Source organism: Aotus nancymaae, unplaced genomic scaffold, assembly GCF_030222135.1.
Source record: "Aotus nancymaae isolate 86718 unplaced genomic scaffold, 86718_ANA_hifiasm-v0.15.2.pri h1tg000089l, whole genome shotgun sequence".
Taxonomy (NCBI): Eukaryota; Metazoa; Chordata; class Mammalia; order Primates; family Aotidae; genus Aotus; species Aotus nancymaae.
In genome coordinates, this window is record NW_026988504.1 from 26,156,642 (window position 1) to 26,219,957 (window position 63,316).

At 42.8% G+C, this 63,316-nt stretch overlaps 1 protein-coding gene and 2 pseudogenes across 1 annotated transcript; 2 read left to right on the plus strand and 1 right to left on the minus strand.

Moving 5' to 3' along the window:
* The first annotated feature begins 1,868 nt into the window (after window positions 1–1,868).
* LOC105717101 (large ribosomal subunit protein eL39-like) lies at window positions 1,869–5,587 on the plus strand (annotated as a pseudogene).
* A 9,896-nt stretch (window positions 5,588–15,483) lies between these two features.
* Window positions 15,484–46,788, plus strand: TOP2A (DNA topoisomerase II alpha). The gene is made up of 35 exons (XM_012452025.3): window positions 15,484–15,528; window positions 16,373–16,528; window positions 16,731–16,821; window positions 17,496–17,559; window positions 19,344–19,489; window positions 19,679–19,776; window positions 19,997–20,209; window positions 21,496–21,669; window positions 21,865–21,966; window positions 22,069–22,206; window positions 24,938–25,076; window positions 25,763–25,920; window positions 26,765–26,890; window positions 27,802–27,912; window positions 28,061–28,166; window positions 28,257–28,366; window positions 29,239–29,331; window positions 29,610–29,724; window positions 29,829–29,950; window positions 31,079–31,227; window positions 33,377–33,608; window positions 33,800–33,934; window positions 34,054–34,254; window positions 34,698–34,893; window positions 35,642–35,733; window positions 35,836–36,000; window positions 36,123–36,206; window positions 37,379–37,561; window positions 38,173–38,263; window positions 41,698–41,850; window positions 42,097–42,220; window positions 42,330–42,373; window positions 42,788–42,922; window positions 44,799–44,998; window positions 45,371–46,788. The coding sequence occupies exons 1-35, from the start codon at window positions 15,508–15,510 to the stop codon at window positions 45,497–45,499; spliced, it is 4,596 nt and encodes a 1,531-aa protein (XP_012307448.2). The 5' UTR covers window positions 15,484–15,507; the 3' UTR covers window positions 45,500–46,788.
* LOC135271716 (small EDRK-rich factor 1-like) lies at window positions 26,264–26,449 on the minus strand (annotated as a pseudogene).
* Window positions 46,789–63,316: the final 16,528 nt, after the last annotated feature.

Here is a 63,316-nt window from a genome sequence, read left to right on the forward strand (position 1 = left end):
GAACCCGTTCTGCCACCAACTTGTGTGAACTTGGAGTTTGACTGACCTCTGCTGTAACATGGAGGTAGATCAGCTCTACCCCTCCTGCCTCCTGAAGCTCTTGTGAGAATAAAATGGAATGGAGAAGAATAGTTCTGCTCCCAATGCCAGACACATACCCTGGTCAGCAAACCCAATAGGAGTAAAGGTGCCAGGACACAGAGGCAGGAGTGCAGGAGAGGCCGGACAACGCCACACAACATGCCTGGGATGAAGCATGAGTGCAGGTAAGTGTGGGAAATCTGGAAAGGTTGCCAGACGAGACAGATTCCCACACCTCAACCCCAGCCCCTCAATCCATCCTCTGGTGTCCTTCCACCCCTCATCATTGGGTTAATTCCAAGAAGGCAGGAAGATGTGCAGGAAGAGACCTTCCAAGCACCTCCCACCATTCATGCAACACACATTTATTGAACACCCAATACGCTCAGGCTTTACGCTACGTACTAGAGATGCAGAGATGACCAAGATCACCCCCTGCCCTCAAGGAGCTCACTGCTTAATGAGAGAAGATAGTATGTAATTAAAACACATCTGAGAAGTGTGCAGGTGCCCTGGGAGGTGCTCACATGGGGCGCAATGGGGATCCAGAGCCACAAGTGCTCGGTTCTGCAGGCTAAAAGCCTTCCTTAAAGAGATGATTCTGGAGCCAATGGCCTTCCATGCTACAAGAATCAGCAAAGTGTTAGCTCCAGATAACCTGGATTCTGACCCCAGCCCTGTCACTGGGCTCACTAGGAAACCTAAAACAAGTTACTTGGGGCCAGGCGCAGTGGCTCACACCTGTAATCCCAGCACTTTGGGAGGCCAAGGTGGGTGGATCACTAGGTCGAGAGATCGAGACCATCCTGGTCAACATGGTGAAACCCCGTCTCTACTAAAAATACAAAAAATTAGCTGGGCACGGTGGTGCGTGCCTGTAATCCCAGCTACTCAGGAGGCTGAGGCAGGAGAATTGCCTCAACCCAGGAGGCGGAGGTTGCGGTGAACCAAGATTGCGCCATTGCACTCCAGCCTGGGTGACAAGAGCGAAACTCCGTCTCAAAAAAAAAAAAAAGTTACTTGAGCTCTCTGAGCTTCAGGCCTCATCTGGAAAATGGGACTTTGCAGCAAGAACGAGAGAGAGAGAGACCTATGCAAAGTGCCTGGCACATAGTAGACGCCAAGTGTTTGCTCCCTGCTACCCCTCTCCTGCTGGGAACTGTAACTTCTCCACATGGCTGACAGCCCCTCGTGGCAAGACCTGTGTCTCCCCCACTGAACTAGAGGCTCTCGGAAGACTGGGTTTAGCGTCCCCCTTCAGCCTGCAAGTGTCTGGGAGAGGCTGTATAAAGAGCATGAGTTGAGGCATGATGGCTCACGTCTATAATCCCAGAACTTTGGGAGGCCAAGGCAGGTGGATTGCTTGAGCACAGAAGTTCAAGACCAGCCTGGGCAACATGGCAAAACCTGGTCTCTGCAAAAAAAAAAATTACAAAAACTAGTCAGGTGTCCTGGCATGCAGGCTAAGGTGGCAGAATCACTTGAGCCCAGGAGGTCAAGGCTGCAGTGAGTCAAGATAGCTCACTGCACTCCAGCCTGGGCAACAGAGCGAAACCCTGTCTTAAAAACTAGCCAGCTATGGTAGGTAGCATGTGCCTGTAGTCCTAGCTATTCAGGAGGCTGAAGCAGGAGGGTCCCTTGAGCCCAAGAGTTCAAGGCTGCAGCGAGCTATAAGTGCCACCGCACTCCAGCCTGGGTAACAGAGAGAGACCTGGTCTCTTAAAAATAAAAAATAGCTCTCTTCCTTTCTCCACCATCGTGGTGTGTGCTTTACTCCATTTCTCACCATGTCTTCTCATAGGACTTTCAGGATTAAGCGATTCCTGGCCAAGAAACAAAAGCAAAATCGTCCAGTCCCCAGTGGATTCAGATGAAAACTGCTAATAAAATCAGGTATAACTCCAAAAGGAGACATTGGAGAAGAACCAAGCTGGGTAGATAAGAAATTACACATGAGATGGCACACATATTTATGCTGTCTGAAGGTCACAATCATGTTATCAAATCAAGCTGAAAATGTCACCACGATCTGGAGAATTTTGAACAGAGTTTCCTCTCTGGATCTGTTATGAAGGCACTGGTTGGCTGGGTTCAGTAATAAATATGTGAGACCTTTCATTTCCAAAAAACATTAAAAATAATAAAATAATAAAAAATAAAATTGTTTCTAAAAAAGAGCATGGGGCCAGACGCAGTGGCTCAAGCCTGTAGTCCCAGCACTTTGGGAAGCCAAGGTGGGTAGATTACGAGGTCAAGAGATCAAGACCATCCTGGCCAACATTGTGAAACCCTGTCTCTACTAAAAATACAAAAATTAGCTTGACGTGATGGCACAGGCCTGTAGTCCCAGCTACTCCATGAGGCTGAGGCGGGAGAATCGCTTAAACCCAGGAGGTGGAGGTTGCAGTGAGCCAAGATCACACCACTGCACTCCAGCCTGGTGACAGAGCGAGACTCCATCTCAAAAAAGAAAAAGCATGGATTTGGAGTCAGAGGACTTGGGTTCAAGTTGCAACACAGCCTCTTAAGAGCTTGGCCAGGAATTGCTTAATCCTGAAAGTCTTGTGTTGCCTGTAAACCCAGAACTTTGGGAGGCCAAGGCAAGTGGATCAGTTGAAGCTCAGGGGTTTGAGACCAGCCTGGCCAACATGGTGAAACCCCGTCTCTACTAAAAATACAAACATTAGCTGGGCATGGTGGCATGCACCTATAATCTCAGCTACTCAGGGGACTGAGGCAGGAGGATCACTTGAACCCAGGAGGCAGAGGCTGCAGTGAGCTGAGATGGCACCAGCTGAGATGGTGACAGAGCAAAACTCCCTCTCAAAAAAATTAATTTAAAATTTTTCACATATATATCTATATTGAGAGAGAGAGAGAAATGGGCTTACATTCCACAAAACAGTTGGAAGAAAAGACAAGATAATGAATGAGAAGAGGCTCTGGAACCCAAGGAGAGGGTGCAGGTGCAGGTGCAGGTGCAGTGCTGGTTGTTGGTTTTTTCCTCCTGTCTGATATCTCCTTGTGAACGGGGAGCCCTGACTAGGAGCCTCTCCAGGGCAGAAACCTGGCCCTCCTTCCCTGCCATTTTTCTTAGCCCAGGGCTCTACCAAAAAATGAAACCTCCTCTCCCACAGCATCCTTGTCTGTCCCTGCCTCCTGGGCACCCTGAGGACTGGGAAGACACTGATGAATGAATGGATGAAGAAAATGCCTACTCCCTCCCAGCCTCCTCCACCTCCCACCCTAGCCGGTTTGTTGCTTAGAAAGTCTCATTGGCTTCCTTGTTGGTACAATTTCCAACCTCTGCAGGCTGGGCGTCTTAGAGAATAGATAGGAAGAGGCTGGGCACAGTGGCTCACACCTGTAATCCCAGCACTTTGGGAGGCTGAGGCAGGCAGATCACTTAAGGTCAGGGGTTCAAGACCAGCCTAGCCAACATGGTGAAATCTCATCTCTACTAAAAACATAAATATTAGCCAGGTATGGTGGTGGGTGCCTGTAATCTCTGCTACTTGGGAGACTGAGGCACGAAAATCGTTTGAACCCAGGAGGCGGAGGTTACAGTGAGCCAAGATTGCGCCACTGTACTGCAGCCTGGACGACAGAGCGAGATTCCGTCTCAAAAAAAAAGAGAGAGAGAGAGAGAGAAAAGATAGGGAAGCCAGGTGCAGTGGCTCATGCCTGTAATCCCAGCACTTTGGGAGACTGAGGCAGGCAGATAACCTGAGGTCGGGAGTTCTAGACTAGTTTTTGTTTTTTGGGTTTTTTTTTTTTTGCAGAAATGAAGTTTTGCCCTGTTGCCCAGGCTGGTCTTGAACTCCTGCATTCAAGCGATCCACCTGCCTTGGCCTCCCAAAGTGCTGGGATTACAGACATGAGCCACCATGCCTGGCCTCTTGGTCTTTATACAGCCTCTCTCAGACACTTGCAGGCTGAAGGGGGACACTAAACCCCGTCTTCCGAGAGCCTCTAATTCAGTGGGGGAGACACAGGTCTTGCCACAAGGGGCTGTCAGCCATATGGAGAAGACCAGCCTGACTTACATGAAGAAACCCCATCTCTACTAAAAATACAAAAATTAGTCAGGCATGGTGGCGCATGCCTGTAGTCCCAGCCACTCGGGAGGCTGAGGCAGAAGAATCGCTTGAATCCGGGAGGCAGAGGTTGCTGTGAGCCGAGATTGTGCCACTGCACTCCAGCCTGGGCAACAAGGGCGAAACTGCATCTCAAAAGAAAAGATAGGAAAAAAGCAAGCTCAGTTCTCATGGGGAAAGACACAGTCCTGCCCTCAGGGAATCCCTGAGTTGATGGCCTGCCCTAGGGAGCATGTTGTCTGATGGAGGAGACAAACCATACATAACAATGAAAGTGAACACAATGCTCATGGACTATATGCAGGACATGGCTCTAGCGCTTCACTCACGTGCATGTCACAACAACCTCATGAAGTAGGTGCTATCATCATCGCTTTCTAAGACAGGGAAGAGGAAGCATGGAGAGGTTTGTAACTTACTCAGAAGTTTGTAACTTACACAGCAAGTAAATGGAAGAACAGGAATGTGAACCCAGGCAGTCTGGCTCCAGAGTCTGTATGATTAGTCCCTGTGCTTTACTGCCTTCCAAAACAGCTGTCAGAACACTCTAATGCCAACAAGGGCAAGAGAGTCTGACACAGAGTACCAGCTGGGTGGGGTATCAGGGCAGAGGTGGCATTGGTAGGGGACTAGAACCCAGGCCTCCTCATATCTTTGGCCTCCTAGCCCCTTTCCTGATTGCCCTGGAATGTCCACTGTGCCCACACTGAGTGGGGGAGCTTAGCTCCCCTCCATGTCAGCTGACATCCAGGTCCCAGACAGGGCACCCCAACAGTCACCCTAGGTGTGGGCTGAGCAATGGTACACCAGTACAGCTGCCTTTCTGCCCACCAGGGCCCCATACTTGGAGAGACCAGATCAGGAGAGTCAGGTTCTCCATACAAACAACACAGTGCAGAGGGAGGTCTGGTCCAGCCCAGCCCCAGAGTAAGGAGCCTGAGTATTTCCCTGGGAACACATGGCTTCAGAGGTAAACATCCAGGCAAGAGAAGGGGAGGGGAGAAGAGAGCCATCTGCAGTTGGGCTGGCCAGTGTCTGGTTTTCTATCTCCAGGCCAGCCAGCTCTGCTACTTACCAGCTTTGTGACCACTTCCCATTCCTCAGCTTCAGTCTGGCCATCTGTAAAATGGGGGAGGGGAACTCATTGAATTGTGAAGCCCCTTCCAGCTCTGGCAATCTAGGAATCTAGGACCTCCGGAGTCCTTTTGCATGGTCCAAGGCCCCATGCTGGCGTTGCTTCCAACACTCCGGAGCCTGCACTGTTTCCAGGCCAACTGGCACCAACAGGAGCGCTTTCTCATTGTCCAAAGCCCGAGCAGGAGACAAGCCAAGTGAATGATGTTGGGCCCTATGAGAGTTCTGTCACCATCCCGAGAAATGATGAGGCTAACCCAAGAGCATACAGCTAGCGAGTAATCGAGCCAAGACTTGGGCCAAATACATTCACTGCCTGCTACAATCTCAACGTTCTATGACAGTGAGCTATGGGCTCAGAACTCAAGAAAGTTGGAGGTAGGGGGAGAAGAAGAAAGTGCAACCTGGGAAAATCTTGCAGAGGACACTTGCAAAAGCAGTGATGCCCAGGGGACTCTGAGCAGAGACAGCCAGAGGTTGGCTGGGAAATCTTTTCCCCTGCTTCCCTGACATGTGTTGAGTCAAAAGGCAGATGACCTGACAGATCAGAGCCCCAGAATCAGAGAAGACACCCTGTCCACATTCCCAAGAGGGCCTCCAGGCCCTGACTCCTGCTTCCCCCACCCTGGGGAACAAAGTGCCACCTTCCCCTTAGGAAATCCTAAAGAGACCAAGGGACCTCTGAACCCAGAGAGACCTCCAAAAGGGCTTTAGGCTTAGAGAGGCCCCCAGAGAGGGGTCTTCAGACTCCGTAAGCAAACTCCCCAGAGTGTGCTGGACCTCCAGAGTGCTCTCCTACACCCATGCACACGGGGCCCTTACCCCTAGCTGCATGCCTCCCCCTTTCCCCACAAGCAGTAGAAGCTCCCAGGTAGCACCAGTCATGCCTTCTGCATATTCCCAGACCTCTCTTCTGGTCCCATCATTGCATAGCCAGAGCCAGGATCCTTCATGCCAACATCTCTGCCTCATCCTTTCTCTCCTCCTCACCCCTGCCCGCTTCTTCCCAACCTTCCTCTTCTCCCTTCCCAGAAGAACATCCTGGCCTGAGGGGCCTCCCAAGATTGGTGGTGAGCAGACATCCCAACCCCACTTGGAAAAGTAGGGAAGGGCCTCCAGGAAAGGTGAATGGATTACAAGAGAGGAAAGGGAGTAACTGCATGCCTCCATTTCCTCATCTGCGAAATATGCAACACACAGGATTGTTATGATAAACTGTACCGAGTGGATGGAAAGAGTGCCCTGCTTCCAGTTATGCCTCATTTAATAAATACACATGGGAAAACATAGTGGGAAACCACTCCATACCCACCAGATGGGTAAAATAATAAAATACTGACAATACCAGAATGTGAAGTAAGGGGACTCTTATATAATGCCGGTAAGAAAACAAATTTGTACAACCACTTAGAAGCAACCAGTAACTCCACTCTTAGTTATATACCCAGCAGAAGTGTGTGTGTGTGTATTCCAAAACACATGTTCAAGTGTGTCATAGCAGCACTATTCAGAATAGCCAAAAATGGAACCAATTGTAGAATAGTTAACTCTTGACTTGAATATGCTATTGATATATCCAACAATATAGACGAATCGTATGTTAGCAAAAGATTACTACTGTATCACTCTATATAAACTCAAAAACAGGCAAAACTAGTAATATGATTTGAATGTCTTCTCCGGAACTCATGTTGAAATGAATGTAATCATCACTGTGACAGTATTAAGAAGTGGGACCAGCCAGGAGCGGTGGCTGACACCTGTAATTCCAGCACTTTGGGAGGCTAAAGCAGGCGGATCACCTGAGGTCAGCAGTTCAAGACCAGCCTGGCCAACATGGTGAAACCACATCTCTATTAAAAATATTTTTAAAAATATCTGGGCATGGTTGTGGATGCCTGTAGTCCCAGCTACTCAGGAGGCTGAGGCAGGAGAATAGCTTGAACCCAGGACACAGAGGTTACAGTGAGCTGAGGTCGTGCCACTGCACTCCAGCCTGGTGACAGAGCAAGACTCTGTCTCCAGGGACCTTTCAGAGATGATCAGGTCATGAGGGCTCTACTCTCATGAATGGATTAACACCATTATCACAGGAGTGGTTTAGTTATCACAGGAGTGGGCACCTGATAAAAGGATGAAGTTTACACCTGTAATCTCAGCACTTTGGGAGGCCAGGCAGGAGGATCACCTGAGCCCAAGAGTTTGAGACCAACCTGGGCAACATGGCAAAATCCCATCTCTACAAAAAATACAAAAATTAGCTGGGTGTGGTGGCGTGCACCTGTAGTCCTAGCTACTCAGGAGGCTGAGGTGGGAGAATCATCACCTGAGCGTGAGGAGGCTAAGGCCTCAATGAGCTGTGGTTGCACCACTGTACTCTAGCCTGGGCAACAGAGTAAGACCCAGTCTCAAAAATAAAAAGTGGTGGTGCACTCCTGTAATCTGAGCATTTTGGGAGGCTGACGCAAGTAAATCACCTGAGGTCAGGAGTTTGAGACCAGCCTGGCCAACGTAGCAAAACCACATCCCTACTAAAAATACAAAAATCAGCCAGGCATGGTAGCACATGCCTGTAGCCCCAGCTACTTGGGAGGCTGAGGTAGGAGGATCACTTGAACCCTAGAGACAGAAGTTGCAGTGAGCCAAGATCATGCCACTTCACTCCAGCCTGGGCAACAGAGCAAGACTCTGCCTCAAAAAAAAAAAAAAAAAAGAAGTTTGGTCTCCTTCTCTGTCTTACACATTTGCTTTTGCACTTCTGCCTTCTACCATGGGAAGACCCTTGACAGATTTCGGTGCAATGCTCTTGGACTTTGCATCTTCCAAAACCATGTGCCAAATAAACTTTTTTTTTTGAGATGGAGTTTTGCTCTCATTGCCCAGGTTGGAGTGCAATGGCATGCTCTCCACTCACTGAAACCTCTGCCTCTTGAATTCAAGTGATTCTCCTGCCTCAGCCTCCTGAGTAGCTGAGATAACAGGCATGCACCACCATGCCCTGCTAATTTTGTATTTTTAGTAGAGACAGGGTTTCTCCATGTTGGTCAGGTTGGTCTTGAACTCCTGACCTCAGGTGACCCGCCCGCCTCGGCCTCCCAAAGTGCTGGGATTACAGGTGTGAGCCACTCTGCCCAGCACTTTTATTGTTTATAAATTACCCAGTCTGTGGTATTCTGCTATAGCAGCAGAAAACAGACTAAGACAACTAATCTATGTTTTTAGAAATCAGGATAAAGTTTACATTTGAGGAAGGGAGTAGAGGTAGCCTTATGGGGTATAGGTAATATTATTTAGTTACATGGTAGATTCGCTAAGTGAACATTTATTGAACTAAACATTTCTCTTTTCTGCACTTTACTGTATGCATGTTATACTTCCATTTTTTACTGGGAAAAAAAAGGCTTTTCCTGTTTTGTTTTGTTTTTTAAAGAGTGCTGGCTCTTAAGTCGGCCTGCCTGGACTGGATTCCTGGCATTAGAAACCAGGATAAGTTAGCCTGTGCCTCAATGTCCTCATCCCTCGTATTAAATGAATATTATCATAGTGTGGCTATGATGACTAAATGAATGAATCTGCATAAAACACTGAGAATGCTGCCTGCCAAATATTAAGTGCCCAGTGAGTGTCAGTTATTAGCCATGACTAGCCGTGGGTGAGATTAAAAGCATGGAGCCAAAAGGCCTGCGCTGAATGCTGGATTTGCCATTTACTAGCTCTGTGACTTTGGCAAAGTGGCACCCTCCCTCTTATCCTCAAATGCCCTCAGTTGTAAGAGAGATAATGCCAGCCCAGCCTGATAGGGCTGTGCAGAAACCTGCTGAGACAATATATGTAAAGCACCGAATGCAGTGCCTGGCACAGAGTAAGGCTGATCACCATGGTAACCCTATAAACCCATTTCATAGATGGGGCTCCAGGTAGTCAAAACATGGGCTTGGCCAGGTGCAGGGGCTCACACCTGTAATCCCAGCACTTTGGGAGACTGAGGCAGGCGGAGCACGAGGTCAGGCGATCAAGACCATCCTGGCCAACATGGTGAAACCTCGTCTCTACTAAAAAATACAAAAATTAGCTGGACGGCACGCACCTGTAATCACAGCTACTCGGGAGGCTGAGGCAGGAGAATCACTTGAACCCAGGAGGCGGAGGTTGCAGCAAGCCAAGATCTCGCCACTGCACTCCAGCCTAGCAACACAGCGAGATTCCATCTCAAAAAAAAAAAAAAAAAAAAAAAAAAGGGGCTTAAGGTCACATGCAACTGAATGTCATTCAAACTCATTTTTAGGACAACAGAGCCTGTGTTGCATTCACACCCAGCCTCCAACTGGCACCTCCCCCTCTCCACCTCCAGAGGCAGCACAGCCTTGGAGAGTTTTCCCCAAACCCAATCAGCCCCTCTTCCTCCTGCCCAGTGGCCCTGCTACCACTGAGGCCCTTGTCTTTCCAACTCCAGTGGTCAGATTCTGTGTGTCCAGAGAGGGTTGTGTCTTCCCTGCTGGCCCAGCTCTAGCGCCAACCTGAGAGCTCTGGTGCCCTCAGTCAGGGTGCCTCCCCGCCCCCAGATCTAACCTCAGCTGTGGGAAGAGAGGGTCTCAGAGAGAAGTCACAGTGCCCAGCAGGCTTTCCATGCCAGGGGACTCTTTCACTGCAGCCTCATTTTGTCTTTGGTCTGAGAGAGATGAAGATGACTGGTGACGGCTGAAGGGAACTTGAGGGTAGAGGAACAGGGCTGGGTAGGCCCACCAGCAAGGCCTGTCATGCCTGGAACTCCTAATCCACATAGCCTCCTGAAGCCTGGATTCACTCCCGTGGCCCGAGCCATTTCCAGAGACTTGATGTTTGGAGCCAGTAATCCTCAAGATCTGTGCAGGCTGTTCCTTACCCCCACCCAGGCACGATGCTCTAAGGAGCAGCAGAAGCTGGGCCCCAAGCCAGGGGAAAGCCAGACAGCCTGAAATGGAAAAGAGCTTTGCTCCCAGCTTGGGATGCAAACTGTGGGGCAGTCTGCACTGGTCTTGCAGTGGAAGCCAGGGTTCAAAGCCCAGCTGTGCCCATATTAGCTGTGGGCCTGTCTCTTCACCACTGTGGACCTCAGTTTCCTTATCTGTAAACTGGGGATGCTATTTTCTACTTCACTCTGGGGGATTGTTAAGGAGAATCAAATGAGGCTGTCTATAAAAATGAAAGGCTTATATACCAGAAAGCAGGTTACAAATTGATGGTATTCTTATTATGACTCTCTTGGGTCTCTTTTGATGCTAAGATTCTATGACAATTTAGAGGTAGAGAGAAGAAGAGGGAGTACTAGCAAGGGAAAGACCAAGAGAGGGAGGAGCTGAAACAAAGAATAGGACAGAGAGATGGAAAGGCAGAGAAGGGTGAATAGATGTGATGAAATGAAAAACTTAGAGAGATGGGAGAGATTTTTTCTGCCTGGCCTGGGCAACAAGAGTTAAACTCCATCTCAATAAATAAATAAATAAGGCCGGGCGCGGTGGCTCACAGTCTCTCTCTGTCGCCCAGGCTGGAGTGCAGTGGCACAATCTCAGCTCTCTGTAACCTCTGCCTCTGGGTTCAAGCGATTCTCCTGCCTCAGCCTCCCGAGTAACTGGGATTACAGGCATGCGCCACCACACCCAGCTAATTTTTGTATTTTTAGTACAGACAGGGTTTCACCATCTTGGCCAGGCTGGTCTTGAACTCCTGACCTGGTGATCCACCCACCTTGGCCTCTCAAAGTGCTGGGATTACAGGCATGAGCCACCTCGCCCGGCCAATGGGAGATATTTAGAAACAGATATGAAATCAAAGATCCCAGTCTAAGCTCCTCCTCTCCATGCATTCATTCATTCGTTCATTCTTCAGAGGAAGGAATGAGGTAGTAGCTGTCAAGCTTGACCAAGTCTCAGGGCCCACGTCTACCCATCAGGCTTGCTCCTAGCAGCAGCCAAGAGCCCTCTGAGGGCAATGGACTGGAGGATGAGTTTCTGCAGTTCCTCAAGTCAGACCTCAGGGTTCTGAGTCCAAAGTCCAAGGCGGGGGTCCCCTGCCCCCACTCCCACCCTGACTCCCACTAATGAAAGGGAGTTTCATTAGGCTCTTTCAGGCCACACTGACATGTACCCCTCAGTACCCAGCTCCTACCCAGGCAAACAAGTAAACAGGCATAGGATAGAGGAAGGAGAGAAGGCAGAGAGTCTGAAAAAGTGAAATGGTCAGGGAAACAGGTGGACGCTGGGTAGAGGCACACAGCACTCCATCCCGTCCTACTCCTCTCTTCTTGTGCCCCACCCTAATGCCTCCCGAGGACGTTATGTGGAATGTCAGAGCAAGGGAGACAGTGACAGGTTCAGGTGACCCCATTCCCCACCATATTAGAGGCATCACTGGCTTTCTCACCCCATCCCCCAGGTCAGCTTGCTGCCCCATTGCCGTCATCTACAGCTCTAGGCCTTAGTTTTCCCATCTGTACAATGGGGAGGTGGGACTTAGTGATCTAAAAGCCAGCCCAGGGCCGGGCATGGTGGCTCAAGCCTGTAATCCCAACACTTTGGGAGACTGAACTGGGAGGACCACTTGAGCCCAAAAGTTTGAGACCAGCCTGGGAAACATAGCAAGACGTCGTCTCTACAAAAAAAAAATTTTTTTTAATTAACCAAGCTTGGTGGCACAGGCCTGTAGTCCCAGCTTCTCAGGAGGCTGAGGCAGGAAGATCGTTTAAGCCCAGGAGTTTGAGGCTGCAATGAGCCATGATCATGCCACTACACTCCAGCCTGGGCAACAGAGCTGAGACTAAACAGAGGTGTCTCAAAAAAAAAGAAAGAAAAAAAGAAGTCTTCCCTTCCCTCCACCTCCTTACAATTCCTTCCAGATATTCTCAATGCGTGTATATATATAATTTTATTTACCCAAATAGAATTATGCTCAATACAGTATTTCCTTCACTTTTTTTTTTTGAGACGGAGTCTCACTCTGTGGCTCAGGCTGGAGTACAGTGGCATGATCGCAGCTCACTGCAACCCCTGCCTCCCAGGTTCAAGCAATTCTCCTGCCTCAGCCTCCCGAGTAGCTAGGATTACAGGCATGCACCACCACGCCCAGCTAATTTTTGTATTTTTTAGTAGAGACGGGGTTTCACCATATTGGACAGGCTGGTCTGAAACTCCTGACCTCATGATCCGCCCACCTTGGCCTTTCAAAGTGCTGGGATTACAGGTTTGAGCCACTGTGCCCGGCCAGGGTGTGAACATTTTTAAATTTTTGATGGATAGGGAGCTTCTGTGCAGATTTAGGGATTACTAATCTCTGGTCCTGAACTGCTCCCCTCTGTAACCTCCCTTGCTCTCCTCCCAACTTTGTCCACATTTATTTGCCAGGGGCCACCTAGAGGCTGCACTCTATGGGACATTTTGGGTTTTCCTGGCCTCCTCCAACTGGAGGCTGGTATCCCTGGTAAAAAAATAAATAAATAAAAATAAATAAACTGACCAGACCCTGCCAGTTGTCAGCCTCAAGGTAAACAGAGCTTCTTGGCCCAGCCCTAACCACCTGAGTACTCTGGCGTTGGCCCAGCCTCATCCAGGAATTCCCAGTGGGCTCCAGCCTAGCCAGCTCCAAACCCCAAATCCAAAGCCACACTTTTAGTCCAGCCTCCTTCTGCTGGGAGAGCCTGCAAAAGAGAAGAAATGCTGCTTTTTCTAGGGGAGCTTCCGGATCCATGAAGGGGACACTGTACCTCCAGGACCTTCCCTCCCGTCTCCAAAGAGCAGAAAGAAGGGAAGCACACAACACCCAGGAGAAAACAACCAAAGAATACTTATCAAAGGAGCTCATCCGCATATGCAAATATACACTGAATGACTTGAGGAGGCTCAATTTAAAAGACTGTTAGAGAAGACTCCCTAGAGAGGAGAATTTTGAACTGGTTTTGGAGAAGGAATTTGTGGGACTAGCAGAGAAGGAAGATCCTGAAAAGGAGCAGAGTTAGTCATTGCTGACATGTCTCGAGCACTTATTACTTGCCAGGCAATGAATGCACCAAAAAATTTTTATTTTGATTTATTTATTTTAGATGGAGTTTCACTCTTGTTGCCCAAGCTGGAGTGCAATAGTACAATCTCGGTTCACTGCAACCTCTGCCTCCCAGATTCAAGCGATTCTTCTGTTTCAGCCTCCCAAGTAGCTGAGATTACAGGTGCGCGCCACCACACCCGGCTAATTTTTTTGTATTTTTAATAGAAACGAGGTTTCACCATGTTAGCCAGGCTGGTCTTAAACTCCTGATCTCAGGTGATCTGCCTGCCTCGGCAACCCGAAGTGCTGGGATTACAGACGTGAGCCACAGAGCCCGTCAGAAGTTCAAGACCAGCCTGGCCAACATGGAGAAACCCCCGCTCTACTAATGATACAAAAAAAATTAGCCTGAGGTGGTGGCACGCTCCTGTAATCCCAGCTACTCTGGAGGCTGAGGCAGGGGAATCGCTTGAACCCGGGAGGTGAAGGCTGCAGCGAGCCGACATCGCTCCATTGCACTCCAGCCTGGGTGACAGAGTGAGACTCCATCTCAAAACAAACAAACAAACCTTGTCTTAGGTATTTCCTTGTCAAATCGGAACAGCTGTTCTAGACCGCAGCGTTCATAGAGGTGTGCAAAAGTAACCAGTCAGAGGGCATCTGGCCAGCTGGCTGCCGAAAAGGTTTCAGCCCCAGACGGCCTGAGCCCACCCTCAGCTCAACAGGCCATAACCACAAGTTATTCCTTTAAATTTGCCAGTTGCAGTCCAGTGCTGCTCTACTGGGAACCTGAATGCTGCCCTCCATTCTGCAAAGACTTCCTACATCCTTCCATTATATGGAACCCCCAAACCATAACTATAGCACTTTTATTCTTTAAATTATTTTTATTATATTTTTATTTATCTATCTCTCGAGACGGTCTCAGTCTGTCACTCAGGCTGGAGTGCAGTGGAGCAATCACGGTTCACTGCAGCTCGATCTCTGGGGCTCAAGCCATCCTCCCTCCTCAGCCTACAGAGCTGGGATTATCGGCTATTTTTTTTTCTTTTTGGGTAGAGACGGGGTCTCGCTATGTTGCCCAGGCTGGTCTCCAACTCCTAGGCTCCAGTGATCCTCCCACCTCAGCCTCCCAATGTGCTTGAATACAGACGCCAGCCACCGGACACAGCTTTCATTTCTTTCTTTTCTTTTCTTTTCTTTTTTTTTTTTTTTTTTTTTGAGGCGGAGTTTCGCTGTTGTTACCCAGACTGGAGTGCAGTGGCGCGATCTCGGCTCACAGCAACCTCAGCCTCCTGGGTTCAAGCGATTCTCCTGCCGCATCAGGAGTAGCTGGGATTACAGGCGCCTGCCACCACGCCTGGCTAATTTTTGTATTTTTAGTAGAGAGGGGGGTTTTACCAACTTGGCCAGGCTGGTCTTGAACTCCTGACCTCGTGATCCACCCACCTCGGCCTCCCAAAGTGCTGGCATTACAGGAATGAGCCATAGCGCCCGGCCTTACTTTTATTTCTTTGAGGGGAGAGGAGAGGGGGCGGGGTTCAGGCAGACGCCAGAACCTGTTCGCTTCCACCAAGTAGCCAGGCGGCCTGTCTAGAAAGCCGGCACTGAGTTTCCTCAGGAAAACGAAGCTAAGGCTCCCATTCCCCTCCCTAGCAATCTCAGAACAGAAAACAGTTTTTAGATTTCAGAAATCTTAAATAGACTGGCAGCTCCTGGAGAATAAACATCCTTTGCTTTTAACTTGGACACTTTTGCCTCAGGCAACCCCTTCCCGCTTCCAAGGCCGGGCTCGCTGAGATTTCCGCCAGAGAAAACAAACGAGCCCTCCTCACTAGCCAGATTCCCTGTCAGTCTCTCCGCTACGACGCCGAGTGGTGCATTTTGAAATCTCTCTAGTCCCGCCTCCCTAACTTGATTGGTTTATTCGAACAAACACCTGACCAACTCTGCCGTTGATAGGTGAATATAAAAGACCAGCTACGATTGGTTCTTCTGGACAGAGACAGCGAGAGCCAGTCAGGGATTGGCTTGTCTGCTTCGGGCGGGCTAAAGGAAGGTTCAAGTGGCGATCTCCTAACCGACGGGCGTCTGTGGAGAGGCGGCTTGGTCTGGGGTCGTTTCGTGGGTCCTGCCGGTTTAGTCGCTTTCAGGGTTCTCGAGCCCCTTCACGACCGTCACCATGGAAGTGTCACCATTGCAGGTACGGCTCGTGGGAGGGACTGGCGGTGGTGTGCCTCAGCTCGGCCCGGGCATCTCTCTGGCCGCCCGTGACGGTTGAAGCTCCGGGTCTGCGGTCCGGCCGGCGACCAGCTTGGGAGCCCATATTCTCCACCTCCCGGTTCCAGGGTGATCGTGGAGAGGCGGAAGCCCTTTACGGTGCTAGCAGTGAAGTGTGTCGGCTAAACCGGCTTCCAGGGTGTGTTGCGTTGTTGCCCTGTTTCTAGGGGCAGCATTCCGTTGGTCCCGTAGTGGATCCCTGCTACAGCGCCCCGGGCGCGATGTTATTGAGTCGCGTGTACAGATGCCTTCCCCTCCTGCCCAGTGCTTGAAAACGGCCTTGAATGTCTCCGATCTTGGAAAGGGCAGAGCCTAGCACAGTGTTCCCCGGAGCAGCTGACCGGCCTCCAAAAGCGCCCCCATCCTGAGCTCAGAACCTTCATGTGGCCGAGGGATCGAACTGATAGCCGCCCAAACTGCTGCTGCCGAGCTAGAATCTGCTGTGTGCTTGGGACACCGTGAATAATTTATAATAAGAGGCACTCGGTAAATAATGCATGCAGGAGCTGAAAGAAGTGGGTGTAGTTTGCTCAAGAAAAGAGGTTTCCAGACAGACCGACCCACTTGGTGAGATAATATGTGTGTTTAACCTGACACCTGGGGACTTGGCTGCAGCTAATTTAAATTGTCCTCTTTATACAAAACTGTCAACTCCACTGCTACCTACTAACAGATTCCAACATGTATTGATGTTTCGTTCCTAGTTTTGGGTAGATTTAGGATTAAAAATCCCCTTCTCTCTCTCTCTCTCTTTTTTTAATTGCTAGCCTGTAAATGAAAATATGCAAGTCAACAAAATAAAGAAAAATGAAGATGCTAAGAAAAGATTGTCTATTGAAAGAATCTATCAAAAGAAAACACAGTTGGAGCATATTTTGCTCCGCCCGGACACTTACATTGGCTCTGTGGAATTAGTGACCCAGGTAAAATCAAGCTTATCAAAGGCAATCACCTAGCAGTTGAAATGGATACTCTTCCAGCTGACCTTTCTGTACCTCTCATGTACTGAGTGTCACTGGAACTGGCCTAAATATGGTAATATTTAATACAGAAGACTTTATGGTAATCATGACAGAACAATGAATGTAGAGTAAAAATAACGGTATTTCTTTGCCTTATTTCTAGCAAATGTGGGTTTACGATGAAGATGTTGGCATTAACTATAGGGAAGTCACTTTTGTTCCTGGTTTGTACAAAATCTTTGATGAGATTCTAGGTGAGTAAATCCTTTAATATAAAGATCTTTTGGTCAAATCTTTCCTAAGAAGAATCATTTCAAATAAAAATCAAAAAAAGGCCAGGCCGTGGTGGCTCACGCCTGTAATCCCAGCACTTTGGGAGGCCGAGGTGGGCAGATCACTAGGTCAGGAGTTCAAGACAAGACTGGCAAACATGGTGAAACCCAGTCTCTACTAAAAAATATATAAATTAGCTAGGCATGGTGGCTCCTGCCTGTAATCCCAGCTACTTGGGGGGCTGAGGTAGGAGTATTGCTTGAACCGGACCTGGGAGGCAGAGGTTGCAGTGAGCCGAGATTGCACCACTGCACTCAAACCTGGGCTACAAAGCGAGACTCCATCTCAAAAAAAAAAATCAAAAAAAGATAAAAGTTAAAATATATATATATAAATTTTTTTTTTTTTTCTACCAAGCCTGCTGTAGCTAGGGCTCCTGTCATTTCAATTAGTTAACAAAGGTGAAGTGGTTTCCTGGAACCCAGGAAGTTGAGCTTTCTCCTGGAAACAATACTATGAACAAAAATTGCTAAATTAACAGCTTATTAATGCCACTCTTGTACTGTTGGGAACTTTTTTCTATATCTTACTTAGAGTTATAGAATGTTTTTTAAAACACTAATTTCTTGCAAATGTGTGTTTTATTTTCTTACAGTTAATGCTGCGGACAACAAACAAAGGGACCCAAAAATGTCTTGTATTAGAGTCACAATCGATCCGTACGTCTTTTGCTTAGCCTTTGTTTGTTATGTAGCTCATTGCTATTTTAGTTGCATGTATTTTGATTACTGGTGAAGTTGGCTTTTTTTAAACAGAAGTTCACAAAAGTACACACAATCAGAATGCTAAAATGAAAAACCTATGGATACCCACCACTTAGATCCAACAGTTGTCAACATTTTTCTACATTTTGTCCATCTTTTTAATTAGTTAATTTATTTATTTATTTTATTTGTTTTTTACTTTTGTTTTTCTTTTTTTCTTATCTTAGTTAATTTTTTTTTTAGAGGGTCTCCCTTTGTTGCCTGGCCTCAAGCAGTCCTCCAGTGTTGGCATTATGGGTGTGTGCCATGGCAGCTGGCCTATTTTCTCTGGATCATTTCAAAATAAATTACAGGCATTATGACACCTAATCCCTAAATATTTGAGCGAGCATCTTCAGTAGTTGCTTTAAGTATTCTGGCATCTGGAGTTTTTAACTTTTTCTCATGATGCTATTCAAACAGTAAACCAGTAGGTGGTGGTAGAGAATAATTTGATCTAACATTTCTGGGTGTCCCTTTGTGAGTGATCAGGGTGTTTTTTTTGCTTTTTTGTTGTTGTTGTTGTGATTAATTATGACAAAGTATACATGGATTTTCCTAAGAACTCAATGTCATAGTCTTTAAAAAACGTTGAGCTAGTTTTAATTAGTTTTTTATCGATAATAAGTACTTTCTGGAATAAGAACCATAATGTATATCTAGTTATAACTAAAATATATTACCATCCAAGAATTAACTTAAAATAACTGAAATAAATAAGTCCAAACAAGTTTTCAGCATTTTATTTCAGAGCAAGGCAGTTTATGATTGATACTGTTGTTTGTTTTGCAATGTACTTTGTTGAGTGGGAACAAGAGATGTATAGATGATCCTCTTAAAAGGGGTATAATAGGCATGGTAGCTCACTCCTGTAATCCCAGCACCTTGGGAGGCCAAGGTGAGAGGACCAGTTGAGCCCAGGAGTAGTTTGAGAACAGCCTGGGCAACATAGTGAGACCCTCATCTCTACAAAAAATTTAAAAATTAGGCAGGTGTGGTGGTGCATGCAGCTATTTGGGAGGCTAAAGTGAGAGGATTGCTTGAGCCCAGGATGTCAAGGCTGCAGTGAGCTGTGATCCTCTCATTGTACTCCAGCGAGTGACAGAGCAAGATGCTGTCTCAAAAACGGAATGGGAGTTGTGTATGATAATATTTCCAGATTGTCCTTTTCTTTCCATTGGGCATAAATCATTTCCCTTTGTTTATCCTAACATTTTAAAATTTTATATTTTTTCAACATTATCAGTGTCTACACAGGTGTTGGAAAAGATTTTTTTTTCCTCTTGCCTCCTATTTCAGGAATGTCAGGAACTAAGCATGGTGGGAAATGTAGTTCATGCTGAATTTCAGAAGGTATATATGAAAAGAGTCAAAGAAATTGAGGGCTGGGCATGGTGGCTCACATCTATAATCCCAACACTTTGAGCAATTCTCCTGCCTTAGCCTTCTAAGTAGCTGGAATTAGGCGCAAACCACCATGACTGGCTAATTTTTGTGTTTTTAATAGAGACAGGGTTGTACCATTCTGGCCTCAAGTGATCCGCCTTCCTCAGCCTCCCAAAGTTCTGGGATTACAGGCATAAGCCACTGTGCCCAGCCTGAATATACATATTTTAGAAATAATCGTATTTAAATATTTTTAAATGTTAAGCATTCATTTAATGTGTTGTACAATAGAATTTTCAATCTTGTTTTCTTAGGGAAAACAATTTAATTAGTATATGGAATAATGGAAAAGGTATTCCTGTTGTTGAACACAAAGTTGAAAAGATGTATGTCCCAGCTCTCATATTTGGACAGCTCCTAACTTCTAGTAACTATGATGATGATGAAAAGAAAGTGACAGGTAGAGTATTGAGGGGAAATAACATATTTGTTTCTAAAATATATATATATATATTTTAAATAACTGTGGCATGAGAGTTAAAAATATAGAAGTAAATCTCTATAATTGAATACCTCTGCCAGTGATTAGGAAGTAAAGCTGTCAATGAGATAATAACAATAAAATAGTGTTTCATATTTATTTGCCCAGGTGGTCGAAATGGCTATGGAGCCAAATTGTGTAACATATTCAGTACCAAATTTACTGTGGAAACAGCCTGTAGAGAATACAAGAAAATGTTCAAACAGGCAAGTAAATAGGTGTCTTTTACCTTAATGATAAATGGTAGTACTATAGCCATTTATAATGGCATTAATGGTTGGTTTAATTTAACATAATTTATAAGCATGGAAAATTATTCATAGGCATATATTAGGTTATTAGGACTCATAAATTTATGTTATTTACTAGTAGTTTGTTTGTGAGATGACTTGAATTTTTCATTTTTCCTATTCTTTACTTCCATAGACATGGATGGATAATATGGGGAGAGCTGGTGAGATGGAACTCAAGCCCTTTAATGGAGAAGATTATACATGTATCACCTTTCAGCCTGATTTGTCTAAGTTTAAAATGCAAAGCCTAGACAAAGATATTGTTGCACTAATGTGCAGAAGAGCATATGATATTGCTGGATCCACCAAGGATGTCAAAGTCTTTCTTAATGGAAATAAACTGCCAGTGAGTATTTTCCTGGATATTAAGGATAATAAGGGACTTTGTAATCATTGTCAAGTACAAAATTGATTTGTTTTTTTCCCCTCCCATATATATTGTGTGTGTGTGAGATGGAGTCTCACACTGTTGCCTAGGCTGGAATGCAGTGCTACGATCTTGGCTCACTGCAACCTCTGCCTCCCAGGTTCAAGCGATTCTCCTGCCTCAGCCTCCCCAGTAGCTGGGATTACAAGCACCCACCACCGTGCCTGGCTAATTTTTGTATTTTTAGTAGAGACGGGGTTTCACCATGTTGGCCAGACTGGTTTCGATCTCCTGACCTCAGGTGATCTAAGCATCTCAGCCTCCCAAAGTGCTGGGATTACAGGCATGAGCCACCGTGCCTGGCCCATCCCATATATATTTCTTACCACTTCTCACATATGTTCCTGAAAAGAGAATGTTATGCCACATTTTCTTTTTCTTTTTTTTTTTTTTTTTTTAGACAGAGTCTTGCTCTGTCACGCAGGCTGGAGTGAAGTGGCTCAACTTCAACTCACTGCAACCTCCACCTCCCGGGTTCAAGCAACTCTCCTGGCTCAGCCTCTCGAGAAGCTGGGATTACACGCACCCACCACCGTGCCTGGCTAATTTTTGTATTTTTAGTAGAGACGGGGTTTCACCATGTTGGCCAGACTGGTTTCGAATTCCTGACCTCAGGTGATCTACCCTCCTCATCCTCCCAAAATGCTGGGATTACAGGCATGAGCCACCTCGCCCAGCCGGTATGCCACATTTTTTAATCAGCTCATTTTAAATTTACTGAAGGAATTTCTTTCTCAAAGAAACACCTAAAATACTTTCATGTCCTTTTTTTATTTGTTTATTTTACTTTTTTTTTTCTTTTCTTGATAGCCTCTTGCTCTATCACTCAGGCAGGAGTACAGTGATGCAATCACGGCTCACTACAGCCTCCACCTCCCAGGCTCAAGCAATCATCCCACTTCAGCTTCTGGAGTAGCTGGAAATATAGGCAGCACCACCATGCCCAGCTAATTTTTTTTTAATAGAGATGGGGATCTCACTGTGTTACTCGGGCTGGTCTTGAACTCCTGGGCTCAAGTGAGCCACCCACCTTGGCCTGCGTCTTTCTTTAATGACCATTCTCTTAAACCTATCAGTGAACATCATTGCACTGGTTTTGAAAAGTCCTCATAGTCTATCATTCAACCTATTTTTTTTTATCTGATGCTATCTCCAGATATTTTTTAATAACTTTTTTAATACTATTACCTTTCATTCTTGTACAGGTAAAAGGATTTCGTAGTTATGTGGACATGTATTTGAAGGACAAGTTGGATGAAACTGGTAACCCATTGAAAGTAATACATGAACAAGTAAACCACAGGTGGGAAGTGTGTTTAACAATGAGTGAAAAAGGCTTTCAGCAAATTAGCTTTGTCAACAGCATTGCTACTTCCAAGGTAATTTTATTCTTGAATTATTAATCATGATTTATCTTTACATATAGGTGTTCTTATTGTTTTTAATATATAAAGTGGACTTGAATATTGGGCTAGCTTGGTATAAAGGAGGCTAAATTAGTTTTTTTTTTTAATGTTTGATTATTAAAATTTTGAGGATACTGAGTTTTACAGTTTGGTGTTTTTCCTTATTAGGGTGGCAGACATGTTGATTATGTAGCTGATCAGATTGTGACTAAACTTGTTGATGTTGTGAAGAAGAAGAACAAGGGTGGTGTTGCAGTAAAAGCACATCAGGTATGTGCTTTTGGCAGTTTTCTTTTTCTAAAGGAAGACGAGAAGGGCTATGAATAAAGCATGAATACATTTTTAGTAACTTAATATCAACTTTTATTGCAGGTGAAAAATCACATGTGGATATTTGTAAATGCCTTAATTGAAAACCCAACCTTTGACTCTCAGACAAAAGAAAACATGACTTTACAACCCAAGAGCTTTGGATCAACATGCCATTTAAGTGAAAAATTTATCAAAGCTGTGAGTACTTAGAGGGAAATAAAAATAAAAGCACTTGACTTTATTTTCCATTATGCTTCTCAGCTCTGCAGAAACAAAGAGTCTTCCCACAGTGCACTTCTCTGAGTCTTCCAGTCTGTAAAGGAAGTAAACTGGCTTTTTTTTAACTGATTTTACTAAGGACTTAATTGCTGTCTATATTTCAGTATTTCCCAATTACATATCACCATTAAGCTTAGATCACTTTTGAATTCATCCAGCTGCTAAACACCCTCACTTTAAATGCCTAAGATTTGCCCTCAGTCAACACATCCAAAACTGAATTCGTTAACTCCATACTCACTGACTTGCCAGTACAGGCAGCTCCCCACACCCTCCAATAAAGGAACAACTTCCTATCTTAGTAAAAAGCCCCAACCAACCTCTAGGTTGTATAAACAAGAAAACTGGGAGCCTTTTCTTTATCCAGTCAATAACAATCATCTCTGAGACCGCAGCAGCTTCTCACCATTATCTTTTTTTTGGTTTACTATAATAGATTCTTAACCTTCCTACTGGTTAAGTCCTTTCCTTGCAATGCTTTTGAGTGACCTTTTTGTGTTAAAACACACATTTCTGTCTTCACTCTTAATTTGAAATCTTTCAATGACTCACACTCAGGGAAAATCCAAATTCCATAATTTGGTCAACAAGAAAGATCTGCTTTAATCTAATTACACATACTTCTCCAACTCATCTCAGTGCCACTTTTTCCTATATTGTCCTGTTGCTTTTTAAATTTCTGAAAAGCCTGGTGCTCTTCCCCTCCCTAGAGTTTATTCACATGCTAATCCCTCTGCCTGAAATGCATCCTTTTCACCTGGCTAACTACTTTAGCTCTTGTCCTTTCCTCAGGAAAGCCTTTACTTTTTACCCTTCCCCCAGCTAAATTGGTCCCAATATGATATTGAGCATAGCTTATTGTCATGTAGCAAACTTTTTGTTACCCGTAACACTTATAACACTGTAACTTATTTTATTTGTCTTTTTTTAGGCAGAGTCTCGCTCTGTCACCCAGGCTGGAATGCAGTGGCAGTGATCTCAGCTGACTGCAACCTCCACCTTCTGGGTTCAGGTGATTCTCCTGCCTCAGCCTCCCGAGTAGCTGAGATTACAGGTGTGTGACACCATGCTTGGCTAATTTTTTTTTTTTTGTACTTTTAGTAGAGAGATGATTTCACCATGTTGGTCAGGCTGGTCTCAAACTCCTGACCTCAAATGATCCACCCATCTCAGCCTCACAAACTGTTGGGATTACAGGTGAGAGCCGCTGTGCCCGGTATTTTCTTTTCTTTTTTTTCTTTTTCTTTTTTTTTTTTTTTGAGACAGAGTCTTGCTCTGTTGCCCAGGCTGCAGTGCAGGGACATGATCCCGGCTCACTGTAACCTCTGCCTCCCAGGTTCAAGCGATTCTCATGCCTCAGTCTCCTGAGTAGCTGGGATTATAGACACACAGCACCACACCCAGCTAATTTTTGTATTTTTAGTAGAGACAGGGTTTCACCATGTTGGCCAGGCTGGTCTTGAACTCCTGGCTTCATGTGATCCACCATCCTCAGCCTCCCAAAGTGCTGAGATTATAGACATGAACCACCATGCCCAGCTATGTCTGTCTTCTGTGTTGTGTGTTAAACTTAGCATTATTATTATTATTTTGAGACAGCTTCTCACTCTATTACCCAGGCTGGAGTGCTGTGGCTTGATCGCAGCAGCTCACTGCAACCTCCGCCTCCCAGGTTCAAGCAGTTCTCTTGCCTCAGCCTCCCAAGCAGTTGGGATTGCAGGCATCCCATACCACCATGGCTGGCTAATTTTTTTTATTTTTATTTATTTTTTTTTTTTTGAGACAGAGTTCCCCTTTTGTCACCCAGGCTAGAATGCAATGGCGCCATCTAGACTCCCTGCAACCTCCTCCTCCAGAGTTCAAGCAATTCTCCTGCCTCAGCCTCCTGAATAGCTGGAATTACAGGTGCCTACCACCATGCTGGCTAATTTTTGTATTTTTAGTAGAGATGGGGTTTTGCCATGTTGGCCAGGCTGGTCTCAAATTCCTGGCCTCAGGTGATCCTCCCGCCTCGGCTTTCTAAAGTGCTGGGATTATAGGCATGAGCCACCATGCCTGGCCTAATTTGTTTTAACTACCACGTCTCCAACAAGTAGCTCAGTGCTAGCACAATGTAAGTACATAGTAAATATTTATTGAGCAAATGAACCAAAGGAACTGCTCCCTCAGTGGTGATAACCTGACATGGGAAGATGTGCCACCCTCTATCCAGAAATTATTGTTCTACATCTTTTTAATTTTTGAATTTTTTTTTTTTTTTTTTTTTTTTTTTGAGACAAAGTCTGGCTCTGTCGCCCAGGCTGGAGTGCAATGGTGTGATCTCTGCTTACTGCAACCTCTGCCTCCCAGGTTCAAGCAATTCTCCTCCCTTAGCCTCCTAAGTAGCTGGGATTACAGGCACGTGCCACCACACCTGGCTAATTTTTTTTTTTTTTTTTTTTTTGTATTTTTAATAGAGATGGGGTTTCACCATGTTGGTCAGGCTGACCTGAAACTCCTGACCTCGTGAACTGCCTGCCTTGGCCTCCCGAAGTGCTGGGATTACAGGTGATCCACCTTGCACAGCTTATTTTATTTTTATTAAGGTTCATTTGTATTCTAGGTTTCTGATAGAACCCTTCTTCCCTAATATGAATCTTCTCGTTTTCAGGCAATTGGCTGTGGTATTGTAGAAAGCATACTAAACTGGGTGAAGTTTAAGGCCCAAGTCCAGTTAAACAAGAAGTGTTCAGCTGTAAAACATAACAGAATCAAGGGAATTCCGAAACTTGATGATGCCAATGATGCAGGTATATATTTAATAACGTTTCCAAACTTTAAGTCTTACAGTTGTTATTCATTAATGGTATACCATGGATATTTATTTTTCCCTTGACAGAATAACTATATTCAACAGAATAACTTTGTTAAAAATCAACCTGTGGCTGGGCGCGGTGGCTCACGCCTATAATCCCAGCACTTTGGGAGGCCGAGGCGGGCGGATCACATGGTCAAGAGATCAAGACCATCCTGGCCAACATGGTGAAACCCTGTCTCTACTAAAATACAAAAATTAGCTGGGCATGGTAGCGTGGGCCTGAAGTCCCAACTACTCTGGAGGCTGAGGCAGGAGAATTGCTTGAACCCGGAAGGTAGAGGTTGCAGTGAGTCGAGATCGAGCCACTGCACTCCAGCCTGGCACCTGGTGACAGAGTGAGACTGTCTAAAAAAAAAAAAAAAAAATCAACCTGTTTCCTATTATGGAACATTTAGGCCATTTTTAATTTTAGCTTGTTATTAATAATATTGAGGTGATTATTTTGGAGTTTAAAACAAGAATGTTTACATCATGATCTATTACCTAACAAATAATTTTACTTGTTATATATTGTAAATTATTTGTGTTTTATCACAAGGCTATAAACAGTATGTTCAAAGTAGTATATTTGAGGTTGAACTAAATGTGCTAATATTAACTTGTGTATTTTTATTTTAGGGGGCCGAAACTCCACTGAGTGTACGCTTATCCTGACTGAGGGAGACTCAGCGAAAACTTTGGCTGTTTCAGGCCTTGGTGTGGTTGGGAGAGACAGATATGGGGTTTTCCCTCTTAGAGGAAAAATACTTAATGTTCGAGAAGCTTCTCATAAGCAGGTAGAATATAAAACTATCTAAATCTAGTTTATAATGGAAGACTTTATGCTTATATTTTCCCTCATTAGGCTTTTTGAAAGATACTTTAGACAATTTGTGATTATTTTGAGAAATTGGGTACATTGTAGCCTATCTTTTTTAATGCCACATGCACGTAGTGTTTTATTCTTTGAAGACTGCTTCTAAAACATTGCACTAAGTCAAACTGAAAGATAAAGTTCAAAATAGTTTTTAAAGGATGTTAAAACATATGTAATGACTGTCCACTGTACAAAATCTTGATCTTAGAGCTTATGATACATCCAGTTGGCAGTAGCACCAAGGTTTTCCAAATAGCCAGTCATCATTTTTCTCTTGTATGCATAGACTTCTTCTGATTAGCTGCCTTCTGCTTTTGTTGCATGATCTCAGAGTCCCTCTGCTTTCTCTGAGGTAGTCAGGCTATCCTCTTTTCTTTTTCCCTTGCTATTTCCTGGGTTTTCTTCATGTTTTTCTGGCGGACAAGTTCTCGTTGATTTCCACATGCCATGCCGCTCACCAACAAATCCTAGAAGAGAGCGACTTGGAAAAGCAACGGCTCCCTGGCACACTGGGCTGCCATTACCACCATCGACCAGGAAGGCTGAGCCTGTGTGGGCCCTCCGCCCGGTGGTGCCTCCACTTCACTCCGCCAGTGGCCTTGTATCCTATCTTAACAGACCTTTCTGACTTAGTATATAAGCTAATAATTGCTCAAAATACTAGAGCTCAAGAAAATCCAAGCAACATATACTGTTATATTTCTTTGTTCTTTTCAAATGCATAAACAAGACATTACTTTTTTTGGTATGTATGTCCATTTCAGATCATGGAAAATGCTGAGATTAACAACATCATCAAGATTGTGGGTCTTCAGTACAAGAAAAACTATGAAGATGAAGATTCATTGAAGACTCTTCGTTATGGGAAAATAATGATTATGACAGATCAGGTTAGATTTGCTAACAAATTTTTAGATTGTTCAACTAAATTAACCATGTCTTAGTTACATTTTTGGTTTTGGCCATGAAATAAATTACTAGGCCAGGCACAGTGGCTCACGCCTGTAATCCCAGCACTTTGGGAAGCCGAGGCTGGCAGATCACAAGGTCAGGAGTTCAAGACCAGCCTGGCCAACACCGTGAACCTCGTGTCTACTAAAAATACAAAAATTACCCAGGCATGGTGGTACATGCCTGTAATCCCAGCTACTCAGGAAGCTAAAGCAGGAGAACCCCTTGAAACCTGGGAGGCAGAGGTTGCAGTGAGCCAACATGGCGCCACTGCACTCCAGCCTGAGCGACAGAGCAAGACTACGTCTCAAATAAATAAATAAATAACTTAAACAGGAGCTTTATTCATTATCTCTAATCAACATCTAATCAGATATGCTTATATCATATGTATGTTAAAATACAGGTTAAGTGAGTCTGGATTTGAACAGACCTTTTTTAATTCCCATAGAAAATTTGACAAATTGCCAGTAAGTAAATTATAATTTTTTTTATTTCTGAACAGTTCTTTTTTTATTGTTTGTTTATTTGAGATGGAGTTTCACTCTTGTTGCCCAGGCTGGAGTGCAGTGGCTAAATCTTGCTCACTTCAATCTCCACCTCACGGGTTCAAGCGATTCTCCTGCCTCAGCCTCCCAAGTAGCTGGGATAATGGGTGCCTGCCACCACGCCTGGCTAATTTTTGTATTTTTAATAGAAACAAGGTTTCACCATGTTGGCTAGGCTGGTCTCAAACTCCTGACCTCAGATGATCTACCTGCCTCAGCCTCCCAAAGTTCTGGGATTACAAGTGTGAGCCACCAAATCAGTCCTAAAAATTCTTTTGAACTTTGGCTTCAAATATTTCTAGGATCAAGATGGTTCCCACATCAAAGGCTTGCTGATTAATTTTATCCATCACAATTGGCCCTCTCTTCTGCGACATCGTTTTCTGGAGGAATTCATCACTCCAATTGTAAAGGTATGCTAATTAATAAGATACCGTAATGGATATTTTAAGGCCCTACTCCTCAAACCTGGATATACATATATAATAAACCCAGTCATATGTAATGGAATCCAGGGGACCCCACAATGTACAAAGCCATAGTCATTGTTTTTTATCACAGGTATCTAAAAACAAGCAAGAAATGGCATTTTATAGCCTTCCTGAATTTGAAGAATGGAAGAGTTCTACTCCAAATCATAAAAAATGGAAAGTCAAATATTACAAAGGTTTGTAATGAAATTCATATAGAACTTCTCACTTTATTACATACCCTGTACAAGACTGTATAAGGAAAGTTAGTATTCTTGGTTTTATAGGTTTGGGCACCAGCACATCAAAGGAAGCTAAAGAATACTTTGCAGATATGAAAAGACATCGTATCCAGTTCAAATATTGTGGTCCTGAAGATGATGCTGCTATCAGCCTGGTACGTACGTTTGAGTTGTATTTTATATATACATTTCAGTTTTAGAAATCACTGCTTTATTCAATTGAAACATTTACATTTTTGTATAAGAATGTTTTATAGAATAGAAAGTTTCCAGTAAGCATATCCCAGAGATGGAATCAGATATTTCAGAAAATTTTGATTTTGGCTGGGCATAGTGGCTCACTCCTGTAATCCTAGCACTTTGGGAGGCCGAGGCGGGTAGATCACCTGAAATCAAGAGTTGGAGACCAACCTGTCCAACATGGTGAAACCTCATCTCTACTAAAAATACAAAAATTAGCTGGGCGTGGTGGCAGGCACCCATAATCCCAGCTGCTCAGGAGGCTGAGGCAGGAGAATCGCTTGAACCATGAAGGCAGAGGTTGCAGTGAGCCAAGACTGCGCCATTGCACTTCAGCCTGGGCAAAATAGTAAAACCTCAGGCTCAAAAAAAAAAAAAGACCAAAAGTCCGGGCCAGGTGGCTCATGCCTGTAATCCTAGCACTTTGGGAGGCCAAGGCAGGCAGATCACCTGGGGTCAGGAGTTCGCAACCAGTCTGACTAACATGGAGAAACCATGTCTCTACTAAAAATACAAAATTAGCTGGGCATGGTGGTGCATGCCTGTGATCCCAGCTACCTGGGAGGCTGAGGCAGGAGAATCACTTGAACCCAGGTGGCGGAGGTTGCAGTGAGCCAAGATTGTGCCATTGCACTCCAGCCTCGGCAACTAGAGCAAAAATCCATCTTGAAAAACAAAGAAAACAGAATTTTTGTTGTTTTTCTGTTGTTTGTTTGTTTGTTCTTTGTGGAAGGATACTTGGAACCTATTAGTACCAGTGACATCTTTTTCATCCTTAAATTTGTAGGCCTTTAGCAAAAAACAGATAGACGATCGAAAGGAATGGTTAACAAATTTCATGGAGGATAGAAGACAACGAAAGTTACTTGGGCTTCCTGAGGTAAAAGTGTTAAATATATCCCACAAAATGGACCTTTCGGTATTGAAAATATAGCAAATTAAACTTACTGAATAGTTATTTTAGTAAAAATTTGAAATGATAGAATTGTGCAGCAGTTAAATTTGCTTTATCTTTAAAACATATAAAATATTTCTGTATTCTATATTTTATAAAGACTTAATAATTATAGAAATAATAATTCTAAAGGTTTCTTTGTTTGATTTTTGTATTGAGCATTATTAAGCATTGGTCTTATGTAATACTGTTTGGTCCCTCAGGATTACTTGTATGGACAGACTACCACATATCTGACATATAATGACTTCATCAACAAGGAACTTATCCTGTTCTCAAATTCTGATAATGAAAGATCTATCCCTTCTATGGTGGATGGTGAGTTCCACTTTGTTAGTCTGTTTTTATTATAAGATGGAAATCAAATTCCCAAAAATGGTTAAATTGAGGATACTTATGTTTGCCCTTATTTTATTTTAAAGGTTTGAAACCAGGTCAGAGAAAGGTTTTGTTTACTTGCTTCAAACGGAATGACAAGCGAGAGGTAAAGGTTGCCCAATTAGCTGGATCAGTCGCTGAAATGTCTTCTTATCATCATGGTGAGGTAAACACATAATCCATGTTTCCAGAAAGCATTATATCTTCAGAAATACCTGCATAGTCAGTCTCAAAATAGATTTGGTGAAAGTATAAGCTCATATATGCATAGTAAAGAACAAGTTAGCAAAACCTATCCATCAATAAAACTGCTTGCCCTTTGATTTCTGAAAGTAATATTCCTGCAGGGATACTCATAAATCTGCAAAGGTCTACATTAAAAGATAGTTAGCATGTTTATTATAACTTTTTGATGTCAAGATTTAGACCTCCACTGATTGGAAAATTGTTATAATAAATTATGACACATATATGCATGGAATCAGTGCTATAATTTCAGTAAAACTGTGTGCACTGACACTGAGGAATATCCATGGTCTATTGTCAGGTGAGGAAAAACAGAAGCAGAACAATAACTAAAAATGTCTACAAGAATATGCTCTAAATTGTTCACTTTAGTTATCCCTGGGAATTGGAAAGGGCAACTTTCACTTTATATATGTCTGAATTGTTTGACTTTACACCAACACCAACAGATAGTCCTTTTTTATTTTGTGATTGCTTTTTGCATTAATTATGTAAAATAGTTCTAAAGAACTGGATTGCCTACAGGTTTCTAGAAATTTAAATATAATGGTTTTGTTACTTTCAATCAAAATATAGTGGGGACACAATAAATGTTCACCCAACAAACATTTGTTGAATGCCTGTCATGTACCAGGTATATAGAATTAATAAAAATAATACGTTTCTTATCTCCAAGGTATAGTAACAATTTAATCAGAAGACCAATATATACATACAGCTATAGAATAAAGTGATACATGCTAGAAAAGAAATGAGCAAAGCATTATAACACAAAGGAGGAAATATTTCATTTTGCTGAGGATAAGGAGAGGAACTCTGCCTTCAAAGTTGAGTGGGATTTAATAGATAGAATTATTGGAAGGCAAGAGCCCTGAACTTGAGCTGAAAGTCGTAGGTTCAAGTACTACTTCTGCCATCTATTAATCTGAGGAAAGTCACTACACAACTAAACCTCACAAAATGTTACAGATTATAGTGTGATTTGGTCATAATAATGTATTTGTATTAGTAAAAGCCTCAGCTTAATAAATCTTTTTTTTCCCCACAGATGTCACTAATGATGACCATTATCAATTTGGCTCAGAATTTTGTGGGTAGCAATAATCTGAACCTCTTGCAGCCCATTGGTCAGTTTGGTACCAGGCTACATGGTGGCAAGGATTCTGCTAGTCCACGATACATCTTCACAATGCTCAGGTAGGTATGCTTTCACTTTCTGGTGAATTGCCATTTCCAGTTTTGAAACAATGTGAGATTTAGTTGACTAATAATACAAAAACTCCGTTAATCAGAAAATACTGGCATCTAGTGGGCAAAGGCCGGGGTGAGGCTTATAAATACCCTAACATACACAGGAAAGCCCCCTCATAACAAAGAATTATCCAGTGCAACTTGTCAGTTATGCTAAGATTGAGAAACCCTGATGTAGAGCTTGGGACTGAGTAAAGAAGACTCTGATTCTTCTAAATATCACAATTGAAATTTTACTCCTTTACAAAACTATGGAGAGTACATTATGAATGGTCAATTTTCAGCTGTCATCCCAGTCACCCTTTCAGTGGCATTCAACACAGTTACTAATTGCTCCATCCTTGAAACTCTTTATTTGGCCTCTATGACAGTAGACTTCTCTGGTTCTCTTCTTCCTTATTAACTTTCTTCCTTATTAGCTGGGTCCTTCTCACCTTCCCAACTTCTAAATACTGGTTCATCCTAGGGTTCCTTCATCAGATCTCTTCCTACTATCTACACTCAGTTCCCAAATAATCTCACATTTATCTGGTCTATACCTTTAAATTTCCAGTCCTGGTCTCTCCCCTGAACTCTCAACTTTTATGTCTGACTGCCCTCTCAACATTTCCCATTCAGATATCTAGTTAAGTATCTCAAACATAAGTATCTAAAACCAAATCCTTAGTTTTCCTGTCTCAGTAATTGAAATGCCATCCTTCTGATTCCTCAGGCTAAAAACCTTGTCACCCTTGACTCCTTTGCTTGACACTTACATTCAGTTCCTCAGCAAATTTTATAGGCTCTGCACTGGAAAAATACTAAGCCACCCCCATCTCATCTAAACTATTGCAATGTAATCTATCATCTGTCTTTTCTTATAGCAGCCAATTTAAAAAAAAAAAAAAGTCACTCTAGCTGGGCACAATGGCTCATGCCTATAATTCCAGCACTTTGGGAGGCCAAGGTGGGCAGATCACAAGGTCAGGAGTTCAAGACCAGCCTGGCCAACCTGGTGAAAACCTGCCTCTACTAAAGATATAAAAAATTAGCTGGACATCATGGTGCACACCTGTAATCCCACCTACTTGGGAGGCTAAGGCAGGAGAATTGCTTGAACCTAGGAGGCAGAGGTTGCAGTGAGCCGAGATAACACCATTGCACTCCAGCCTAGGTGACAGAGTGAGACTCCATCTCAAAAAAAGTAAAAATAAGTCACTCTGATTCAGAACCTTCAACTGCTCAGAGTAAAATCTAAAGACCTGTTTTAGCTAACCAGACATTATGTGATCCATGTCCCCACCTTCCATATCTTTTGATTCCTTCTCATACCATCTCTTCTCCAGCCACACTATCCTCAGCCTATACTCAAATACACTAAGCACATTTCCTCTTCAGGGCCTTTTACTTACTGGTTCCTTTGCCTGCAACACTCCTTCTCTAGATATCCATATGGCTCAGAACCTCAGTTTCTTTCTTTCTTTTTTCTTTTTTGAGGAGTTTTGCTCTTTTTGCCTCGGCTGGCACGATCTCAGCTCACTGTAACCTCTGCCTCCCAGATTCAAGCAATTCTCCTGCCTAAGCCTCCCATGTACCTGGGATTACAGGTGCACACCACCACAGCCAGCTAATTTTGTATTTTTAGTAGAGACTGGGTTTCACCATGCTGGTCAAGCTGGTCTTGAGCTCCTGTCCTCAGGTGATCCCCCTACCTTGGCCTCCCAAAGTGCTGGGATTACATGCTTGAGCTACCACGCCTGACCCCCTCAATTTCTTTTCTCTGCTCAAATGTAATCTTATCAGAAAAGGCATAGCTTTCCTTAGTACCTCTTCAGTCACTTTCTTACTTTTTCTTCTCAGTATTTAGCCCACTACTTAACAAAATGTATGTTCATTGCCAAATCTCTACTGGAATGTGAGCTCCTTGAGAATTGAGACGTTATGTCTATGTGACTAACACATAGAAAGTGCTCAATAAATATTATTTAATGAGTATTAGTCAGCATAAAACCAAGATAATTTTCGTGTATAAGTATGAGATAACATGTCCTTTTCATAAAAGTTATATCAAATTCAGTATTTTTATAAAATAACATTATTTGATTCTTTTGTTTAGCTCTTTGGCTCGGTTGTTATTTCCACCAAAAGATGATCACACATTGAAGTTTTTATACGATGACAACCAGCGTGTTGAGCCTGAATGGTACATTCCTATTATTCCCATGGTGCTAATAAATGGTGCTGAAGGGATCGGTACTGGATGGTCCTGCAAAATCCCCAACTTTGATGTTCGTGAAGTTGTAAATAACATCAGGCGTTTGATGGATGGAGAAGAACCTTTGCCAATGGTAAGTATTCTGTGTGTGTTATAAGAGCTTTACTTTTCCTTGGGTTTCAATTGAGTAGACTGTATGATTAAAGAGGATGCAAACATAAAATTTAATTTCATACTTTATACTTAGATTTATTGTTAAACGCTGTTGTGATTTCTGTCTAGTATAACATTTAGAAAACATTGTTTTTTAAAATGCCAATTTAGCTTCCAAGTTACAAGAACTTCAAGGGTACTATTGAAGAACTGGCTCCAAATCAATATGTGATTAGTGGTGAAGTGGCTATTCTTAATTCCACAACCATTGAAATCTCAGAGCTTCCCGTCAGAACATGGACCCAGGTAAATAATTATGGATTTCTCTTTTAGTTTTGTGATCAAAAGAAACACTTTTTGTACTATTGCTTTTGACTATTCAGGAGCCTATATTTTAGAAACTTCAGGATTATTTCTTTCTTTAGACATACAAAGAACAAGTTCTAGAGCCCATGTTGAATGGCACTGAGAAGACACCTCCTCTCATAACCGACTATAGGGAATACCATACAGATACCACTGTGAAATTTGTTGTGAAGATGACTGAAGAAAAACTGGCAGAGGCAGAGAGAGTTGGGCTACACAAAGTCTTCAAACTCCAAACTAGTCTCACATGCAACTCTATGGTGTGTATTTGTTTTGTGAGATGTACATATGTTTCAATTTATATTAAAGATTAATTAATATCTGGCTCACACCTGTAATCCCAGCACTTTGGGAGGCTGAGGTGGGTGGATCATGAGGTCAGGAGTTCAAGACCAGCCTGGCCAATATGGTGAAACCCCATCTCTACTAAAAATACAAAAATTAGCTGAGTGTGGTGGCGCGCGTCTGTAGTTCCAGCTGCTTGAAAGACTGAGGCAGGAGAATCACTTGAACTCAGGAGGTAGTAGTTGCAGTGAGCCAAGATCATGCCACTGCACTTCAGCATGGGCAACAGAGCAAGACTCTGTCTCCAAAAAAAAAAAAAAAAAGATTATTATCCATTTTAAAAGTATATCATAGTCTACCTTTATAAAGTTTAGCCAATTTGTCTATTCTTGGCTCTAATCTTGTTTTCCTTTTCCAGGTGCTTTTTGACCACGTAGGCTGTTTAAAGAAATATGACACAGTGTTGGATATTCTAAGAGACTTCTTTGAACTCAGACTTAAATATTACGGATTAAGAAAAGAATGGCTCCTAGGAATGCTTGGTGCTGAGTCTGCCAAACTGAATAATCAGGCTCGCTTTATCTTAGAGAAAATAGATGGCAAAATAATCATTGGTATGTTTTGGGAATAATAACTGCTTACTAAAACTCTAGTTATGCCAAACTTTCTTTAAACATTTTTGGTGAGAGTAATGGTGGAGAGAGAGAGGCAGAATCCATTTAATTCACCTGGTCACTTATGCAAAGATTTCTTTTAAATATCTGATTCGATATTTGTAGTTTGAAAGAGACGATGTTTCCTTGATTGAGCATCTTGAGAAATCAAGATTTAGTTGACAATTAGACATGAGGAGAATAGAAAGCTAGAAAATCTTGCATAAACTGATTGATCAAGAGAATAATAGTACACTAATCATGCTACAGGAACAGAAAATAAAAGAAGAGATAGTAAGTCTGATGGGGAAAAAAAAGCAGGAAAATTTTAAGTGGCTTATACTGTCTGGGTGTGGCAGCTCACACCTGTAATCCCAGCACTTGAGCTGTTGAGCTAGGGAGGTGAAGGCTGCAGTAAGCCTAAATAGTGCCACTGCACTCCAGCCTGGGCACAAGAGTGACAAGAGTCCCTGTCTAAAAAAAAAAAAAAAAAATTAAAGATTTGATCATAGCCTCATATATGATTTGACTGCCCCCTTGTGGTAATTTACATTTGTCAGTGGTTTAGGAATACTTGTCTGTATACCCAGATGTACAAATTTGTGCACGACTAAGTTTAATTTCCAGTTTTAAACTTTTGACTGGTAAAACCTTATCCCTTTCCTAAAATATTACTCATAATCATTATCTCTAATTTTTTTTTTAATAGAAAATAAGCCTAAGAAAGAATTAATTAAAGTTCTGATTCAGAGGGGATATGATTCAGATCCTGTGAAGGCTTGGAAAGAAGCCCAGCAAAAGGTAATCTTGGTTGGCACTTTTCTATATTGTTAAAGACTATGTATTAAGTAATGCTTATGTTTCACATTTTCTAATAAGGCTACGTTTTATTTCATCCTTTAGGTTCCAGATGAAGAAGAAAATGAAGAGAGTGACAATGAAAAGGAAACTGAAAAGAGTGACTCCATAACAGATTCTGGACCAACCTTCAACTATCTTCTTGATATGCCCCTTTGGTATCTAACCAAGGAAAAGAAAGATGAACTGTGCAGACTAAGAAATGAAAAAGTGAGTTGGTGGTAGGATGGTACATGCTGCTTAGTTTTGTTCTAATGGTAAAAGTAAAAATTATGTGTTGCATGAAAATGCTGCTTGTGTACATATATTAACTCAATTTTGAAATTATGAAGGAACAAGAGCTGGACACGTTAAAGAGAAAGAGTCCATCAGATTTGTGGAAAGAAGACTTGGCTGCATTTATTGAAGAACTGGAGGTGTGTAGTTTATAATGCCTATGCTAGAATTTTTATTAATGAAATAATATATTCCGGCAGTATACCTTTGTCAAGATAGTTCACAATTGGCAATAGAAAGAAAATAAGAGGCATAAGGATAAATCCAAAATAATGTATAAAAGAACAGATCATTGGCCAGGTGCAGTGGCTCATGCTGATAATTCCAGCATTTTGGGAGGCTGAGATGGGCGCATCACTTGAGGTCAGGAGTTCAAGACCAGCCTCGCCAACATGATGAAACCCTGTCTCTACTAAAAATACAAAAATTAGCCAGGCATGGTGGCAGGCTTCTATAATCCCAGCTACTCAGGAGGGTGAGGCAGGAGAAGCTCTTGAACCTGGGAGGCGGAGGTTGCAGTGAGCCAAAATTGCACCATTGCACTTTAGCCTTGGCAACAAGAGCGAAACTCCGTCTTAAAAAAAAAAGGACAAAGCCACTGGGTGTGGTGGTTCATGCCTGTAATTTGTGTGCTATAGGAGGCTGAGGCAGGAGGATCACTTGAGATTAGGAGTTCAAGACCAGCCTGGACAACATAGCAAGACCTCATCTTTACAAAATTTTTTTTTAAATAGCCAGGCATGGTGGTGTGGGCCTATAGTCTCAGCTACTCTGGAGGCCAAGGTGGGAGGGTCACTGAAGAACAGGAGTTCAAGGCTGCAGTGAACCATGATCATTTACCCATGTACTCCAGCCTGGGTGATAGAGCATAACTCTGTCTCTTTAAAAAAAGAAAAAACCTTGTTTCTTAAATTTAACATGCAAATTTATATTATTGCACTTCAGTATAGGTGCCTAGCTCATTGTAATCACTTGATTGGATAAGTGTACATCACTTCCTTTCATATTTTATATGTGAGTTTATACATATATATATGTATATACATGTTTTATTCTTAGTTTCTCCCTTGTTTTCCTCAAAAAGGTTAAGTGGTAGAATCAGGAATAAAACCCAGTCTTCTGTCTCCACACCTTCCTTTTCAAGGTGTGCCTTAATTACATCTTCACTATTGTTGATAGTATACTAGGTTATGGAACAATTTATCACAAGTTTTTAAGATGTAACAAATGGAAATCAGCTTAACTGTGGCCTTTCAGATGTTGTAATGTTTTTGTTAACATATAAATTTGCTTTCTTATACCCCTTCTATAGGCTGTTGAAGCCAAGGAGAAACAAGATGAGCAAGTTGGACTTCCTGGGAAAGGAGGGAAAGCAAAAGGGAAAAAAGCACAAATGGCTGAAGTTTTGCCTTCTCCATGTGGTCAAAGAGTCATTCCACTAATAACTGTAGAAATGAAAGCAGATGCAGAAAAGAAAAGTAAAAGGAAAATTAAGGTAATACTCTTGTGGTGGCTCACGCCTGTAATCCCAGCACTTTGGGAGGCCAAGGTGGGTGGATCACTTGAGGTCAGTAGTTCTACACCAGTCTGGCCAACATAGTGAAATCCCATCTCTACTAAAAATACAAAAAATTAGCCAGACGTGGTGACGGGCACCTGTAATCCAGCTACTCAGGAGGCTGAGGCAGGAGAATCGCTTGAACCCGGGAGGCAGAGGTTGCAGTGAGCCAAGGTTGCACCACTGCACTTCAGCCTGGGCAACAGAGTGAAACTCCATCTCAAAAAAAAAGTAATACTCTTGAAAAAATTATGCATAAAATATTGATGCATAGCTCCACTTAAAATTTAAAAAAAAAATAAGATTTCTAATCCCATAGCTCAGAATTTATGCTATATCCAACCCTAACTTTCTTATGTACCTGGTTTTTGAATGTATAAATATCTTGAAAAAGTCATACCTGTACCTTTATTCAGAGCTGTTAACCAAAACCCAAAGAAAAAAGCACTCTTTGACCCTATTTATATTTGAGTATATATTTATATATTTGACTGTATCTTTCAAATAAGTTGGCAAAACTTAACCATTTTTGTTTTGCTATCTTTTAGAATGAAAATACTGAAGGAAGCCCTCAAGAAGATGGTATGGAACTAGAAGGCCTAAAACAAAGATTAGAAAATAAACAGAAAAGAGAACCAGGTATTACAGCATTTTAAGGAAAATGGTATAAAGTGAAGATTAAATTGTGTTTCTTACCTGGGACGTTCCACATAGATGTTCAAAACCTTTTTGTTGAATTGAATTGAGAAACCTGAAAGAAGATTGTATCTGAATTCTACTTGGACCTCTTTAATATTGTCCTTGGAATTTGATTCATTTTAGAAAATATTTTATAATGAAATAGTTTGTTAATTTGAACTCCTTAATTGGGATCTAAGAAAACACCCAGTTTATTAGATTTCATTTTCTAGCCAATTATGAGGTTCTAGTATATAAAGTTTCTTAAGGAAAGTGACTACATGTTAGTCATATTTGTATTATAGTATCTCTAGAGTGCAACATATAGGTAATATAGGTAATGTTCACTCAGTGGACTAAATAGAATTAAGAATTCTGTTAATCATTTGATAATGCCTCCTACTTTTTTAAAAGCATCTTTATTGAGATATTCACATACCAAATTTGTCCATTTAACATATACCATTCGGCTAGGCACCATGGCTCATGCTGTAATCCCAGCACTTTGGGAGGCTGAGGCAGGAAGATCACTTGAGGTCAGGAATCATTTGGACCCAGGAGACAGAGGTTGCAGAGAACCAAGACTGTGGCATTACACTCCAGCCTGGGCGACAGAGCGAGACTCCAACTCAAAAAAAAAAATAAAAATATAAAGTATACCATTCAGTAGTTTTAGTATAATCACAGAGTACAATTTGTCACCCCCTAAGAAAACTGTACTCATTAACCATCACTTGCCATTTACCACCAACTCTTCTCCCCACTAGGCAACAACTAAAAAATCTGTCTCTAGATTTTCCTATTCTGGGCATTTCCTATAAATTGAATCTATAATATGTGGTCTCTTGGAGCTGACTTCTTTCACTTAGCACATTATTTTCAAGGGTAACCCATGTAGTACCCCATGTATTCATTTTTTGTTTGTTGTTTTGTTTTGTTTTTTAGAGACAGACTCTTGCTCTGTCACCCAGGCTGGCATGCAGTAGTAGCAAGATCTTGGCTCACTGCAACCTCTGCCTGCTAGGTTGAGGCGATTCTCCTGCCTCAGCCTCCTGAGTACCTGGGATTACAGGCACGTACCACCACGCCCAACTAATTTTTGTATTTTTAGTAGAAACAGTGTTTTACCATGTTGGCCGGACTGGTCTCAAACTCCTGACCTCAAGTGATCCACCCACCTCGGCCTCCCAAAGTGCTGGGATTACAGGTACCAGCCACTGAGCCCAGCCAGTACTTCATTCTTTTTTATTGCCAAATAGTATTTCATTGTATGGCTATGCCACATTTTATCTGTTCATCAGTTGATGGGGTTTTTTTGTTTCTTTTTTAATTTAGACGGAGCCTGTCTCCGTCTGCACTCCAGGCTGGAGTGCAGTGGTGCCATCTCAGCTTGCCGCAACCTCTGCCTCCCAGGTTCAAGTGATTCTCCTGCCTCAGCCTCCCAAGTAGCTGGGATTACAGGCGTCTGCCACCACGCCTGACTAATTTTTTTGTATTTTTAGTGGAGATGGGGTTTTGCCATGTTTGCCAGGCTGGTCTCAAACTCCTCACCTCAGGTGATCCGCCCGCCTTGGCCTCCCAAAGTGCTGGGATTACAGGCATGAGCCACTGTGCCCGGCCTGTAATTCTACTTTTTGATGATTGTGATTAATACTGTGAGCATTTATGTACTGTGCAAGGTTTTGTGTGAACTTAAGTTTTCATTTCTCTTGGGTAGATACCTAGGAGTAGAATAGTTGAGTCATATGACTATTCTATGTTTAACCTTTTTTTTTTGAGACGGACTTTTGCTCTTGTTACCCAGGCTGGAGTGCAATGGCGCGATCTCAGCTCACTGCAACCTCTGCCTCCTGGGTTCAGGCAATTCTCCTGCCTCAGCCTCCTGAGTAGCCGGGATTACAGGCACGCGCCACCATGCCCAGCTAATTTTTTGTATTAGTAGAGACGGGGTTTCACCATGTTGACCAGGATGGTCTCGATCTCTTGACCTTGTGATCCACCTGCCTCGGCCTCCCAAAGTGCTGGGATTACAGGCTTGAGCCACCGCGCCCGGCCTGTATTTAACCTTTTAAGGAACTGCTGGACCGTTTTCTACAGCAGTTGCACCATTTTGCATTCCCACCAGCAGTGTATGAGAATTCCTGTTTCTCCACTTCCTCACCAGCATTTGTCGTCTTTCTCTTTGATTCTAGCCATTCTAGTCTGTATGAAGTAGTTGGTATCAGCCTCCCATACTGTTGGGATTACAGGCATGAGCCACTGCGCCCAGCCTTGTTGATGTTTTTTGAAGCGCAAATTTTTAATTCTTATGAAGTCCAGGTTACCTATTTTTTTGTTAAAAGCGCTTTTGGTGTCATATCTAATCTTTTGTTAAACTGAAAGTCATGAAGGTAGGCCTCTGTGTTTTATTCTAAGCATTTTATAGGTTTAGCTCTTAGATTTAGGTCCGTGATCCACTTTAAATTATTTTTGTATGTGGTATGAGGAAGGTGTCCAACCCGATTCCCTTGCATGTAGATATCCAATTATTTCAGTACCATATGTTAAAAAGACTTATTTCCACAATGTTTGTCTTCACCCTTGTCAGAAATCAATTGATTATAAATGTTAAGATCTCTGTCCTTGAGCATCTACTTTTTTTGAGACAGGGTCTCACTCTGTTGCCCAGGCTGGTATTGAAATCCTGCCTCAAGCAATCCTTCTAGTTCAGTCTCCCAAGTAGCTGGGACTATAGGCACTCACCACCATGACTGGCTAATTTCTAAAACTTTTTTGTAGAGACAGTCCTTTTTTTCTTTTTTTTGAGACAAGATCTCACTCTGTCTCCCAGGCTGGAGTATAGTGGCATGATCACAGCTCACTATAGCCTCAATCTCCTAGGCTCAAACAATCCTCCTGCCTCAGCCTCCCTAGTGGCTGGAACCACAGGCACACTCCACCATGCCTGCTAATTTCTGTATTTTTTGTAGAGATGGGGTTTTACCATGTTGTCCAGGCTGGTCTCAAGCTCCTGAGCCCAAGTGATCTGCCTTCCTCACCCTCCCAAAGTGCTGAGATTACAGGCGTGAGCCATCGCACCCAGCCAAGATGGGGTCTTGCATCTTGCCCCAGCTGATCTCAAATCCCTGGGCTCAAGTAATCCTCCCACCCTAGCCTCCCAAAGTGCTGGGATTACAGGTATGAGCCACTGTGCCCCTGCCACATTGTATTTATTTATGAGATTAAGTGACCAAGCTATATGCTCCACAAAAACAGGGATCATGTCTGTTTCTTTTCATCGTTGTATTCTCAGAACTATCACAGCGGTCAATAAATTTGAAGGATGGATGGATGATAGACGGAGAAAAGTGAGTCTAAGAATATATAAAGGTGATTAATTTCTATCTCCCCTCTAGGTACAAAGACAAAGAAACAAACTACGTTGCCATTTAAGCCAATCAAAAAAGGAAAGAAGAGAAATCCCTGGTCTGATTCAGAATCAGATAGGAGCAGTGACGAAAGTAATTTTGATGTCCCTCCACGAGAAACAGAGCCACGGAGAGCAGCAAGTAAGGAAAACTAAAAGAACATTATAGATATGCTGTAGGAGTTGAATGACCAATATACTTCAGGGTACTTTGCCCCCAAAATTACTATATCTTAATAGAGCAATAAATTATGCTAAAGCTTTGAAACACTGAAGCATCTTTCAGGAGATTAAAAACTAAAATATTCATGAAATGTTATATCGACCTATAAATTAAATGTTTCTCCTACTACCCTCTGATTTTTTTATATATGTATGTTTTTACTAGCAAAAACCAAATTCACAGTGGATTTGGATTCAGATGAAGATTTCTCAGATTTTGATGAAAAAACTCAGGATGAAGATTTTGTCCCATCAGATGCTATTCCACCTAAAACCAAAACTTCCCTAAAGTAAGTATCTTATCTAATACGGGTTTTGTCATGATTGTTTCTAATATATTCTTTTTTGCTTAACACATTTAGAATTGGTTGTCAGGATATATATTTTTTTTAATTCTAGACTTAATAACAAAGAACCGAAACCACAGAAAAGTGCCATGTCAGGTACGTATTTAAGTAAAAGTATTGAGACATCTGCCTTACTGGGATGCTCAGATCCAACTGGGTTCTAATCCTGGCTACATTATCCAAGTACTTCCTTTGGAAATAAATTTGAGTTCTTATTAACATTATGTTGATGTTGTTTAGTTTCACATATAAATAGGTTCTGCATTCAATATACTAAAAGTAATTACAGTGTTTGCCAGGTACTTTGCTTGGTGCTAGAGATAGAAAAAAAACTGTTCTTGCTGATAAAAAATTTAGAAATTAGAACAAAGTTTTAAGAGTATGTTTTAAATATTCCAGAAAAGTCACATATTTGGTGTTTCAATAGGAATTCATAGCAGGGACAAAGCAGAAAATGGATTTTTATGTGTTGCTTAAATGTACTATTTTCCTTTCCATTTGAAATAATAGACCTTGAAGGTGATGATGCTAAGGATAGCGTACCACTGTCTTCAAGCCCTCCTGCTACACATTTCCCAGATGAAACTGAAATTACAAACCCGGTTCCTAAAAAGAATGTGACAATGAAGAAGACAACAGCAAAAAGTAAGCCTAAATCTTTGAGATGAGTTAATGTTGCAATTAACTAACTGGTTTCCACAAGTCAGTTTCAATTTTTTATTGCCAAAATTTACTATTGATATTACAAATTAAACCTTTTCCAAATGAAAACAATTTCTTGATCTTTATAATCAAAATTAGTAGTCAAGGCTGATCCAAAATAGTAAGTCATCTCCATTGATTGTTCATTCAGTTACATATCAAACTCCTTGTTCTACTGTTTGCCCCCTTCTCACTACTGCACTTGATTAGTCAGAAAACAAAAGCTAGGCACAGTGGCTCATGCCTGTAATCTCAGCACTTTGGGAAGCTAAAGCAAGAGGATCTCTTGAGGCCAGTAGTTAAAGGCTGTAATAAGCTATGATCAAGCCACTGCACTCTAGCCTAAGTGAGAGAGACCCTGTCTTCAAAATAAGGTAGTCCAAAGGTTTAAAATCAGCACGTTTCTCTCAATATCAGACTTCATCTAGTTCATTTCTATGACAAGGTTAGGATTTATAAGCAGTTGCAAATGTTTAATATGAAACATATTCTTTTTTTTTTTTTTTTTTTTTTTTTTTGTGAGATGGAGTTTTGCTCTTGTTGCCCAGACTGAAGTGTAATGGCTCGATTCCAGCTCACTTTAACCTCTGCCAACTGGGTTCAAGCAATTCTTCTGCCTCAGCCTCCCAAGTAGCTGGGACTACAGGTTTGTGCTACCATGCCTGGCTAATTTTGTTTTTTTTTTTTTTTTTTTTTAGTAGAGATGGAGTATCTTCATGTTGGTCAGCCTGGTCTCAAACTCCTGACCTCAGGTGATCCGGCCGCCTTGACCTCCCAAAGTACTGGGATTATAGGCATGAGCCACCACGCGCAGCCTAAAACATATTCTTAAAATTGAATGTTTAAGACTGGGTGTGGCCGAGTGCGGTGGTTCATGCCTGTAATCCCAGCACTTTGGGAGGCCAAGGCAGGCGGATCACCTGAGGCTAGGAATTCGACGAGACCAGTCTGACCAAAATGGAGAAACCCCCATCTCTACTAAAAAATACAAAAATAGCCGGGCATGGTAGCGTGAGCCTGTAATCCCAGCTACTGGGGAGGCTGTCAGGAGAATCACTTGAACCCAGGAGGCGGAGGTTGCAGTGAGCTGAGATCGCACCATTGCACTCCAGCCTGGGCAACAAGAGCGAAACTGCGTCTTAAAAAAAAAAAAAAAAAAAAAAAAAAAACAGAATTAGTCAGGTGTGGTGGCACATGCCTGTAGTTCCAGCCACTTGTGGGGCTGCAACAGGAGAATCACTTGAACCCAGGAGGCAGAGGCTGCAGTGAGCCGAGATCTCGCCACTGCATTCCAGCCTGGGTGAGACAGAACAAGACTATGTCTCAAAAAAAAAAAAAAAATTGAATGTTTAAGAATACTTTGATTTTCTAATATATTTTCAGCTCTCTTAGATTGTCTTTTCCTGTTAAACATACACAGTCATCACATTGCTGAAGAAAGTTCACAATGAGAACAATCCATCTAAGAGTGGCTGTGACTAGGCCAGGCATGGTGACTAATAATGCCTGTAATCCCAGCACTTTGGGAGCCCAAGGCAGGTGGATGACCTGAGGTCAGGAGTTTGAGACCAGCTTGACCAACATGGTGAAACCCCGTCTCTACTAAAAATATGAAAAATTAGCCAGGCATGGTGGTGTGCGCCTATAATCCCAGCTACTCAGGAGGTTCAGGCAGGATAATCACTTGAACCCAGGAGGTGAAGGTTGCAGTGAGCCAAGATCGCTCCATTGCACTCCAGTCTGGGCGACAGAGTGAGACTCCATCTCAAAAAAAAAAAAAAAAAAAGCGGCTGTGACAAATGCCTGTGTTGAATTGCAGGTCAGTCTTCCACCACCACTACTGGTGCCAAAAAAAGAGCTGCTCCAAAAGGAACTAAAAAGGATCCAGCCTTGAATTCTGGTGTCTCTCAAAAGCCTGATCCTGCGAAAACCAAGAATCGCCGCAAAAGGAAGCCATCCACTTCTGATGATTCTGACTCTAATTTTGAGAAAATTGTTTCTAAAGCAGTCACAAGCAAGGTGAGTGTTAATCCTAGTCAGTCCTTTTGCTGTAGATATTCTGAAGGACATAACTAAGCCCTTGCTTTTAATAATTTGGCATGTCTTTAAGAAAATTGACTCAGCCGCGCCCACCTGTGAATAAATGGTTTTACAGGGGAAAAAAAAAAGAAAATTGACTCATAATTCATTAGCTTTTACTGTAATATTTAGTTTTAACAAAGTTAAATATGCCACTTACTTGGGCAATGGAAGAGTTGGCCTTAGATCTGCTTCTTATTACTTGATAGAAAGTAGAAAACTCCTTGAATGTAGTCTTGATAAATTTTTTTTACATTGCAATTATGTTGTCAGATTTACATTGTGCAAATTACCTGGGCTTTCCTCTTTTAGAAATCCAAGGGGGAGAGCGATGACTTCCATATGGATTTTGATTCAGCTCTGGCTCCTCGGGCAAAATCTGGACGAGCAAAGAAACCTATAACGTACCTGGAAGAGTCAGATGAAGATGATCTGTTTTAAAATATGAGGCAATTATTTTAAGTAGTTATCTTATTGAGCCCAAGACTGGTTTTAAAGTTACCTGAAGCTGTTAACTTCCTCCCCTCTGAATTTAGTTTGGGGAAGGTGTTTTCAGTACAAGACCATCAAAATGAAGTGAGTAGAGCCCAAGTGTCCTTTAGCTTTTTTGTTTGTTTTGTTTTGTTTTTGAGATGGAGTCTCACTCTCTCGCCCAGGTTGCCATGCAGTGGCATGATCTTGACTCACGGCAACCACCGCCTCCTGGGTTCAAGCAATTCTCCTGCCTCAGCCTCCCGAGTATCTGGGACTACAGGCATGCCACCACGCCTAATTTTTGTATTAGTAGAGACAGAGTTTCACCACGTTAGCCAGGCTGGTCTCAACAAACTCCTGACCTCAGGTGATCCACCTGCCTCACCTCCCAAAGTGCTAGGATTACAGGCGTGAGTCCCTGTGCCCGGCCCCTTTAGGTTTTTGTAGTACTGTCTAAATATTGACCATGGAAATTGTTATCTGTTTTGTTTGTGTTTGAGCCTGCTTTCTTTTGTCTTTAAAATCTGATTTTAAGTTCTTCTGAACTCTAGAAATAGTTATGTAGTCACTTCAGCATAAAGCAGTGTATTTATTAACCATCCATTAAGCTAAAACTAGAGCAGTTTGATTTTAAAATGTCACTCTGCCTCCTTTCCTATTTTTAGTAAATATGAGATAGAGCATAGTTAATTCTCTGTTTTATCTTAGTTTTATACATAATTTACCCTCAGATAGAACTTTATGGTTCTAGTACGGATACTCCACACTCAGCCTCTTAATGTGTCAAATTTTTGTTCAAGCAATGAGAAATTGCTCATATTCTTCATCTTATCAAATCATCAGAGACTAAAGGAAAACACTTTGACTGTGTCTATAACTTGACACAATCAATAGAATGAAGAAAATTAGACCAGTTATGTGATGATTTCAGCTCTTAACTGTCCCCTCCGGCTGCCCCTGAGTCTGAATCTCCCAAAGAGAGCAACCAATTTCTAAAGGGCACTGGACTGCAGAAGACTGGGGGACAACATTTGCTCCAAGATCTTAAATGTTGTATTGATAACCATGCTCAGCAATGAGTGATCAGATTCATATCTCCATAATTTCAATTTGTAACTTTTTAAAGACCTGTCTACATTGTTATATGTGTGTGACTTGAGTGATGTTATCAGTGTTTTTGTAAATATTTACTATGTTTTTCTATTAGCTAAATTCCAACAATTTTATATTTCAATAAAATGTTCCAAACATTGCAACCCATAGAATGCCTTTTTTAAAATGCACACTACACCCTTTTACTTATTCTAAAATACAGTCTTCATTTCCCTTTCAGAAGCATTTCAGTCATATTCTGACAGAACTTACAGCCTCTGGCCATGGTGATAAGTCCAAGAGATAGGCATTATGACCTAATTAAGGCCAATAAGACTTTTCCCTGGGATTTTATACATGAGTACTAAGTTCTTCATCTCCACCATACTTGATCAGTAAACATGTATGTTTTTTTTTAATGGTACCTTCCTTTAACAACTATTACAATAACCTAGTCAACTACTTGGTGGTATCAGTAAGTTATATTGGGTCTAATCCATTTAGGAAAAAAATCAGATAAATCTCTTCATACCTTACACCAAAATTAAGTTCAAATAGATGAAATATTTAAATGTCAAAAACTATTTGAAAAGTATAAAACAATCATCTTGACTTACAGAGGGATAGTGTTGACAAAGATAATGGAGGAATTAGCCCTTTCAAAGAAATCTGGGCCATACATGGTGCCTCACACCTTTAATCCCAGAAGTTTAGGAGGTCAGGGAGGAAGGATTGCTTGAGCCCAGAAGAAAGGTTACAGTGACCAGAGATTGTGCCACTGCACTCCAGCCTGGGCTACAGAGTAAGACCCTGTCTCAAAAAAGAAAAGGAATTTGGTTTAACAGAAGACTCAGACGTGCAAAAAACTATGTAAACACATACAAATATGAGTACAAGTAAAAGGAAATCTGAATAAGATCAATGGGTTGTTTCAGTGTAAATATTCTGGTTACTATATAATTTTGCAAAATTGGGGGGGAGTTGGCAAAGTGTACGATGAATATGGATTTCCATTATTCCTTTTTTTTTTTTTTTTTGAGACGGAGTTTCACTCTTGTTACCCAGGCTGGAGTGCAATGGCGCGATCTCGGCTCACCGCAACCTCCGCCTCCTGGGTTCAGGCAATTCTCCTGCCTCAGCCTCCTTAGTAGCTGGGATTACAGGCACACGCCACCACGCCCAGCTAATTTTTTGTATTTTTAGTAGAGACGGGGTTTCACCATGTTGACCGGGATGGTCTCGATCTCTTGGCCTCGTGATCCACCCGCCTCGGCCTCCCAAAGTGCTGGGATTACAGGCGTGAGCCACCGCGCCCAGCCTATTCCTTTTTTTTTTCTTTCAGAAAGTCCTTGTTTCTGATCCACATTTCTTTTTTTTCTTTTTCTTTTTTATTTTGAGACGGAGTCTTGCTTTGTCACCCAGGCTGGAGTGTAGTGGCGAGATCTCAGCTCACTGCAACCTCCACCTCCTGGGTTCAAGCGATTCTCCTGCCTCAGCCTCCTGAGTAGCTGGGCCTATAGGTGCACGCCACCACACCTGGCTAATTTTTGTATTTTTAGTAGAGACAGTTTCACAATGTTGGCCAGGGTGGTTTCTAACTCCTGACCTCATGATCCACCTGCCTTGGCCTCCCAAAGTGCTGAGATTACAGGCATGAGCCATCACAACCGGCCTGATCCATTTCTTAAAACTGCATGTGAATCTACAATTATCCCAAAACAAACCCCATGCAAAGATGTTTATTGAAATTTCCGCAACCATAAAATGGAAAGTAACCTAAATGTCCAACAGTCGAGGACATCTGGTAACACAATTAGGTTAAAATAATAAATATGGAATACGAGGTGCCAATTAAGAATGATCATGTAGGCCAGGTGTGGTGGCTTACGCCTGTAATCCAAGCATTTTGGGAGGCCAAGGCTGTTGGATCACCTGAGGTCATGAGTTCCGAGACTAGCCTGGCCAGCATGGTGAAACCCCATCTCTACTAAAACTATAAAAAATTAGCCAGGCGTGGTGGCAGGCACCTATAATCCCAGCTACTTGGGAGGCTGAGGCAGGAGAATCACTTGACCTGGGAGGTGGAGGTTGCAGTGAGCTGAGATCACTTCATTGCACAATCCAGCCTGGGCAATGAGAGCAAAATTCCATCAAAAAAAAAAAACGAATGATTATGTAAGCCAGGCACAGTGGCTCATACATGTATTCCCAGGACTTTGGGAGGCTGAGGTGGGAGGACTGCTTGAGTACAAGAGCTTGAGACCAGCCTGAGCAACATAGTAAGACCCCCATCTCTACAAAAAACATAAAAATTGGCTGGATATGGTGGTACATGCCTGTGGTCCCAGCTACTTGGAAGGCTGAGGCAGGATGATCACTTGAGCCCAAGAGGCTGCAGTGAGCCATAATGACAGTGCACTCCAATCTGGGCAATGGAGCTAAACTGTCTCCAGAAAAAAAGAATGATCGTGTATATTGTTTATTGACATGAAAAGATGTTCATGACATTGCCAAGTGGAAAAAGGCAGATTACAAATCCAAGATGAAATCTCCATCTGGTAAATATGCACTTGTTTACAAATTAAATAGTAGGAGGAAAGCATGTAAACCCTTTTAGAAAGAAAAAGGAATCTTTTTTTTTTTTTTTTTTTAAATAGAGCCTCATTTTGTCACTGAGGATGGAGTGCAGTGGTACGATCTTGGCTCAATAGGCACCTGCCACCATGCCCAGCTAATTTTTGTATTTTTATTTGTGGGTTTTTTAGGGGGGTTTTGGTTTTTTTGGGGGGGAGGGGAGATAGAGTCTTGCTCTATCACCCAGGGTGAAGTGCAGTGGCAGGATCTCGGCTCACTGTAACCTATGCCTCCCTAATTCAAAATATTCTCATGTCTCAGCCTACTGAGTAGCTGAGATTACAGGAATGTGCTGCAATGGATTTTTTAAATGAGTTCTAGCCATTTTTCCTGAAACCCAAACAAAAAAATTTAGTTCATTAACTTTTTCTTCTTGAGTAATGGATACCTGTTCTTGCCTGTCCAATACCCTTTCCTCAGCAACTTAACTGTGGAAAATTATGTTAAAGTCCAAATGAAAACATTTGAGTCCAAAAGCATTTATTGAAGCATTATTTACACTGATGAGAAATTGGGAACAACATAAATGTCTCACAATAGAAGTTTAAACTGGGCCGGGCACAGTGACTCATGCCTATAATCCCAGCACTTTGGAAGGCCTAGGCAGGTGGATTGCCTGAGCTCAGGAGACCAGCCTGACCAACATGGTGAAACCCCCATCTCTACTAAAAATACGAAAATTAGTTGGCCGTGGTGGTACACACCTGTAGTCCCAGCTACTCCGGAGGCTGAGGCAGGAGAATCTCTTGAATGAGGGAAGTGGAAGAAAAAAAGAGAAGAAGAATTGGTTAAACTGGAACATTCTTAGCTACAATGTATTGTACAGCCATTAGAAGTCATGTTTTTCCAAAACATCTAATAGTACAGCAAAGTCCTCATTATGTTGGGTAGAGAGGCAAAAGGATACAGACATGTATCATTTTGTCAAAACTCTTCAAATTATACATTATGAAATATGCATTATGTATAAATTATACCTCAATATGGTGGGGGAAGGAACTGTTTTATACTATGAGGCTTAAAACATAAACCAGTGCTTCTCCAACCTGTGCTTAAAAATTTCTTAGGGATCTTATTAAATTATAGATTCTGATTCAGTAGGTCTGGGGTGGAGCCTGAGATTCTGCATTACAAGTTCCCAAAATGATGTCAATGCCTCTGGTTGGGGACCCTACTTGGAATAGCCAAGGTGCAGACTACATACCAGTGCCTCTCAACGTGTGATACCTGGACCAACAGTGTCAGGAACACCTTGGAGTGTTAGAAATTCAAATTATCAGCTCCACTCCAGAAGTACTGACTCAGAAGTACTGTTTTAACAAGCCCTCCAGTTAATCCTGATGCATGCTAAAGTTTGAGAACCACTGTTATCTGAATCCAAAGGCATTTTGCAAGTTGCAGCAAAATGTCAGCTGCTTTCATCTGGATAATGAGATTTTGATGATTTTTATTTTCTTTGTGCTTTCCTACACTTTATAAAAATAAATATTATATGATGTTTTCTTGGCTGGGTTCGGTGGTTCACATCTGTAATCCCAGCATTTTGGGAGGCTAAAACAGGTGGAACACTTGAGGTCAGGAGTTGGAGACCAGCCTGGACAACATGGTTAAACCCCATCTCCACTAAAAATACAAAAATTAGCTGGGCGTAATGGCACTTGCCTGTAATCCCAGCTACTCGGGAGGCTGAGGCAGGAGGATCCCTTGAAACCAGGAGGCAGAGGTTGCAGTGAGTCAAGATTTCACCACTACACTCCAGCCTGGGTGACAGAGTAAGACTTCATCTCAAAAAAAAAAAAAAAATTATATGTTTTCTTTCAAAATGATTTTTTTTCTGATTATATTAATAAAAGTAACATATGGATTCCGGTTGTTTTTTTTCTTTTAAGAGACAAGATCTTGCTATCCCCCAGGCTAGAATACAGTAGTGTAATCATGGCTCACTGTAACCTTGAACTTCTGAGCTCAAGCAACCTTCCACCTCAGCCTCCCAAAGCGCTGAGATTACAAGTGGAGGGAGCCACCGTTCCCAGCCAGAGTGCAGTTCTAATATGATGTTGTACAGTTAATGCCAGGAATCGATTGCAGGTGTTTTTGTTTTTCACTCATACGCTATTCCACGGCAAATCTGAGCAGGATGTCTGCAGGCTGTGTTGAAAAACTTCAAACTTATGTATCAAAATAACATTTTTTTTGAGACAGAGTCTCGCTCTGTCGCCCAGGCTGGAGTGCAGTGGCTCAATCTCGGCTCACTGCAACCTCCCGTCTTCTGGGTTTAAGCAATTCTGCTTCAGCCACCCGAGTAGCTTGGATTACAGGTGCCCGCCTCCACACCTGGCTAATTTTTTTGTATTTTTAGTAAAGACGGGGTTTCACTATGTTGGCCGGCTGGTCTTGAACTCCTGACCTCACGTGATCTGCCTGTCTCGGCCTCCCAAAGTGCTGGGATTACAGGTGTGAGCCACCATGCCCGGCCCAAAAGAACATTTTGATGCCTAAAGAACCCAAGATGACCTAGGATAGTGGATAAGTGGATAGCCTCAGTTCCAAATGCTACAGACAAAATCATATTGAGTTCCATTTTTTTCTTTTTCTTTAATTTTTAAAAATCTCTGGCATGTAATATTCTTTTTTTAATTTTTTTTTATTTTCTTCTTTTTATTTTTTTATTTTTTTAAGGCTAGTCAAGTGAAGCAGTGGGAGTGGAGAAGGAACAAAGAAATCTGTAACTGGTTGTGATCAATTAGTTGTAAACACCACTGCACTCAGACCAGCCTTCTTTTTTTATTTGAGTTTCTCTTAACAGGAATTGTTTACTTGATCCTCTTTCATTAGAAAGACTGACTTTTCCAATCTGGTCCTAAAACTATTAATAGAATACAGTCATGTCCATCATAAGAAGTAGAAGGCCAGGCATGGTGGCTCACACCTGTAATCCCAGCACTTTGGGAGGCCGAGGTGGGTGGATCACCTGAGGTCAGGAGTTCAAGACCAGCCTAACCAACAAGGAGAAACCCATTTCTACTAAAAATACAAAAATTAGCTGGGCATGGTGGTGTGTGCCTGTAGTCCCAGCTACTCGGTAGGCTGAGGCAGGAGAATGGCTTGAACCCGGGAGGTGGTGGTTGCAATGAGCCGAGATCATACCACTGCACTCCAGCCTGGGCAACAGAGCAAGACTCCATCTCAAAAAAAAAAAGCAGATTAATCCCAAATCTGTTGCTGGAATGATTAAAACTGTTATGCTCTGGGTGCAGTGGCTCACGCCTGTAATACCAACACTTTGGGAGTCTGAGGTGGGTAGATCATGAGGTCAGGAGTTCAAGATCAGCCTGACCAACATGGTGAAACCCTGTCTCTACTAATAATACAAAAATTAGCTGGACGTGGTGGTACGCACCTGTAATTCCAGCTACTCAGGAAGCTGAAGCAGGAGTATCGCTTAAACTCATGAGGGAGAGGTTGCAGTGAGCCAAGATCGAACCACTGCACTCCAGCCTGGGTGACAGAGCAAGACTCCATCTCAAAAAAAAAAAAAAAAAAAAAAAAAAAGTTAAGCAAACAGCAGTACCCTGCTGGTAGTGTTTACCATTGAAGGCACTGAATGCCCTTGTCATAAAGTGGCTTTTGTGATGTTAATTTTTTGTTTCAGGTCATGTTTATAAGTGAACTAGAGAAAACAGACACATATCTAGGGAATCTCATGTGTTGTCACCTTGCACATAAAAATAACATGCATACACAGTAACTTAGCAATAAATGACAGCATTGTAAAACAGTTTTGTGGGCCAGATGCAGTGGTTCACACTTATAATCCTAGCACTTTGGGACACTGAGGCATGCAAATTGCCTGAGCTCAGAAGACCAGCCTGGCTAACGTGGTAAAACCTTGTCTCTACTAAAATACAAAAACTTAGCTGGGTGTGATGGCACGCACATGTAGTCCCAGCTACTCAGGAGGCTGAGGCAGGAGAATTTCTTGAACCAGGGAGGAGGAGGTTGCAGTGAGTTAAAAAGTAGTCGAGGTGCGTGGCTCGTGCCTGAAATCCCAGCACTTTGGGAGGCCAAAGCAGGATGGCTTGAGCCCAGGAGTTCAAGACCAGCCTGACCTCATCTCTACTAAAACTAATTTGTAAAAATTAGTGGGGCATGGTGGCTTGCACCTGTGGTCCCAGCTACTCAGGAGGCTGAGGTGGGAGGATCCCTTAAACCCAGGAGGTGAAGGCTGCAGTGCGCTATGATCGTGTCACTGCACTTCAGCCTGGGTGATAGCGAAAGACCTTGTCTCCAAAATAAATAAATACAGAGAATTGTTGAGCTTTGCCAGTCTCTTCTGTTGTGAGAAATTAAAATGCTAAAAAATTAGTGGGCACAAGTTCACTTCTGGGTACCAGCAGGAAGGTCTCACAAAGCTGCCACCTGACCTACTGATAGGTGTCCTCAGTAGGGACAAGTCACCTGTAGGAAATCAAGACAGTTTGCAAAACAACTGAGCTGTGGCTAGAGGTCAACACAGAGTTACACCTTCACAGTATTTGGCTTGAGTTCTCAACCACATCAAAGTTGGTGCTCTTAGGGTGACTAAGAAATGATTACTTTCATTAAAGCATCTTCAGAAGAGCCTTTTTTTGTTTTTTGCTTTGAGATAGTCTTGCTCTGTCACCCAGGCTGGAGTGCAGTGGCACAGTCTCAGCTCACTATAACCTCCACCTCCTGGGTTCAAGCCATTCTCCTGCCTCAGCCGCCCAAGTAGCTGGGACTACAGGCATGTACCACCATGCCCAGCTAATTTTTGTATTTTTAGTAGAGATGGGGGTTTCAACATGTTGGCCAGGCTGGTCTCAAACTCCTGGCCTCAAGTGATCCTCCCGTCTCGGCCTCCCAATGTACTGGATTACAGGTGTGAGCAACTGCGCCTGGCCCGAGCCTTGTATTCTTCATTTTTCTGTTTGTACAACTCCTGGTTCAAAAAGTTCCTAAGCTTTGCAGCCCACCAGCCAATCTGCATAAGACTGGACAATTGTAACTCCTGATAACCCCTCTAGAGCTGGTGATCAAGTAACTCTGAAAAACATAAATAGGTATCAGTAAAAATAAGCCAAAGTCAAGCTGTCTACAGACCTGGAATTACTTTTACTGGTCCAATGTACAGCAAAATTTCCAAAGCCCCTGATGCTTCCTGTCCACATAAAGCCATCTTCAGTTTGCTGTGAAGACTACAACTATCAACTGGAAGAGAGTGTAGGAAGATAACTCAATCAGAAGACAACAGAAAAGTATGACACTGAGGAAGGTGAACAGACTGCCTGTACTCAGCAGTTGCTGGTCCACACTGCAGTTATGTGATAACACTGAGCTTCTTTCGTGTCACTTTCCAAGGTCTGAAATCATGGCCATGAGGCAGATTAGCAGGTCTTTTACTTGGGTTGCAGCTTTTGGTAATAACATTTTGTACAGTGCGTAAGACTCCCTTCTGACACAGTAGATTTGTCTTCAATAATTGAAAACTAACAATGTGAAGAAAGAAGACTGGGAAATGGTGGCCAATATTCCTGCTAAGTGATACTCTGGCTGGATGCGATGGCTCATGCCTGCAATCATAGCACTTTGGGAGGCTGAGGCGGGCGGATCCCTGAGGTCAGGAGTTCGAGACCAGCCTGGCCAACATGGTGAAACCCCATCTCTACTAAAAAATACAAAGATTAGCAGGACGCAGTGGCGTGTGCCTGTAATCCCAGCTACTCGGGAGGCTGAAGCTGGAAAATTGCTTGAACCTGGGAGGTGGATGTTGCAGTGAGCTGAGATCGTACCACTGCACTCCAGCCTGGACAACAGAGTGAGACTCTGTCTTAAAAAAAAAAAAAAAAAGAAAAGAAAAGAAAACGCCTGGCGCGGTGGCTCACACCTGTAATCCCAACACTTTGGGAGGCCGAGGCAGGCAGATCACAAGGTCAAGAGCTCGAGACCATCCTGGCCAACATGGTGAAACCCTGTCTCTACTAAAAATACAAAAAAATTAGCTGGGCATGGTGGCGCACACCTGTAGTCCCAGCTACTCGGGAGGCTGAGGCAGGAGAATTGCTTGAACCCGGGAGGTGGAGGTTGCAGTGAGCCGAGGTCGCACCACTGCACTCCAGCCTGGTGCCTGGTGACGGAGTGAGACTCTGTCTCAAAAAAAAAAAAAAAACAAAGTGATACTCTGACCCCAGTATTACAGCGGTTGTGACCTCAGATGCTTGTGTTTTTATGCAAGAACCCACTTAAAAGACAGAACTAAAGATATCACCTTACCAATATGATCTGGGATTCACCAGAACATATACTGGGGGTTATGGGGAGAGATTTTTGAATCACCATGGGAGAACTATCTATCCAGCCTTGAAGAGTCTCTATGAAAACCACCAATGTACCTTTTCTTGCCGGATGAAACAGGAGTTTAAGCTGGGTAGAGAAATGGCGGCATTACCATCTGAGTGGTTGTAGAATCCAGGGAGGGCGTGCTCAAATTATGTGCTTTATAATTGTCTCTACTGGATCACTAGCAGCTAGGGATTGTAGCTCCCAGAGAAAGCGCACAGAATGAGAGGACACCAAACTTTCGGACGAAATTTTGTTACCCACGGACTGGAAGATTCCCAGTGGAGGAGCCCCATGGGTTGCCAGGGCGACTCTTGTGGCCAGCGTGGTGGTTTTGCCGGCACCCCAGTGCAGCAGTTCTTGGTGCAGAGTAAATGGGACTGGGTCCCCTTTTGGTCGACGTTTGGAGCTCTGGGAAGACAGAGTCACCCATTTACCTGATTGAAGAAGGGACTCAAGAGGGAAGCCAGACCGGAGATGATTCCCGGGCAGAAAAGCACCATGAATCTTAATGCCGCTGTTTTGGCCAGCGCAGTGGGTTGCTCAGATTTCGGCGCTGGGAATCAACAAGTTGGACGTCCACTCAGAGACCTAATTTGAAAGTAGGCAATTACAAAGACGACAGGTGGATGAACTCACAATGAAAGGAAGAAACTAGCGTAAAAAGGCTGAGAATACCCAAGGTCAGAATGCCTCTCCTTCTACAGGGGATCACAGTTCCTCATCAACAAGAGAACAAGGCCTGATTGAGAATGAGTGCGTTCCATTAACAGATTTAGGCTTCAGAAAGTCGATAATAAGGAACTTTAGTGACCTAAAAGAACATGTTCTAACCCAATGTAAAGAAACTAAGAACGCTGAAAAAAGGTTTGACGAAATGCTAACGAGAATAGACAACTTAGAGAGGAATATAAGTGAATTAATGGAACTGAAGAACACAATACGAGAACTTCACGAAGTATGCACAGGTTTTAACAGTGAATTGATCAAGCAGAAGAAAGGATATCAGAGGTCGAAGACTAACTTAATGAAATGAAATGAGAAGACAAGATTAGAGAAGAAAGAGTAAAAAGGAATGAGCAAAGTCTCCAAGAAATATGGGACTATGTGAAAAGACCTAATTAATGATTGATAGGTGTACCTGAATGTCATGAAGAGAATGAATCCAAGTTGGAAAATATTCTTCAGGATATTATTCAGGAAAACTTTCCTAATCTAGTAAGGCAGGACAATACTCAACTCCAGCTGATCCAGAGAACACCACAAAGATATTCCTCAAGTAGAGCAACTCCAAGATACATAATCGCTAGATTCACTAGGGTTGAAATAAAGGAGAAAATTCTAAGGGCAGCTAGAGAGAAAGGTCACGTTACCCATAAAGGGAAGCCTATCAGACTCACAGCAGACCTCTCACCAGAAACCCTACAAACTAGAAGAGAGTGGGGGTCAATATTCAATATCCTCAAAGAAAAGAATTTTCAACCCAGAAAACACAAGCAACGACATACAAAGACTCAAAACAAAGGGATGGAAGAAGATTCACCAATTAAATGGAGAGCAAAAAAAAAAAAAAAAAAAAAACAGGAGTTGTAACTTTCGTCTCTCACAAAATAGACTTTAATAGTAACAAAGACTAAAAGAAACAAAGAAGGACATTACATAATGGTAAAAGGATCAATGCAATAACAGGAGTTAATGATTATAAATATATATGCACCTGATACAGGAGCACCCAGATACATAAGACAAGTTCTTAATGACTCATAAAGAGATCTGGACTCCTGCACAATAATAGTGGGAGATTTTGACATCACATTGTTAATATTTGACGTATCAATGACATAGAAAATTAACAGGGACATCTATGATTTGAACTTAGACCTGGAATAAGTAAACTTAGTGAATATTTATAGAATTCTCCACCTCAGGTCCACAGAACATACATTTTTCTCAGTATCATATTACACCTATTTTGAAAGTGACCACATAATTGGAAGTAAATCACTCCTCAATAATTGCATAGCATTTCATAGGTTTAAATGAAATATTGGTTGGCTGTTTGTTATTTTCTTCACTTATTCCTTCCTGTCTCCATTGTTAAGCACAATTATCCGCATAAAAGAGGTTTTCAATACCTATTTTTAGATTGCATTCCAGCCCAGGCAATAAAGCAAGAATCCTGTTCTGTCTCCCCCTTTTTCTTTCTCTTTCTTTCTCTTATAAAAAAAAAAAATTTATACTTCGACACCAGTATTACAGCGGTTGTGACCTCAGATGCTTGTGTTTTTATGCAAGAAACCCACTTACAAGACAGAACTAAAGATATCACCTTACCAGCATGATCTGGGATTCACCAGAACATATACTGGGGGTTGTGGGGAGAGATTTTTGAATCACCATGGGAGAACCATCTATCCAGCCTTGAAAAGTCTCCATGAAAACCACCAATGTACCTTTTCTTGCCGGATGAAACAGGAGTTTAAGCTGGATGGAGAAATGGTGGCGTTACCATCTGTGTGGTTGTAGAATCCAGGGAGGGCATGCTCAAATTATGTGCTTTATAATTGTCTCTACTAGACAAGAGAGTCTATGAAAAGACTAAAAACGAGAACATAAAACCCTATCTTTGATAAATTACAAAGTGAAAAGGTGGAGCGCTCTGGCAGACACCACATTAACTAAGTGATCAAGCTCGGCACACCAGTAATGAGGCCGAAAGCCGTAATGTACTCCTGATGTGACGCACTGGGAAGCTCGTGGAGCATCCTTGCCAAAAAGACTTCACTTGAACCTAATCATGAGCGAACAATTAGACAAATTGAGTTATAAGACAAATTCCCACGGGAAGGGGTGAGCTTGGGAATTGCTGCTGATAAAACAGATGGGCTCAACTACGAGAAAAGGAGCAACCTGGGCCAAGCACCATGGCTCACACCTGTATTCCCAGAACTTTGGGAGGCCAAGGTGAGCGGAATCCGAGGTCAGCAGTTTGAGACTAGCCTGGCCAATATGGTGAACCCCCATGTCTACTAAAAAAAATAAATACAAAAATTAGCTGGGTGCGGTGCTGCTTGCCTGTAATCCTGGCTACTCAGAAGGCTGAGGCAGGAGAATTGCTTGAACCTGGGAGGCGGAAGTTGCAGTGAACCCAGATTGCATCACGGCACTCTAGCCTGGGTGACAGAGTGAGACACTCTGTCTTAAAAAAAAACAAAACAAAAAAAGAAAAGAAGAACCTGGTCCCAAATCTCAGCCTTGAATCGCTAATCCCTAAATCTCAGTCCTCATTTATTTTTAATGTGGAAATCCTCAGTCCCCCGACATAATCAGACTGTTCAGAGTGGGGTCGATGACTTTGCATCCTTGAGAGTAAAGAAATAATATGGAAATGATAAGATAACCAAACCCATAGTATTTATGTTTAGTGTTGAAAGTCATTGGTTTTGTATTGCATATTTTAAATGTCCCAACGTTTAAGAGAACGTAACATTCTTCAATCTGTCACATTAGAGAATCTGTCAGATTTGCCTTGTAATTTCAATTTTTTTTTTTTTAAGAGACAGGTTCGGGCCAGGCGTGGTGGCTCACACCTGTAATCCCAACTCTTTGGGACGCCAAGGCAGGTGGATCACAAGATCAGGAGTTCAAGACTAGCCTGGCCAAGGCCGAGCGCGGTGGCTCACGCCTGTAATCCCAGCACTTTGGGAGGCCGAGGCAGGTGGATCACAAGGTCAAGAGATCGAGACCATCCTGGTCAACATGGTGAAACCCCGTCTCTACTAAACATACAGAAAATTAGCTGGGCATGCTGACGCGTGCCTGTAATCCCAGCTACTCAGGAGGCTGAGGCAGGAGAATTGCCTGAACCCAGGAGGCGGAGGTTGCTGTGAGCCGAGATCGCACCATTGCACTCCAGCCTGGGTAACAAGAGCGAAACTCCGTCTCAAAAAAAAAAAAAAAAAAAAAAAGACTAGCCTGGCCAATATGGTGAAACACCATCTCTACTAAACATACAAAAATTAGCCAGGTGTGGTGGTGGGAGCCTGTAATCCCAGCTACTGGGGAGGGTGAGGCAGGAGAATTCAGAAGTCAGAGGCTTCAGTGAGCCAAGATTTCACTACTGCATTCTAGCCTGTGTGACAGAGCGAGACTCCATCTCAAAAAAAAAAAAAAATGAGACCGGGTCTTGCTCTGTCACCCAGGCTGAAATGCAATGGTGAGAACATGGCTCACTGCAGCCTCTACTACCGGGGCTTAAGTGATCCTCTCACCTAGGCCTGCTGTGTAGCTGGGACTACAGGCATGCACCACCACACCTACGCATTAAAACAACTCTTATAAACCGAGTAAACCAAATTTATAAACGTAGTCATTCAGGTTCTTTTTTTTTTTTTGAGATGGAATATTCTCGCTCTGTCACCCAGGCTGGCGTGCAGTGGTGCGATCTCAGCTCCGCAGCCTCTGCCTCCTAGCTGTTTTGGTTTTTATTCTCCCTCAAATCATGGGACCCAGCCGTTTTTTGTTTTTTGTTTTTCAACTTAAATGCATAATTTTTAGGGGTGATTTTATGTTGAAAGGCTTAAGGAAGTTGATTAAGTTTGTAAATGTAATATTGTAAAATGTAAAAGAACCTGAATTAGGGCAGGGTGCACTGGCTTACACCTGTAATCCCAGCACTTTGGGAGGCCGAGAAGGGCAGATCACTTGAGGTCAGGAGGTCGAGACCAGCTTGGCCAACACTGTGAAACCCTGTCTCTACTAAAAATACAAACATTAGCCAGGCATAGTGGTGTGTGCCTATAGTCCCAGCTACTTGGGAGGCTGAGGCAGGAGAATTGCTTGAACCCCGGAGGCAGAGGTTGCAGTGAGCTGAGATCACATCACTGCACTCCAGCCTGTGTGAAGAGCAAAACTATTCCATCATCTCAAAAAAAAATACTACGTTTGTAAATTTGGTTTATTCGGTTTACAAGAGTTGTTTTAATGCATAGGAAGATATTATTTTTTAGAGTTCCACGTCTGCCCCATAAGGTTTTGGAAGTGTTTAGAAATGTAATCAATCAAGTGTTCACTGCTTAGGCAAATTTAACTTCTCAAAATCGTGAGGTAATTAAAAAATAATACGTGAAAGTGATTATTCTTATTTTTATACCCAAATAATAATAATAATAATTATTATTATTATTTTGGAGACGGAGTCTCGCTTTGTTGCCAAGGCTAGAGTACAGTGGCTCAATCTCAGCTCACTACAACGTCTGCTGCCAGGGTTCAAGCAATTCTCCCGATTTAGCCTCCTGAGTAGTTGGGATTACAGGTACACTCCGCCATGCCCGGCTAATTCTTTTGTATTTTAGTAGAGACAGGGTTTCACCGTGTTGCCCAGGCTGGTTTCGAACTCTTGAGCTCAGGTAATTCCCCAGCCCCGGCCTCCCAAAGTGCTGGGATTACAGGCGTGCGCCACCGCGCCCGGCCCCAAATTATTAAATATATAACTAGATAACAAACTGTGTAAGTTGGACCTGAAAGCTTAAAAGGAAAAAATTAGATTTTTTAAAAATTTAAAGTTTTAATCAACTGGAAATAAATTCAAACTCAAAGATACTGATTTTGAGCACAAAAGTCCCTTTCAAACATTAGAAACTCGCCGGGCGCAGTGGCTCACGCCTGGAATCCCAGCTCTTAGAGAGACAGAGGCGGGCATACATCCTGAGCCCAAGGAGTTCAGACCTGCCTGGGCAATATAGCTAGAACCCATTCTCCACAAAAAGGAGGGGGAAAAAAAACGTGTAACTCAAGCATTAGAAACTCAAGCCGATAGTGAGGTAGGAGGCGGGACTCGACTCTGAGGGCGGGCCTCGGATACCGGACAAAATTGGTGACTAGCTAAAACAGGGACGAGCGGAAGCAGCTTTCCACCAGCGCCCACCAGCGGACCATGTCAGTTTCCCATTGCCATGGCAACACCCAGGGGAGTTACCGCCCCTTTCCATGGCAACAACCTGACCACCGGGAAGTTACCATCCTTTTTCTAAAAATGTTCTGCATAAACCTCCCCTTAATTTGCATATGACTAAAAGTGGGTATGCATGTGACTGCAGACCTGCCTCTGAGCTGCTTCCCTGGGCGCAGTGCCTATGGGGTAGCCCCGCTCCGCACGGAGCAGCGCCTCTGCGGCTGCTGTGCACCGCTGAGTCAATAAATATCGCTAACACCACCGGCTCACCCTTAAATTCTTTCCTGAGCAAAGCCAAAAACTCTGTTGGGCTAAGCTTCACTCTTGGGGCTTGCCTGTCCTGCATCATCGGGAGCAAGCCAGATTACTCTATTTCATGAAGAGTGGGGAAAAGGCAGGGGACAAAAAAAGAGAGGGAGACCAGTGCGGAGTGCAGCAGGACAAAAAGGAGGAGGAGGAGGAAAAGGAAGAAGTCCACCGAGAGGTGGAGAGATGTGTAATGATGACTTACAGAAAGTCTTACTGTTTTCATTGCCCTCTCAATGATTTTCAGCACACACGTGTATTGCTTTTTTCTTTTTAACCAACCTTGAGTTGTAATTTACATACATAAAAAGCACCCATTCTTTTCTTTCTTTTTTCCAGACAGAGTCTCACTCTGTCACCCAGGCTGGAGTGAAGTGACACAATCGGCTCACTGCAACCTCCACCTTTCGGGTTCAAGCAATTGTCCTGCTTCAGCCTCCCCAGTAGCTGAGACCATAGGTGCTAACCACCACACCTGGCTAATTTTTGTATTTTCAATGGAGATGAAGTTTCACCATGTTGGCCAGGCTGGTCTTGAACTCCTGACCTCAGGTGATCTGCCCACCTCAGCCTCCCAAAATGCTGGGATTACAGGTGTGAGCCACGGTGCCGGCTGTGGAATGGGTAAAATGCACCCATTCCAAGTGCAGAGATTGATGACTTTTTGGCAAAGTCAACTTCTCCCTTCCAAGTGCTAACCAGGCTCAACCCTGCTTAGCTTCCAAGTTCAGGGTGGTATGGCTGTAGACAATAAATGTATCCACTTGAATAACCACAATCACAATCAAGATATAAAGCATTTCTATCACCCAAAAAAGTTCTTATGTGCCTCTTCAAGCCCTGGCCCCAGAAAAACACTAATTTGATTTCCAGCATTACAGATTATATTCACCTCTTCTAGAACTTCATATACATGGAATCACAGTAGGTATGCCTGTGACTGGCTTCCTTTATTCAGCATGTTTTAGAAATGCATCCATGTTGTTGTATGTATCAATCGTTCCTTCTTTTTTATTGCTGAATGTTATTCCATGGTTTTTTTGTTTGTTTGTTTGTTTTTGTTTTGTTTTTTGAGACCGAGTCTCGCTCTGTCGCCCAGGCTAGGGTGCAATGGCAAGATCTCAGCTCACTGCACCTCCACCCGCTGGATTCAAGCAATTCTCCTGCCTCAGACTCCCAGTTAGCTGAGATTACAGGCTCGCCACCACTCCCAGCTAATTTTTGTATTTTTAGTAGAGACCAGGTTTCACCATGTTGGTCAGGCTGGTCTCAAACTATTGACCTCAGGTGATCCGCCTGCCTCGGCCTCCCAAAGTCCTGGGATTACAGGTATTAGAGGCGTGAGCCACCATGCCTGGCCAGTATCATCCTGTCTATCCATTCACCTGTTGATGGACATCTGGGCTGTTTCCAGTTTGGATTCATTATGAATAAAACTGTAA

Excerpts from the sequence above, each read along its gene's own strand:
- TOP2A (XM_012452025.3), top strand. The coding sequence starts at position 15,508 with ATGGAAGTGTCACCATTGCAG. Across the intron at positions 20,210-21,495 it reads TTAATGGAAATAAACTGCCA|GTAAAAGGATTTCGTAGTTA; the intron begins GTGAGTATTTTC and ends ATTCTTGTACAG. Across the intron at positions 29,951-31,078 it reads CTTCTTATCATCATGGTGAG|ATGTCACTAATGATGACCAT; the intron begins GTAAACACATAA and ends TTTTCCCCACAG.